Genomic DNA, 72,089 nt, shown 5'->3' on the forward strand with positions numbered 1-72,089 from the left:
ACAAGATATGCACTCTAAAAGATTTACTCTAATCAATTAATAGTCAGGATACCAGGTTAACAAATAACAATTAACCTGACTTGATTCTTCAACCTTTCTTTTATTTATTTCAAGGACCTTCAGTTTGACACAGACTGTAAGTGCCCATTTGGTTCCTAACTATCAATAATTTAGCTGGGGAACCCCCTGGGATCCCCCAAGGACCTCTGGGGTCCCCAGGCCAGATCCCACTTTTTATGAACCACTGGTTGAGACTGGTTCCAGGGATCCCCAGCAAAAGCAGTAATTGTTAATGTTATGTTGGCTATTCAAAAAAATAAGATATACAAGTCACTTCATGACGGATTGCAAGCTTGCACATCTGCTATTTTTGAAAGCTTTTTTGAAAAATAAAGTTTGAGAACCACTGCATTAGCAACTGTTGAAAGAAAACGGTGTCACACCTGGAATGTCCACCATGGGTTCCAGGACTGGGATGTCTTCCACAGCCTTGGCTGTCACGATGTCCCAGGACCCCAGTATGATGTCACTGGTTTCACTAGTGCTGTCCAGTCCGGCTGGACCTCCAACAACCAAAACAATACATTATGAATTAGCTACATGTATGTAAGCCCTATTTTGCATATAGTGAACATCAGAACATGACAATTTAAAGACCTTTTCCCCCCTTTTTTCACTTTACTGGGTTATTTCCAATTTTCTGTACTTTTACTTTCTGTACTCCACTACATCTGATATATTGTACATTTACTCCACTACAATTATTTGAAATCTTTAGTTACTAGTTAACTCTTATAACTAAGTTATAACAAACCATACATTAACCACTCCAGCTCTGTATACATTTCAGGCCATTTGAAAATAGCCCATTTACAAGCTCGCAAATTGCGCCATTGTGAGCTTGTAGATCTGCTATTTTTAAAAGATTTGTATACTGTATTTGAAAACTTGTGAAATGGGACATTCTGCACAACAAGTAGGCTAGTTTCTACTTCTGGTACTTTAAGTATACATTCTGGCTGATACCAATACTTTTCTACTTTTACTCAAGTACATTTTGAATTTCTGACTTTTAATTGTAAACAATAGTAGCCTATATGTCTACATTGCAGGATTTGCAGCATTGATAGGGCCTAAGTACAAAATGTGACTATAGGCTACTTTCCCCACCAATATATATAGTAAATTTCAATTCAAAGGAGCTTTATTGGCATGAGAAAACATACGTACTGATTTAACCGGCAAACACATCGGTATTGGCCGATTCTAGTTGTTTTTTTAGATTAATCGGCATTGGTTCGATTAATCAATCAGACCGATTAATTCATCTGTCCGATTAATAGGTTTGTCTTTATAGATAAACAAGCCCAAAGTAACAGCTTGAACAGATCTACAAGCTCACAATATTAAATATAAAGGTATTTAAATTAAATCTGACTTGCAGACACCCTGTTACATGTATTTTTCAGAATGGACAAATTTATTATAATTTTTCAATACAGAATGAGATATCGACATCGTTATTGCCTTGTTATTCAGGGTATAGAGCTATTCTGGGTATAGCTCTGGTGATCTGGTCCATAATGCAACGGCAGCAAAGGGCATTAAGGCTAATATGGACCAGAGCTATACAAGGCATAAAGCTTTTTTGCAGACACTTTAGGACAAATAGCAGTATTTTTATAGGCCTACACATAGTGACATATTGAGACGTACCTGTGCAACGGTGACTCTCTCCTTCAACATCCACGTTATCAGTATTCTTCACTGTATGTCTTCCTTTAGGGGTGCAGTTCACCCTCGGGGTGGTCTCAGACCCAGACCCCTCAGACCCGGCGGGGTGACAGTGCAGGGACTCCGGGGGGTCCATGCTCAGAAGAGCGCGTCTCCGCTGCACAGTCCTGTCGTGGCAGGTCACTGCGAACTTGCCCTCCACGTCGTTCCACGCCACCATGAACACCAGCTTGTGTCGCTCGTTCTCCTCGAACGCGTTGGGCCGAACCGACACCCAGTCCGACTCCACCACGCACTCCTCCATTATGTATTATTACGTTCAATGACCAATAAATACAAACGTTTAAAACTATGATTGTAATAATAATAATGCTATAAGGTTAAAGTTGTCTCAAGTTAGCTTGCGGGAAGATCAAGATAATGCCACCCTTTTGACGATAAAGAGCTTAACAGCGAACCAACAACACCACACACTCCTCCATCATGACAATAAATAAAACGTAAAAAAAATAATAAAGTAAACGTTATCTCAAGTTATCTTTGGGGGAAACATCCATTAATCCATAAGAAATATCCCCCCTTTGACGGTAAAGAAGAGCTACAGTTAGCCAACAGTCGCTAACAGCATAGCGAGAGCTTAGAGAGCTAACTAACCAAAACACAAAACAATGGCTCGTCGGGTTTTGTTTACACGTTGCCAGCTGCTGAATATTAACGAGACGAGCTCATGAATATTAATTATACCGCTTGATGAATATGAAATAGACTATTAGACTCCTGCCTAACATTTAACGTACTCAAATATGAACGCAAGAAAGGTAAAAAGATGTAAACACGGTTAGTTGGCTAATGTCGCTGTAATAAGCATATTAGCACTTGCCTCTCTCCCTCACCCTCACTCTCTATCTCTCTCTCTCTCTCTCTCTCCCTCTTTGTGTTCTTTCGGAGTCGGACACGGTGCGCGTGCTGCGGTCACGTGCGTGAGCGTTGTGTTTACAAGCAGTTAAAGGGTGCATGCTGTCAGGGTCCGAGGCGGAGTTTAGGGGAGGAGAGAAAAAGAGCAGATGTACAAGCTCACACCACGTCGCTGTGCGACGCGTTGTGAGCTTGTACATCTGCTCTTTTGTATCTATTTCTGATAAGTCACACACTCGCGAGATGTGGTTTTGTGGATCTTTAGTTGCTTTGTTTTCAATAACCACGTTACAAACATTTTTAAAGGCTCTCAGTTATAATTATAATTAACTTATTTACCCCTGATAATCATCGTTATAAAAAACATGACTCTATTGTTCTTATTTTTTTGGCTTTCTCCCCCCACGCAATGTCCTTCAGCTGCTTATACGACGTAGCTTTGCACGAGGAGCGTAAACATCTGCACGTGGACAACACTTCTGACGTGGAAAACGTGCCGTCAACGTCATGACGTGGCCACCTGGCATACTACCATATAGCATACTACTTGTTCTCTTTGGATGCAGGATAGGTGTAACCCTTAGAGTATACTCTAAGGTGTAACCTGACTGGTTTTCCCCCCTTAGAGTATTCTCTAGTCTAAGGTTCCCCCCCTGGAACCTAGTGTACTCTCTGCTGCCCCATCTGGCGGAGTCAGGTTAGGATAGGTGGGCACCTTGGACATCTGGGCAGCCAATTTTGGCTAAATTGGCTATTTTGTCCAATATGTAACAAAAAATATATATCTTTGAAAAATGGTCTTTAGCCTATGAACATGCACTAGCTGTACATTCATCTCTGAGGTTATAGGCCTACTCGTCCTCAGTGGCTGCCTGGACGAATTGATCTGAATTTGCATACAGGCAATGCCATATATTCACAAAATAACTAAGAGCGTTTTTCATTTTCCAAAAATGTAAACTGTGTATAGCGTTTTTATGTCAACACTGGAGATTCAGAGTTCGGTCTACACAGCTATTAGCGATACAGGGTGAACAGTTCGCCTTTGCGTGGCACAAACCCTCATTTCCAAGACTTTTCAGGCGTCCCACAAATTGAGACACCCATTGTAAAGTTCTCTCATTGTATCTTTACCACCAAACTGTGATGTGATCATGTGACAATAAAGATTCTGATTGTGATTCTGATAAAGCATGGGTGTTGAATATCACATCAAGGCATTTAATAGCAACTTAAATAATAAGTTACCAGTATGTCCCGTCCCACTTGTCCCTCCCACACAAGCAATATATTTCCTGTCCCTCAAATGAACAGCTTGGATCTGATCACCCTAGTTACAGCCATTGCCCGTTGTGAATTGCAATGGCCGGCCTGTTAAAATGTCAGATTAGTTGAAACTTCAACTAACTTTCAACTGGCTACGGCCCTGGTGGGGGCCCACCGAAAATAGTCTTGCATAGGGCCACCTGAGTCCTAGAACTGGCACTGCCTGTTTGATTTAACAACACAATATGTAATAAAAATCGCCCCCTCTAAAATCTCAATTGACATGAACATGTGAACTCATCATGTGACACGATGGTTTACCAGGCTATAGTATGCAGGCAATTTGTATGAGAAGCTGTGGTGGCTATTTAAATAAGTAGTAGCCTACATTTAAGTAGTTGGACAAGTCACACATTTAAAACCATAGATTTAAAGATAAGGTGTGAACCATGTTCGGAATCGACAGCAAGGGCATGCAGTCAAATCAAATAGATTCTGACTGAAGCCTGTTCTGGATTGTATTTTTACAATTTGGTACTTGTGCCAGAATCAGGTTGAGGTTTTCCTATTTTGTAGGAATGCATGCTTAATATATAAAGTTAACCATTTTGTTTCTGTTTACTATCATGAACTCAAAATTACAATTGTTTAACCGTGTGATATAATCAACATTTAAAACTTTTATTTCAATATTATTCCCTTTCAAGCTGCAATATAGGATTTATAATTCAAACGTGATAAAAGTTGCCACCAACCCTATTCAAGTGTCTGATATGTACCTTTCACAACCAACAACAAGCCCTTATTGTTTTTTGTTTTGTTTTTTCACGTATACATATTCATTTACACATTCATTATTGTTGCTGTCAGGCAGAAACACTGCTCTATCTCCATTACGTTTTTCATCAAATAATGCCCGACTGACATACTACACTACAGCATCATACAAAAGTAGCTAAAATAGTTCATCTTAAAGCTCACAATGCATTGCAACACATCCACAGCTTGTGGACCTGTGTGCGTGTGTGCCTGCGTGCGTGCGCGCATGAACATTGAGCCAATTAAAAGTATTAAGAGCTTCTGAATAAATAACTACGTTTTGGACATACAAGGTTTCCACCTGACAGCAACAATATTCTTCGTACATCATCACAGAATTTTTGGCAATAGTAAACCCCACAAAAGTACCGCAGTTAAGCCAGATTCATACTTAGTCTTACAATGTGTCCAGTTGCAGATATACAAGCTCACAACATGAGCTTGTAGATCTGCTTGTTGGGGTTGCTTATAGTCACACCGTCATTAGACTAAGTATAAATTAGATATTATAGCCTCCAATGATGCATCTTTGTACCAAAGGCAACACGAGCTAAATTCACATATGTACAGGAACAAATATTTGGCAAAATAATCTGCAAATCCAACCCGCCGTCACCTGCTATACAAGTACTGTATGTATATTGAAATCTTTGATAAATAGTTCAAAAATATTGCCAGTTTTTGCACATACAAAACAATAATAATAATAATAATAATAATAATAGAAATACAACAACCTTGCCACCCACATCCACATACCAGACATAATAATTATTACGTCAAAATGAGATGTAAAGAAATAACTATCTTTGTTTCATACAACTTCCAATATAATCCTTATAGTCAGACATCGGGCAGAAACCTTGTATCTCCATATTTCTAAAATCATGAGATCTTTAATAGAAGATCTACTTTGTCCTACAAGAGTGTTGTGGAAAAGTAGCAAAAAAACCTATTATTGAAAGTTTTGCAAAGTTAAATTGATAGTTAATTGTGTGTCTGTGATTAAATATTTAACCAATGCAAAGTAGTAGAAAGAAGTTGTGACTAAATAATACCACAATTGGATGCATTGGAATACAGGTTCAGTTTAGGACATAATGGTTTCCACCCGACAGCAACTATATCCCACAGTAATAAATTAATAGTAACAAAAGGATTCAATCATTGCACTTCAAGTTGCAATAAAAAGGGGGAAGAAAAAAAATCATCAATACTGATTCACCCAGACATACATACAAGTGCACAATTATATAAATCTGTATCATTAAGTATTATGTTTTAGAAAAGTGTATAGAAAGACTGTACCCTATAGCTACAGCTGATTCAGATGCCACCTTGTGTTCTCAACTGGTCATTACACATTTGTGAGCGGACTAAAATTACCTGAAAGTGACTGAAGACTCGTGAAGAGTCTTTAAACCACTTAAAACCCCAGCATCCATACTCTGGGAAAACCTCTGTAGGAAATAACAGATCGACAAGCTCACAGCTGTGAGTCTGACGCATTGTGAACTTGTCGATTGGCTATGTTTAGCGACAATCTTTAATGTAGAGCTAAAACAGAAAGGACACTAGTATAGCGCCATGAAGGACTCCACTCGACAACATATGGGGTTTAAGTGGTTAAGCCTGCTCTATACTCCGTCATAAAGCTCACGTTAGCAACCTATTATGAGCTTGTAGAGTTTTCGACAAAGTATAGCCCTGCAGTTACATCTAATCAAACATTTGAAAAAGTTCTCTTTCTCCCCCATAATGTAGGACAAAAAGTGAAACTTTCCATTCCATTACTGGTAAAGTGAAATTATTTCAATCCTTGTTTTAAATTTAGATGATTATGGCATTATGGCAACGCAAATACAACAAATCTAGTATCTCAAACTATTATGTTACATGAGGCCAATAAAACTGAAGGATTCATAATACAGAAAAGTTGACCATTCAAAAACAATGTGCAATACATGAAAGTTTCACTTTTTGAATTGCATTATGTTTATCTTACACATATTTATGTTTATTAGATGCACCTGTAAGCCTGCTTCTGATCAGTGGTGGACAAAGTACTAAGTATAGATAATCTGTCAAATCTGTACTCAAGTTAAAGTACTGGAGTACTTGATTTAAAAGCATTAAGCATTTTTGAAAGTACAAACGCATTGATGTATTGAATTTTACAAACAAATTCATAGATTTTCCAAGAGATTACCCCTAAAAAATACAATAACAGTGAAAATCAGATCTACAAGCTCATAAATTGTCACCTTTGAGCTTGTACATAGATTGGCTATTTTCACCATATTTGAAATGCAGCTTAATCAGTTAATTCATAATGTTGTTTTTGTACCCTTCTCAGAAATGCAGTGAAGTAAAGAGTACAATATCTGTCTTTGAAATGTAGCAGAGTAAAGTAAAGTACAGATACAGAAACTATGAACTCAAGCAAATGTACTCATAGTTACTGTCCACCACTGATTACTTCTGATGGTCACTCTTTGTATTGCTCCGTTTGCTCGTCTATTGTAGAGGATAAGAAGGTCCTACCCATAGACATAAGCCTCCTCCGGTTCTGGGCGCCATTACAGGGGAGGCAAGCTTCCGCGTGCGTCACAGAAGGGGACAGGTGGGTCTTTTCGTATTCCAGGGTGGGTTCGGATATGGGCAATGACTGGGTGCACTGGTGTGCCCTCTGGTCGTTCCTTTATTCCAATGCACCCTAGATTCGGACAAGTCCCCGAAAAGACGCGCTGTGATTGGCCAGTAGTCACTTTAAGTGGCAGCGTGCCTTCCGCACTTCCGCGGAAGGCGAATGAGGTATCTAGGCTTTTATATCTATGGTCCTCCGTCCTCCTCCTCCCGACCAGGTGTTTGGTGATGGTGATACATAATAAAAAGACAATAGGCTCTATGCACAGCAGACATATTGTAAAGAAATTGGGACTCTTCCTTACTTCCTTCACAGGTCTTGCCGATGATATTAATGAGGGTTCTGTTACATTCTGGTCAGAGAGAGTCGGGGTGTTATGCATGTTGTCTCACTCGAAACACTGCTACTACACCAGTAAGCCCCAAATTAGGGTCCAGGGACCATTAGGGTTACGGGTCCATTTCGTCACTTTTAGGGGTCCTTGAAATTGAAACAGTTTGAGAACCACTGTGCTACACTAAATGAAACAGAGCCTTCATTAGAATCATTGGTAAAACCTGAGAAGGCAGTATACAAGATAGTAGCCTCGGAAATTCGTAACAAGAATTTCCAACTGTGCATAGGGCCTATTCCTATTAGGGCCTACTCCGAATCGGAATCATGAGCAGGGATGGGTATTGAGAATCGTAACGATTCCAAATACAGAGAATTGGAAATCAATAAGGTTTTGTCTCATAAATTATCTTATCGACTTTAGCAAGACCTGACGTAATGTCTCGACAGACTAGAGTCATGTCATTGAAATCAAATCACTGGCAGTGGGACACACAAGTATGTCATTCTAATAAAGCTTTTTGACTTCTGTTGAATTCCTTGCAGACTACCTGCAATAACAAGAAACATGAAATGAATGGCTTGCATGTGCATGTTGCTTCAATGTTGTGCATCAGTTGAACATGAAGCTCTACCTCTGATTGTCTGCGGAAATGACATGAAAGTGATGGAGTGCCCCATATCAGAACCAATTAATAGGCTCTATGCAAAGCAGCCATATCGGGGGAAATACATCTTTTTTTTAAGCCCCTCCATAACTCTGATAGTGTATAACACTATAGTTATCATGGTTACACACCCGTAAGGGGCCAGTTGGAACCACCGCACTGAACCATGAGAGGGTCCCTAGGACCATACTTTGAGACCCACTGGTGTAGCAGTGTTTCCAGTGAGTCAAATATCAGCAGCCTGACTCTTATTCATTCCTTCATAATTGGTAACACTCAAAGAACTAAGTAAGAGCCCCAATTTCCTTCCAATATGGCTGCTGTGCATAAAGCCTATTTGCCAACAGCTACCAATAATAGAAAGGCATCGATAAGGGGATTAATGCCCATCCCTATTCACGTGGGGTCATCATCTCTTCAGGTCACCTGGGACCCTCAGTCACTGTCAACATCTCAGTGTCCAGGGAAAAGACGTGACCGATCGGTTTGAGTTTTTGTCTCTTTACTGACGATGGATTCCGTTTTGTTTTTGACGCAGTGCTTTTAGTTACACAAACGCCTGGAAGCCAAAACATGAACCCGAATCCATGGAAGAGAATCACTTACACCAGCTGGCCAGAAGAGGCCACCAAAGATTAAAAAACAAATATTATAATAATAAAATAAAAAAACTTCTTGATTGAAGAATGATATCTTCAGAGTCCTCTCCTATGGAACGGTCTGTCACTGAAGAGTACAACTGCAGTGCAGAAAAAAATATTCCAGAATATTCCAGATGGGGTCAGTGGGTTTCGAACGAAGACTGTGGAAAACGTGTAACGTGTGTGTATGTGCATTGATGAATGACGGTATGTATCTCGTTACTGTCGGGCAGAAACCTTGTATCTCTCCATGTTTCAACTACACACAGAAGTAGCAAAAATTGCAGATATGCGTATAAGCTCACAGCGTCAGCAGATCGACAATTTTAGATTACTTTACTAGTTTTCCGTGGGTGTTATTAATATTGAACTAATGAAAAGTATTAACAAGACTAATAGTGACTAAATAATAACTACAAGTTAACTACACTACTGTGTTGCAGGTTTTGCAACACAGGCTCTTCTTTTTTGCAAGGTTTCCATCCGACAGTGAGGATTTGTAGTAAATAATCAATCATGACAATGTGAGTACTAACAGACACTACAGCCAGTGGTGGACAAAGTACTCAACCCCAGTACTTGAGTCAAAGTATAGATACTCCAGGTCATATATTACCGGTACTCTAGTTACTACACTTGTAGTGTTAGTCAATGTATTGCTGTCGCAAAATTTCAAAATCCTCAAATCTCTAAATAAATTGTCAGAATTCTGCCACATCTAAAAGCTCACGACGCATGGCATTGCGACGCATTGTGAGCTTGCAGATCGGCTATTTTCACTGTTTTTGAAATAAGGCTTAAACTGGTTATTCATATTATATATTTGTATTGTAGGCTACGTTTTGTAAGTCCCTGGAAATGTAGTGGAGCCAAAAGTACAACATTTGCCTTGTTAATGTAGTGGAGTGAAAGTCAATCAAAACCCCCACCAAATGCTCAAGTACAGATACTCAATTTATGTGTACAGTACTCAAGTAAATGTACTTAATTGCTGTCCACCACTGACTACAGTAGTGTATGTAGAAGGTATTGTGAGAGAGCCTTGCTATGATGGATTGTGTGTGTGTGTGTGTGTGTGTGTGTGTGTGTGTGTGTGTGTGTGTGTGTGCGCGCCACCGCCCGTGTATGTGCGTGTAGTTGTGCATCCTCCTAGCTTCTCTCTAGCAGCTTGGATAGCGTGTCACGGAGCTCGGTCAGCTCAAAGATCTTGCTGTCCAGCAGTTCCAGCAGAGACCTCAGGCTCTTGCGGAACTCCTCTCCCTCCTGCTGGTCGCTCTCCAGGCGCCGCTCCAGACCCGACAGCTGCTCCTCCAGCGCAGAGTTCCTGGACTCCGTGTCCTGGGCAGTGCACAGTGACAGAAACACAATGGGCCTGATTCTTCAACGCGTTTACGCTGATATAATGACGTGAAGCTAGCGGAAAGGCATTTACGTGGATTTCCCACATTCATTTGGAATTCATGGAAATGGCCGTGAACTTGACGCTCACGTAGGTTGGTCGGAAACTCCGTAAAATCCTACGGGACCGCTTTAGGTGGCGGAGGAATTTACGGATATATTCAGAAGGCTTTAGTCTTCATGCTGAGTCAATAAATAGTTCCCAAATCGCAGATAAAATATGTAGGCATGTGTCCCGACCCTAACATTGTTCAGCACATAAAGAAATGATATATAAAAGTTGAGTGCACTTGTATGCACTTGTATGCCTATGCATGCATTCTAGAGGCAAGTCCCATAAGAAAACTGCCCCTGCAAGCGACACCTTTTTATTTATTTATTAGGATATTTCTATAGCATGCACGATTGCGCTGCTCACTTGACAGCCTTCTCTAGGCTACTCGCAGTGCAACGCGTTGTGAGCTTGTAGATCGGCTCCCGTGGACTCGCGCTGCATGTTAAAAAACAAGCTCACAATTATAATAAGAACATAGGCCTACACTTATCTGCATTCTGCACTCACGAGGGCTATAAATCCACATTATGGCATCAGCGCGTGCAATTTGGCCAGTCAGTTTTAAGCCAGCTCACCTTAATTAATTATAATATGGGCAACGTTGTAGCTGTGTATATGCTGTAGGCTACTACATTGATCTCATCATGAGATGAATCAAGTTTGCCGTGTCCCGCGAATCATTTTAATATGACGACATCATGAAATGAATTTACATCTGATACATCGGATATGATCTATTTTACTTCTGCAGGCGAGTGTTCTTTCTTTTTTTTATAACCCTGCAGTGCATTCATCAGTAAGGGCTTATCATTGCCGAGTTGTAATATAGCATTTGGTCGTGTGGTGAACAGTACAAATTAACTTCTTTCTCATTATGTGAAAGTAACTGTAACATATCAGTTAACTCTGACATTTAACAAGGATCGAGTGAAGCAATGCGTGCCAAGTTGGCAAGTTTTGTTTATAATTATATACATATAACTCGCGCTGTTTGCTTGAAGATCTGTCTGTGCAGAGAACCTCCTGTCAAAATGAACTACTCTACAAGCTCATCGCACTGTTGTATAGAATTTAAAGTTTGGGAATCCTCTGTGCCGGCTATGATGACGTATTTCGAGATTTCCTGTTGCCTTATATGGTGTAGAATGGGCGTGGATGTTCCAACTAACCAGGCGAATCGCTTGGGGAAAATGCGGAAAGGATACACTCAGCGATCCGCATAAATGAAGTGATTACACCAGCTTCTCTGAATAACACGTCATCTCAACGTAAAAGTAAAAGTAAAAGTAAGTAAAAGTAAAAGTATTGGAAATTGAAAATACTCAAGTGAAGTACAAATACCTCAAAAGTACAGTAGGCCTACTTACTCAAACACTTTACACCACTTACAGAAACACAACGGGACCAATTCACTAAGGTGGTCGTAAATTACGTGTAAATACACTGACTAAAGGAAGGTGCATTTTCCTAAAGCGGTGCATAAAGGTGTTTGCACAACTTTGCACATAGGACGTGTTTCTCAGGCTGAATGTCGTGGCGAATGTCAGCGCACGGAAAGAAATAATCAACCTCACGTAGTTTTCGGACCGGGGTCGATGTTATATATTTTTGCAGCTGTCTTTCACATAGCTATACAACACCGCCATGCGACCAAGCACAAATCAAGCCTTACACAGCTGTGTGTGTCAACTCCTACAGTGTTGTACCCGAACAAGTTCAAAGAACGATAGTTCACAAGCGCGTTCTCATTTGGGCTGAACGTGAACTGAACATACTGTATTTCTGCCTGATGAACGTCATTGTGAACGCGTTCATTTCTGGCGTGTGTGAACGTCACTTTTTCTCGTTCAACTTCGTTCAAGAGTGAGTGGGGGGGGGGGGGGGGGTTACAGACATTCGTATCCTGCCACGGCGTTATGTTGCTTTCACACGGGCAGATGCAACGGATGCAAAGCTACACTATAGTACACCTAGTCACAAATAGTGTCGTCGTTAAGCAGCAGGAGCCTAGGATCCCAGCAGCAGCTGGGAAAACTTTCCCAACACTGAACTCCTAATCATATCAATCATAAAAAAGCTGTAGGTTTGCATGTTATGGTCCAGCTCCTGACACAACAGAGACAAGAACACAACGGAGACAGTGCCGCAAACAACGGCCGAGGGGGTGGGGTTATGACACACAAACTAAAATATTAATCATATTAATATGGACACGGACACACACACAACGGAGACAGCGCTTCTTTCACCTGACACACACACACAACGGAGACAGCGCTTCTTTCACCTGACAAATATCCCTATGTCATCATTTCTTGTTTTGTTGAAAGAAACAAAGCTACATTAAAGATGTTCAGCCAAAATCAATCTATTTTATTAAAATCTATTAGCTAAGTTTTATGTATTTATTATGAATAAACAAACTGCTTATAAATCATTTATAAGCAATTGGTTGGATGAAATGTGGCAGCCCTGCATGTCACATACCTGTAGTCTCTGTGTTAGAGAGTCTTTTTGAGACTGGAACTCACTGGCGCTCTCCACTTCTGCTTTAAGCCTCTCCAACTCCTGAAATAAAGCCATTATAGACAGAAATATCAGGGAAAATTGGTTACAATTGCCTTGGGACCCGACGACCAGCATTTGCTTTTTTATTTTTTATGTATGCATATTAAACCTAAACTATTTGTCAAATGGTTTAAAATGTTTGGCAGTTGTAATTGCAATTCAGACCGCGATACACACACACACAGACAGACAGACAGACAGACAGACAGACAGACAGACAGACAGACAGACAGACAGACAGACACACACACCTCTTCTTTTGTCCTCAGGACCAGTTCCAGGTCTTCTATCGTTTGGTTCAGTTCTGTCTTCTGAGTTTTGATGACCGTTGTCTGACCGCTCACACACTCCAGCTCTGTCACCTAGCAACATGAGAAAAAAAAAGTTTTACATTGAAATATTTTTGCTTTCGTTCGGAAACATTATAGGCAGATCGATTGTTGGGATGCCATTCTCAGTTTTATTCTAGTACACCAATGATAATTACCCATGTTTTGACTGATATTTTCTTGAATGCCACATTTTAATTTAATTGAATTTAATTTCAAAACCTTCGATTTGATTATGTCACCTATACTGCCAAGGACGACTTTAACGACTTCTTCCCCAATAGACCCTATTCACGTGACGTCAGTTACTCTTCCGGTTTAGACTTTGTAGGGGATAATATTTAATTCTCCATTGAGTTTCTATGGACCTCTTCTGATCTACGGCTACAATATTTAATTTCGACCGGTACATTATAAGGTAATGGTATTTATGGCTTTGCGATGATCCTGTCTTGCTAATGTTATCGGTCTTTTGCATTTTACTGTTATGAAAATGTCTACGTTAGTTGGAAATGGAAGCTAACGAATGCTAATAATGCTAGCGATTTTCCTCTTGTATATTTAGCCTGGTTTATGTTAAGCTTTACCTTTTTATATGAATGTATAATGATCACTATACCTCCACCATACATTTGACTCTTGTCCAAAGCTTTTAATATAATCTGTTTCCATATATATCAATCATTTTAGTCATTTGTTTAAGTGATTTTGTCCTGACACCTTTCTTGTGATGCATAGCCTAGGGGGCTGAACAATGTTAGTTTTAGTTACGCTGACACAGCCTCTCGTTCATGCTCATTTTTGTTAAACATTTGGCCTTTGATTTGATTTATTTAGAAAAGCAATCATAATACAACATTATAATCAGCGATTCAAGGATTACACAGTAAAGTCCAAAGACTTATTTCCACTGGGGTCCTCTCACACTGAACAATACTTTAAAATACATCACAAATACATCCCTATCCATCCCTCTAAGTCTCTAAGATGACCCCTTATAGGGGAACCTTTTCCAGTAGCCATTTTTTTTGTCTTAGTTTTATGTCCTCAAATTGGAGGTCAGTTTAACACTGGATTTAACACAGGCTATTCCACTGTGTGGCTCCTATATAAATGAATGAGCCTTTGCCCACTTTACTGTGGTCCAGTGCCACTTTAAAGTGGCACTGGATAAGGGAGTTGGCCACCACTAATTTTGTCTCCCTATCCATGTATCTTGCTGTTCGAGCTAGAAACTTAGTCAGTCCGGAGACCTTGTTTAGCACCTTGCTGGCCATACTTCACTTTCAACAAAACTGTAAGCAAAGACATAAAAAAATGCACCTGTAGAACAGAACAAGGATTTTCTAGCAGTTCAGTTTCTGAAAATTTGTTCCAAGTTCAAGTTACAAACTATTCCATTTTCTCCCACATAAGGTTCCAGAGCCCATGAGGAAACCACATTTTGCCATCCTGATTGAAGCGCCCATGGACGCCCCCAGAGCACTCCAGAGGAACAACGCCCCCAGAGCGTTCCAGAGCAGGGCAAGTAATAGTACTTAAGTTACATTGTGTCATTCTGTTAGAGCAGCCATCGTCTTCCTGTGTTCCTGGCATTAATGGACATGTACCATGTCTCATTCTTCCTGCCTACTTTCTGTATCATTGCCTAGAAGACCCCTGGCTTAGAGCCTGTGCGCGCACGCACGCACTCATTCACACACACACACACACACACACACACACACACACAGATTGGTAAATTAATAGAAAGATTACAGTAGGTCGATAAGTATTGCACTTCAAAGTACAATTGTGGAGTCCTTTGTTTTTAGCTGACATGTTTTCCCTTCCTTCCAGAACTAGGAGGTGAGAGCTGTGCAGTCAGCAGACCTGGGTTGGAGCTGGACATGGAGCATCTGGAAGTGCTGTTTTCCCAAAATTCCCACTCGATCAATTATCATTGTAAATAGTGTCTTTATAATAGCCTATATTCATTTTATTATTATTGTATAGTGTAAATAAAGTGTGTATTATTTTTCTTACTTTGAGTCAATCACATGTTTCTAGTACAATTCTGTTTCTAGTCAAATAAATAGTGTGTATTAATCTAAAAAAGAATGACATTTGTGTTTGGTAGATTATTTCACAATGTTTCTTGGCAGTATAACCAGCGTTGGACAAAGTTCTCAACGGCAGTACAGTCAAAATATTACTCCTGGTTAAATTTGACTACTACAAGTGAAAGTTGTTTGTCAAACAAATGTGTAGGCCTACTTGAGTACTGGAGCAAATGTTTAAACAGTAAGAATTTAACAGCACAAATTACAAAGTAAATTTTTAGTTTATTATCAATACATTGCTGTTTTACAATTTTGACTTAAAATATTTCTGATCTACAAGCTCACAAATGCATCGCAACACATTGTGAGCTTGTACTGTAGATCTTATTTCCACTATATTTGAAATATGGCTTAATGATTGGTTAATTACTACTTAGTGGATTGAAATGGAGTGGCTGAGGAATGTGATTAAAATCTGTTTTTGCTGTTCAGACTGCATAAAAACAATGCGACTCTAATCTGGATAGCCCACAAATCAGATTTGGGATGCCAGTCTGGGCAGGGCCTTAGCATATTCAGTGACAGTATTGTTGCCTGGGTCAGAAATCTCCTATCCGTATTCTAAAAGCATTAAAAGTAGCAGATCAAAACAAAACTAGCCATAAAATACAAACATCAATTGCTTTCTAGTGCATACATCTATTAAGAGAACTTCAACAGGTACAGAGGGGAAAGAATGTAGGCCTACACTACAGTATACACCATGCCAGTGGAATTAAATTGTTACCACAATTTGTTAATTAATCAATAAGTATACAGTATAGTCTACAGCATACATGGGCAACTGGCGGCCACACACGACGCCCCCACCTACACTTCATGTGGCCCACAGGTTAATATCAGAATACTGATATATTATTGATTTCAGCTGTAATTGTTTTGTCCTATTTGATAGCTTTGATGTCTGTTCCTGTATAATCAAATGTAATATACTCATACGTATCATCTAGCATGTATAAAGATAACACACACAAAAATGGAAGTATTTCTAAACTGTCTTTTTTTAATATAGGTTTAGTGAATTTGGCATTTGTACAATATCCAAAGCAAAAAAATAATTTACATGTTTTATTTCTAGGCCCTTGGCAGGTACATCTAAATTAACAACAGTGAATAAAATGTACATAATGTCAGGGAACATTTAGCCCCTTGAAGACTCTCCACTTAAGAAACTTGACCCGAGTTGGTGCTGTACTCGTCTTCGTCTGCTTTTTTCCCCCCTCCAAACACCAAATCTCTTGGTGACAATCACTGATGTACAAGTTCAGAACACAAGCTTGTAGATCTACTATACAGTCCATCTTGGCTCAGTTAATGTGCCTACACTGGATGACCTTCATCACTGACGATGCAGTTTGATGTTTGATCATCGATCTTTGGTTTGTGATATTTCAGCACAATCCAGAAGGAATCCCTTTTTTCAGGAGAGTAGAAAGGAAGCTCCCCAGGTCTTCATCCTGACAAAGTACAGCAGAACAGGAAGTTAATAATAAGCACTGTAGGAGAATTTATTTGATTCGCCTTTTAAACTTTTTTCCGGTTTAGAACAAATCATCAGTATGATGATTCATGCGTTAATAACTTGAGGTTATAACAAATGTAAAAATACACTATGTGATTAAAAAGTCAGAACACACACCCTATCGAATGGTGAAACCGTAACAGCTATTCTACTTTAGTGTTTCGAATTAGTGTCCTTTGTTTCAGTGAATGGAAAATATCAGCTACAATTACATTCTATAGACAACGGTGTGCTTCCAATTTTGTTGCCACAAAATTGTAAACAATAACACTTTGGTATTATATATAACACTGTGGTTATAGATACTGTAAGTGTAAGTAGTGATTAGTACTCTTAACCTGAAATCACGAGGAAACATTGCAACACGTTTTGGTGTCAGATACTGTACCATGCATACTGTAATATGCATTACTGCTTATTCAGCACTCTGGGAAGATGGCACAAGCACACAGAGCCCACCAATGTCACTTACTAGAAAATAATTAAAATAAAGTCTCTCTGCTTTCAGCCCTTAGGTTTTTAACCACATGACCCCCACAAGCATCATTAATCCTTATTTTAGGCATGTAGGCAAATATTTGGCTGAAATAGGTGATCTACAAGCTCAGATTAGCTGATGTGAACTTTCAGATCAGCTATTGTCAGCGAAGACATTTGGTGTACAGGGACAAAAAGGAGAGCACCAAGTACAGACCCCTGGGGGACCGCAGTCCACAAAATATATAGGGTTTAAAGCTGCTATAAGCAATATTTTTTCAGTATTTAAAAAAAATGTAATTACTCATTGCTGGCTGTCTGAATACCAAAAGAAAAGAAAAAAAGGTAATTACAAATTTGACACCAAGTGGTTAAAAATTCAGTATTACAAAGTAAAATCCAGAGTGATTTAACAGTGTGGAAAAACCAACCCTTAATAGCTTAGATTTAAATGATCACGCCAGATATCAGAAAAAACTATTTCAGCCAAATGTGCTTAGAATTACCTGATAACTCCAGGAGAACCTTTGTGTTGGTGTCTTCAGCTGAAGATGACACTTTGAGGACTATAGATTCCACCATGACCGTACTGTCAGGGAGGTGCTGGACGATGTAACCTTTTAACACACTGTAGCACAAACAAATACAAATCATTTCAGTATAAGTGTATTGCAAGCATAATTCACATTTTTTTGCCCCAATGTGATTTTATCACATTATTGATAATTTTATGACATAATCTATTATTTTTCTAAGACAGTTTGAATGGAAGACTGACCAATGGAACACCCGTTCTCTCTAGATTAATTGGACTATGCGAAGTGTGCAAGATTAACAATGCATATTAATTAATTATTATATTTCATGATACAGAATGAAATTATGTACTTCTCAAAGTGGGGTCCTGTTTTACTAACAAAGACAAAAGCACTTTACCTTCATAATCAAACAGATACTGTTCAATGAAGAACTTGTACCCCTTTTCCCGTTTGGAAGATGGTGTGTCTGAAAACTGAGCAGCAAGCCTTTCAACATCATTGAACCGCATTTGCGGCAGGTGGGCAAGGGATTTTGTGAATTCCATACCCTGAAATTAATAATGATATACATGGAAATGGTTTAAATTAAGAGCTTTGATCAAGTCAGTAACTTAGTATAATGATGGATATCCACTGAGGATTGATGTCTATCAAATAATTGATATATAAAATAAATACAATTGTATTTTCACTAAAAAATAATAAATCGCTAATAAAGTATACGTAAGCTTGCAGACCTAAAATGAAAAACATCATAGCCTACTTGTCTATCTATATGAAACAGATTATGTGCCCTAACCTCTGTTAAAAATGTAAGGCTAATTTTGGTTATAGTATGTACATACAGAGTTGGATACACACTGACTGAATGGATGATAGATTTATTTAATACTGTATTAAGCAGAAATGTAAACAGCACGATCGAGGTGCAGTCACATAAAATGATAACACAAAAAGTCCTGAGGGCTAAATAAACACCAATGATTAGTTTGCATCATGTGGGGTTACAATTAAATTCAACCGTTAAAGGATCTAGTTATAAACAAAACGGACTCCCTGCCGTTTATTTAAAAAAAAGAAATCAGATAAACAAAGGCAAACAGCAGCCGCAGTAGCATTAGCATTGATACTTACAAGTTACACGCACATCCAAACAAGACATTTAAGGCAATTCAAAAATGGTAAAGTATAAAAGACGGATACCATTATCAAGACAAAAAGATGGTAAAACTGAAAACAGTATTAATGTTAACTTTACCTTTTGGAATGAAACGATATTGTCCTCTTAAAGTCTGTAAAATTGCATGTATCCCTATGGGCGAAATATGCCGCTCCCCTTCAAAGCCAAACCCGGACGTGAACCGGAAGTTGTGGAACGTCATCGTGAATAGGGCTTATTGACCCAACTGGCCAACAGGCGGGCGCATACATTGGTCCGACGTGCAACAGTCCGACACGTCCCGATATGCGTTGCCGGTTAAAACTCACCTGTAGCTTCCCTGTGAGGTTAAGGCTATAGGTTAGGGTTTGGGGTAGCGTGTCGGACTAATGTCTGTCGCCTGTCAGACTGTTAGTACGTCAGAACAGTGTTGCCAACTCTCCAGTAACGGAAGTAGCTAGTGGCTCCTCGAAAAGTCGTTAAAAGTCGCTAGGGGTGGGATATGCGCGCGCGTAGCGCGCGCCGCCCCTAGCGACTTTTTTGCGTCCCTAGCGACTTTTAGGCGCCCCAGCAACGAAAATATGTAGCCAGCCCAGAAAAACATTTGTCATTTATGTGCACTTAGTTTGTATCATCTCTTCATTTGATAACACATCGTTTAAACTCATTGTAATATTTAAAAAAAACATACCTCAATTCAACTAATGTTTAGAACGCTATTTTGTTCCGATCCATACAGGAATTAGAAGGTTAATACTTTATGCATCCGAGTGTGTATTTTATTTTTACTAGCAGACTAAACTGAGCTGCCAGTGCTTCCTCCTTTCTTGCTCTGTCGAGCTCGAGGGGCGCGTTCGGAAATACCGCACCGGAGCGCACTCGCCTAGGCAGAGCAAGAAAGGAGGAAGCACTGGTAGACAGTCTGTGCAGTGTGCACATAACCGAGCCGAGGAAGCCACTGAGCCTGCTGTGACCTGTGAGCCAGACCAGACGCGCCGACCACTTTTAGTTTTGCCAATTTCGCGGATTTGAGGCTGAGAAAAAAAAAAAAAAAGATTTTATCTCTGGCGCATATCTGGCGCCTGTCAACACGATTTGTCCCCAATTCACCAGGGGAAAAAAGCTAGATTTCTCGCCAGAAGCTTTTCACTAATTCAGTCGCTAGGGGGGTCTGGAAAGAAGCTAAATATGACGACAAATCCGCTAAGTTGGCAACACTGCGTCAGAACAAGCACATGCACCCCTGCCAAGGACAACATAACAACTTTTTTTTAAATTATTGATTCAGTGAGTTCGCTGTATTTGTTGTCTGTACCCGTTTATGTAGCCTCTCTGCCTCATCCTGATAGGCCGCCAGCTGTTGCTTCCATTGTTTGACGTTGGCGGTGGATTCTAACAACGCCGCCGTCAGCTTGGCGTTGTTCCCCTTTAAGGCCTCAAGCTCCGCCTCCCAGTGCTTGTTGATGTTGGACGAACTGCAAGTAGAAAAGATGATCATTTGATGCTGTCCTGCACTGAAAAATAGGCGATCTACAAGCTCCCAATGAGTCGCAAAGCTAGAGTTTATCTTGTTTTTGGTTTTGGTTGTTTTCGGACGTACTGTTATACCACACTGGCTCACCTGCCAGTGAGGAGCCCCCAACAGGAGGACACACTGTAATGTACCATACTGGCTCCTCTGCCAGTGAGGAGCCCCCGTTGGGAAGACACACTACAGTGTGTTCCCTATCTATGCATTATTGTGTGGCTGGACACCACGCAATCATCATGACCCCCCGCCACAATAATGTCAACCACTTTTACCATAGTTTTTACTTTGGCTAAAATGTTCTATCAATAAGCTCACAGGGCGTAAAAAACATTAGTGTTGTTGTTGTCTGTCTGTCTACTGTTCTGCTAGTCGGTGCATTACTTTTGTACAGTACACTTACACTGTAATAACTGAAAACATTTTGCGTTACAAATAGGAAATGCAGTACATAAACATACTTGTAGGTTATTAAACATTAAACTCTCTATCTCTCTCTCTCCCTCCCTTGGGCTGCACGAGCTACAGGCTACACACATTAGCCTTCTCTGGCTGCAGTGTGATACCATCGATCCCATAGCCCGAAGGGACGGGGCAGCCGGCCGAGACTGTGATTGGTTGACGCAAGAAAACCTCCACGAAAAGCCATTTAATGAAATGCCAATGAATTAAAAGAGAACACATTACCTGTGTGAGAAGTGCAGTGCATTGAGGGGCAGCTCTGGGCGTGGTGGGGTGTGTTGAGCGGGCGTGTCTGGAGTTATATCCTCATCCGTACCGTTGATGCTCTCTGGGGTCAAAGGTGACTGCAGGTCACCCGGGGCAGACTCCTAGTTACACAAAAGAAATAAAGAAAAACTACCCAGAAGCACAAAAAGCTGTAAGGGGGGCATGTCAACAGGAAGCGCTTTTTGAGTGATGGAGTGTTTTGGTGAAACGGAGCGCTCCAGAGCTTTATGGATAATAAGTAGGCCAGAGAGGCTTATTGTCAGTATCAGCCAAGCACGTGGGGGTCTAGCCCCATTTCTAGACATCTGGGAGATAGATTGCTGAGGTGGAGCAAAGAAGAAAGGGCCATCTATATGATGGTAGTATGTGTTGTAAAACCCGTAAGCTTGTGGATTTGTTTTGAGCACTTTAAAATGTAATCTACACATGTCGTGCACATTGCAATTTGCACTTAAAATATTCATACACATTTGAAGTCAACAGTTTTTGCTGTGCAACTGTCAAAGTGTGAATATGTTTTGAGTGCTATCCCCTCCAACGTCTGGCTTTTGGGAATTACGTAATGTGGCAGTCAAGTCTATGGACTTTTAATGTTTGTTTAGAGCACTTTAAACAAACATTACCAGGTGCCCCTCACTTTGTGTTACATATTCGAATTCAGATTCAGCGTGTGGATTGCAGGTTCATTTTACTATAGCCTATATACCTTCATACTAACTGTACATGTCCTTTCCTTCTTTACATAACCTTGTAGGAGTGAGGATAGGAGATAGAACAGAGCGGGACTCACTCTTTCTCAGGTGTTTCTGAGTGTTCTGAGGTTTGGCATTATTTCTGTGAGGTTAGGTTTCTGGTTTAAGGACTTCAGTGTTTTGTACCATACAATTGTATGTACAAGTACAGAACAAAGAATGTTTGCTTTCGCCATCTTTGTTGAAGAATAGTCTGGGCAATTATGTTTTTGTTTAGCTAGAATTGCTAGAGGTTTCAAAATCTTATATTTTAGGGATATGTTTAGGCATAGTTTTAGTGAAGTTAAATGTTAGGGTTCAGACGCAATTGAGGTGAAAAACACCTGGGAAAGATGGAGTCCTAAGATGAATAAGCACTTGAAACACAGCATTCACTTGGAGTGAGGTCAAAGACCAGGATAGCTAGAATAGCAAGGATAGCTATTTTGCCTGTCCCCTTTTACCTTATTTTGAGCAGGCTTGTTGACTGTTAAAACATTCCTTTTTAAAGCACCAACCTGAAGAAGAATGGTTGGAAGTATAGAGGGTCAGGAGAGGGTTGAGCGGTGCCCTCACCACATGGTTAGGTATAGTGGCTACAGTATAGGCCTACATTAAAGCCCACTATGTCATTTTCCACTTAATAATAATAATACCTGGGATTTATATAGTGCTTTTCATAAGTATTCAGTTCCACCCCAGATTTGAACCCGGGTCTCCTTCACAAAAGCTGAAATATGTATTGCACTACGAGGGAACGCCAGAGGAGATCATATTATATAGGGTGTAGAAAAAGAATACCTTATGCATTCTGGTATTTCTGCAAATTTCAGCAATGTCCATGCAATGGTGCCAAAAACACCATTCCGCAAAAAAGCATGTAGGGAGGAGTGCACACATACGAATACTACTACAAATGTGATGTTTACTTTAATCTGATTGGCTCATATGGCTGATATGCCAGTCACATTCATGAGTAACAATAACGACCATTATTAAAAGGCAAAAGTTGCATTTACTTTATGAAATTAGCATGGGGACTTAATGAAAAGAGAATTTGAAGTATGTTTAGTCATGTGAGAGTATTATATTACTATGAAAACTTTCATTTTCATGTGTCACATCACACCTCGTGACATCACGCCTCCATATATGGTCACGCCTCGTGACATCATGCCTCCATCTCCATATATGGAGCTGATCTGTTCTGACATTCCATATGTTGATCCTCCCCACCCCGTCCTCCCTCTTCCATGTCTCCCTTTTGACTGATACCTGTCCATTCAAACTCTAGATGGGCCCGCCCCAGCAGCTGGCGAAAACTAGAGTTCTCCACAGGCCCGAAACGTAAGGCCCGGCCCTACCTGGGCCCTCATCAAACCCTGTACACTCAAGGCACTGCCACCCTTAGATCTCCATATATGGAGCTGACCTGTTCTGACATTCCATTATGTTGATCTGACCTTATCAAACCCTGTACACTCAAGCCACGCTCCATATATGTTGATCTGACCCCCCATGCCAAAGCGCCAGTGCTCGCCCAGCAGCTCCCATCACCCAGGCGGATGTGTCTACGCAACCTCACCCTTTAGTCTTCTCGACCTCAGGGCGTCTTACTGGTATAATTTACTACCGGTTAACTCATGTAATTGATTCATGTGATTACATGTATTATTATTATGAAAGTTACCTGTGAAGGAGTGCTGGTGAGCTCCATCTTTTCCTGAGATTTCTCCTTGGCTATCCTCGCTGCCTCCTTGAACTCGGCAAACTTATCTGCAAACTGATATGACATGCACATATCATGGGCAAATAAGACACAACAATCTGTGACGGAAGCTCAAATAGCCTAAACGAATATTTTTTTTGCTGGACTCTCAACACACAAAGGAAAGGAATAATAATCTACTGATTTAGTCCCCACAGGAACATTCCTAATTCAGTGGGGAACAATCCTTGATTCCGCGGCTTCGCTATACTATGCAACCGATATACAAAATATAACAAATATATTGACAATTTCGTCAAAACTAAATGCATAAATAGACTAAACGGTTAGGGAGGGACTAGCAGAGAAGAGACCCAATAGTGCCACAGCCAGAAAATAGCCTCAACTCGTCACTGACACCATATATATAAGAAAGCTAGATGGCTCACCCGCGCTCTGGCCAATGGAGAGCAACGTTGCTACGTGGCGGCCATCTTACTTCGGGGCAGCTTAACATTGTGTCTATGGGGCATGTACTTTTAAATAACCATAACATTGTGTCTATGGGGCATGTACTTTTAAATAACCTTAACATTGTGTCTATGGGGCATGTACTTTTAAATAACCATAACATTGTGTCTATGGGGCATGTACTTTTAAATAACCATAACATTGTGTCTATGGGGCATGTACTTTTAAATAACCATAACATTGTGTCTATGGGGCATGTACTTTTAAATAACCATAACATTGTGTCTATGGGGCATGTACTTTTAAATAACCATAACTTGCTCAATTTTCAACCGATTTTCAAACGGTTTGGTTTGTTATAAACGTCAGAGACGTCTGCATACTTATATGCTTTTATACGATGTTCATATAAAAACAAAATGAAGTAGATAAGCGTCCTGAATCACAGCCACGTTGACAACGTTTGTAATAAACCAACCCGTTTGTAAATCCATGGCTGATCTATGGCTGACACGTCTGGAGTTTGTATATTGGCTATTTTCGGTACACAGCTAAGTATAAGGCGGCGGCCTGCCAACATACATTTCAATCGAATAAACCAATTGAAGATTTAAATTAGTGGAATAAAACTATGTTTAACATTTCAGATGACAACCATTTTTTGTTGTTGTTTTTGTAGAAAAGGGTCCTGTGAGTTCTCTCTCCTGATTGGATATAGCCTAATTGGTATCCCTACCTGAAAATGTATTTTCTGTTTACTAAAGAACTGAAGAGACAGGGGGACCTGTGTTAATTGACAAACACTCTAGGGCAGGGGTAACCAACCAGGGGTTCGCGATCTACCAGTCGATCGCGGGAACGTTTCCAGTCGATCGCGAAGTGTCCGACCCATTTGAATAATGTCAGTGCCGCTCGTCACATGCAAATTAATTTTGAGCAGAGCGCTGTGGCTCTGAGTTTGAGAATAGACCCCATCGTCCAAGGGTGTGTGTGCGTGTGTGGTGGGGGGGTGGTATCTTAGCAACACTGAATGATCTGTCCCATTGGTCGTGTGCTCGTATCATGAGCCAATGGCTGCAGCTCTGAGCTTCCCAGACCCAGGTTCACATCAAGGTTCACAACAAGCCGTAAAGAGAACTGACAGGTCAGCCACAGGGCTGCTACCATATTAGCAGCTGTGAGCGCTCTTCTCTTCTCGTGAAGAAAGCAGGACAGAGTTGTCAAATAAATCCCGCCGTCATTCATACTGTATTTATTCTCCGACCCGACATTAAAATACGGAACAACGTGCGTTCATTACGGGCTCGTGACAGGCTGCAGACACTTGAGTTGGGACTACTAGCCGATAGCGCCCTGCTCCTTCAGTTTTCGTTGTTCGTTGTTATAATATTTTTTATTATTGGGATTTGATCATTGATGCAAATTCTAAACATATGGATGCAGCTGCAGAAGTTGTGTTGCTTAAAGGAATGCATAGTTGCGTTCTCCTCAACTGCTGCGCAGCAACAACAAAAATATAAAAATGAGAAAAATATACTGAATATACCAGTCTGCAATGCAAACTAATAGGCGAGTGCACTACAGGGCATATGCAAAGGGAAAGAATGACTTCTGTCCGTGACAATAATCAATGCTACAGTTTGAATTCTGTACACATGCACACATAGAGCAAAAAATATGATAAATATGAAATATGAACACATGAGTCAAGTAGCTGCTTTTGTATCAAACCCTTTCCTCTTTACTGAGCCTACTGTCATTGAACTGCTGTCCGATAAAATGCAGGATGTGTTTGCATTAACTTCAGATATTTAAATGGAGATTATTGGATTAGTAAGTGACGGTCACCTGCAGGTCAGAGCTAAAGAGAAGGAATTTTGGTCTCTTGTAAGCAGAGAAGTATCCCCTGATTGTGTCGTGTGCACTGAAGCTGCATGCCTATACTTTGGTTCCACGTACTTATGTGAAATGGCCTTTTCACAAATGAAAATAATAAAATCCAAGTTTAGAACTCGTATGACTGACTCACATCTTAATGACACCCTCAGACTGGCAATCACTAAATATGAACCAGATTTCAAAACGCTTGCAGATAAAGTGCAGTCACAGCAGTCTCATTAAAGGTGGGCTGACCCTGAGAGTATGTCACCATATCTGTGCAAATATATATGGTCATGTTATGCCTATGTCATTTGAACATCTGCCAATGTGAATATTCATTGAAATGAGAAACAAAATATTTCTAATACTAATTATTTCTAATTTGTCTTAATATTATTTGACATTGATAATATAACTTACTATAAGTATTTATTCTAATTTAAGCTTTAGTCTTTGTGTGGATGTGTGCACATGCATTGAGCCTGTCAGAAATAGCAAAAAAACAAGTGTTTTTTCTAACACGTTTTAGTGGTAGATCTTGGCTTACAATTGGGAATAAAATGGGCTCTTGGGCTTGAAAAGGTTGGTTACCACTGCTCTAGGGTAACTATCAGAAAATAAAGCTATTTAACACTTATTTTAACACAAAAACATCACTTACCCCACTCATCTCAGTAAAAGGCCTAATGCAGGGATGTCAAAATTTAACTTTTTGTCTGTTAGGGTTGGGGTTCCTCCGTTCCTACCTTGAGCAGGTGGCTCTCAGAGGAGAAGCCGAGGCCGTAGACAGTGTTGGCCCGGCTGTCAGCCCACTGGCCAAACTTCTGAGAGGTTTTGGTGAACGTCATGTTGGGAGTGATCGTGCTGTTGATGATGGCCTGTTGAACACACAGCACCACACAATCAGTAACATGAGCATCAAACTATAGGCTACTATAGTAGACTACCCCCTCATCCTCGCTACACCGATAAGCATATGCTTACAACCACATGTGTACATTTAGATACGATTGGAACTATTTGTATTAGCCTACTAATAGCCAGCGCTAAAAGAATGACACCCACCAGCCCCAACGAGAGCTGCCTTCCAATCACAGTCATTAGCACACCGGAATGCGTCCGAATTAATTGTCTGTCTGTCTGTCTGTCTGTCTGTCTGTCTGTCTGTCCGTCCGTCCGTCCGTAAATCATGAACGCCAAAGTGTCACGGCACTCCAGCCAGCATGCTCAGCTATTCTCATCACAATACAACCACTAGCAGTGGTCAGTGTGCCAGAGGACATTACATAACAGCCCTCCAAGGACTAAAAATAATCTCTGCCACATGCTAATGATAGGCCTTGCCAAACCAATTGTGTGTGTGCGTGACCAGGTAGAAATGTAGGCCTACTGTAGGCAGAAACTGGTCAATGTGGTCAAAATCATTAAATTTTGTTGACCAAATACCTTAATATATTGATATATAATTTTCTTTTTGACATTTTCCCACAAAATATTGCGTCCATATTTGTTGAAAACCTCATATCGTTGCTGTCAGGAGGAAACCACATAATTGAGGTTTTTGATTTATTTCCCCCTTAAATCAATGCCATTGAATACCTTTTACATCTGTGTGTTGGGTAAACATATATTGAACCAATGAAAAGTAGAAAAAAGCTCCATTGGACCCTCAAATTGTCTGATAAAGCAGCTTACTCCACCACCTCTCCCCCTCTCATGCAAGTAATTGACAATATATAAAGTCACAACACCTACTTTGATGAGGCAGTATTGCTTTGTTTTAAAAAATATATGGTTTTCTTCATTTCCTGAAAAGAAATATATTATATATATATATTCTTTACATTTTATTTTCACGAATGCCCTACTTCGACATACTACAGTGTGATAAATTTACCTCCTCAGCAATATACCACCTTTTCTCCCCAATGTAGTCGTTTTTTATAATCCCCCGGGATTCCAAACGTTTACTTGCAACAGAGCATTTCTATAGTGTAGTATTGATACCACCAGTGAACACACACCTTGGTGCCGTCCAGGCTGATGATCCTGTAGACGTTACGCGTGCTGTCGTAGAAGTAGGACACGGTCACGGCATGCTTGCTGCTGGGCAGCCAGTTCTTCTTGGTGCTGGGGTCAATCTGGAACACATGGGCCCTCGTACTGAAGATAGGCTGCTCTCTGAGGGAAGACACACACACACACACACACACACACACACACACACACACACACACACACACACACACACAGGTTAGACTGTTCTTTGCCTCAAAAAAAGACAGGCAGGTGTGACTGCTTCAATCAGCCATCACCCACCTTACAGTATGTTATGGAATCTAACACCACCAATACACCTTACAGACCTTAAGTTACAGTTACAGTATGTTATGGAATATACTGTAACACCAACAATACAGTATGATTATTATGATACCACCTGAAGGAGGCTAACTATAGTGACCGGATATTTCGCTGCTCTACGCATATTCTCCTCTAGAGACACCCACCGCCTGCACGTGTGTGTGCGTGCGCAACTGTGCGTATGCATGTGTGTAAAAATAGAGATCTTATTTGAACCCTAACCTCATGTGTGGGCTGTAATGGAGGAACAGGCAGCAGCTCCACAGGCAGGAACACAGCTTTGAAACACAACGCACTGAGACAGCACTTCCCAAACAGTGGGTCGAGACCAGTGGTGGAAGTTTTTACTTGCGCGTATTGTCCCGAATATAAGACTACTCTGATTATAAGACAACACCCATTTGTGGAAAATTAACATTGAATGTCAAATAGTCTCCGATTATAATACGACCCGTCTTAAATTCAGGCCAATAGGGTAAGTAAAAGTATCAATACTGCAATGTAAATGACTTTGTAAATGTTCATAATTAAAAATGTACTTGAGTAAAAGTACAAAAGTATTGGTATCCACATGTACTTAAAGTAACCAAAGTAGAAAGTGCTCTTTATGCAGAAGTTCAAGTTTCAAGTTTAAAAATTTATAGAAATCTTTTATATAATAGCAGATCTATTTTCAAATGGCCAAAATGTGTATAGGGCTGAAGTTGTACTTGTTAATGCGTTTTTCTTTTGGATCTCAAGCTAAAACATTTGGGCACCAGTGCATTAAGAGATATGCAGTGGTGGACCACTAGTTACTTGAGTAAAATCCTGTCTATAGGTCTTGCCCGGCGTGGCTTTGGGGTAGGATGTCGGACTGTTAGGACATCGGACCAAAGATATGCACCCGGTTGCATGACCCAAACGATTGCTGTACTTTACACTTTGAGCATTTCATTCATTCATTAAAGGTTAGTCTCTAGGAGTTTTTCCAACCCGTTTCCCCCTATGTTAGTGAGAGTGCACTTGCAATCAACCCTGAACTAAGGACAAATATGTAAACGGTGTACCCTGGACTCTACAACATAAGCAGTAATAAACACAACATTAAATGTATTATTCTCTACAACATTATGTAGTAGTAATAGGCAGAACATGGCAGCAAAGCAGATTATTTCTCTTGAAACCCAAGTTTTGTGCAGATTTGGTCCCTACAGTCAGATGCCGATCTGCCAAGCATCTCAGGGAGACGAGGTTTAACTGCTGGCTTGAAGCTGATTTCTCCCAGGAATCTATAGGTCTCTAGAGCAGAGACTTGACAGTTATTTAAAAGACAGATGATCATAATGTGAGGGAGGCCATCATTATTCACACCAGCACAAGCACTGCTGGAAGCATAGCAAGGCTTTAATATCGGTCTCATATCGGCATCGGTAATATTGGCTTTAAAAATACAATATCAGTATCAAAACAATGTGGTACTGCATGCAAAATGACCAATATGCAACACTTTGGTTATATGAGCATGCAAGTAGAAGTGTTAATAAAATTAACGGAAATTCAAATTTGACCTACAGTATCATTTTATAATTGACAATTAACTTTTCGGCAAGTGGACATGACCTGTGGGCAAGAAAGTAGAACATCACCTGCAACTTGCCCAATGGGCAAGTGCCTAGGAGACCTTAGTGCAACTGTGCGGCATACATGTTTTGTTTTTGGTCTTGTTTTCCAGTAGTGGCTTGGCTTGCTAACATGTCATTGCTTCGACCTCCCGTTACTTCGATCATTACTAACCCAATCTCTAACGCTAACATAAACATAACCGCAAGCACGGGAGCATGTTTGCCAACCTTAATGCATGTTCGCCAACCTTAATGCATGTTTGGACTAACAGGACTTCGGATCTATGGGCAGTCCCCTAGTGGCCCAGTGTAGTTGCTTATTGTACCCCAGTGTAGTTGCAGTTTATTTTGGGCTTGTTTTCATAGACCTGGTTGCTTACGTCTAAATCTGGCAACCCTCATGGACCCCCGGTCAATGAAGTGTACAGCGATTAAGTTGTGAAAGGCCTTGTCATGAATATACTCACAGTCACAAAGTCTGTCTTCAGACCTAATTTGCTTACAGTAACTGTTCACTGTTATCTCTATGCTGCTGCCCAGGTGTGTGTGTGTGTGTGTGTGTGTGTGTGTGTGTGTGGGGGGGGGGGGGGGATTGTTAACACATAATCCCAGCCACAAAGACATGTATTGTAGACACGCAAGTCTCAATGACATGCAGCATCTGACTGCTGATGTTATCACATCAGCAGTTCTGCACACACACACACACACACACACACACACACACGTTTGTCTAACTATACTTGTGAGGTTCATATATGTTCAAGGAAAGCAATTTTCTGAATGCCATTTAATCAAATTACTCGCCATTTTTATCCAAACCCTACTGTAGGTTATATCTGAAAATACCAGATCTACAAGCTGGTGGCACATTATCGCCAACAAGTATAAATCAGGCATAACTCAAACCCTAACCCCCAAACTGTCTAACCCTATAACCTCAACCATTAATACTAATCTCACCCAATAAATATTTGTCAACCAGTGGTCCTTTAGCAGGTTCCAGATAGGCCCTAGCTAAATGAACGGAGAGGTAACCAAAATGGACCCTTATTGAAAACCACTACAATAAAACAATCATTTATCTTGTGAGGACCGGATAACTATTCTCAATTCGACTATACCTGTGGCCGGACATTTGGCCCTCGCAAGTATAGTACTGCACACACACACACACACACACACACACACACACACACACACACACACACACACACACACACACACACACACACACACACACACACACACACACACACACACACACACACACACACACACACACACACACACACACACACACACACACACACACACACACACACACACACACACACACACACACACACACGCCTGTATTTGCATAAAAGTAGACCGATATGTAGTGAGTGTGACTGCAGGGAGAGTTCTGCTGTAAAGCTTCCAATTATCTTCTATTGCTGCGTTGGTTTCGTGTCACAGTTGGAAAACATTCACACAAGTCATCACGCCTTCTGGCTCATCATGCCATTTCCTCCGTCAAGTGTTTTGTTACTTTTCACTCTTGCAACGTATATACATGGCATCTGTTACAAACAATGGAACAGGAGCGCACACCAGTAGTAAAGTGCTGCTGACCACGGAAAATAACTGTTTCATAGGAAGGAGGTCGCACAGCTCACAGTCACGACACAACAACTCTTTAATTATTATTTAAGACACCAATGTTCGACAAAGTATATGTCTTCTTCAGGGTATTGCATTTATTGCATTGTGACTATGAGCTGTGTACTTCCTTCCTGAAATGTGGTATAATAACACCTATATAATACACCTATAGAGCACCGAAGTCTGACGTAATTTACACATCCTACATGGGTTCCCCCCCTTTCTGAATTCCCACAGACTTTCTTTATATTGCGTTTCTTTATATTGTTCCAAAAATAAACGAATGGTCCCTGCGGTTTGACTCCTCAAGAATCAACTGACGGCGAGTACACGCTAATGTTACTGCAGCAGAATTAGTTACAATTTTACCAGAAACATACTGTATCAAATATGAGTGACTGACTATCGTAAACGATACAGAGCCACCTCCCCAGAGACTGTATTTTTGGACCACAATGCTTATGTGAGGCGCTTTTAAGATGACCCTATGTTATTCTCCATAGAGAAATTACTTCTGTGACACAGGAGATGAACGAGTGACGTCAGGACTTCGGTACTCTATATATATTTTTATCATCATCATCATCATCATCATCAGTAGTAGTAGTAGTAGTAGTAGTATTATTATAAAACAAATTGTATAAACGATATTGATGATATTGTTTTGGTGTCCAAAATGTATTATCAAAGTGACAAAGTCAGTGGGGCGGCAGTGGCTCAGGGGTAGAGTGGCCGGTATAGAACAGCTGGATGGAAACTGCAAGGTTCCCAGTTCGATCCCGGGCTCCCCCAGAGTTAGTGTCCTTGAGCAAGATTCTGAACCCTAATTGCTCCCGATGTGCAGGTTGGTGCCTTGCATGGTTTCCTCTGCCATCGGTGTATGAACGTGTGTGTGACTGCTGATTGGGTGAATGTAATGCACAATCTATGTAAAGCGCTTTGGATAAAAGCGCTATATAAATGCACCATTTACCATTTAAGTTCCACAACACCTTGCATTTCTGAAACATCAAAGTAGGTGCAACTTTCTTTTAAGTATTTTAATTTTATATGAGTTTAAATGTCAAGTAGACTGTTATTTTCAGTCTGTTCCAACTGAAACTCATATTCTCTCAAGGTTTCAGTATGTACCACCTCGTCCTACATAGAGCACTTGTAAGCTTTATCAAATTCAGTGATAATGAAGCCAAAGACATAGAATACTTAAAGAGATTGAAATCACAGAATTAAAGAGACAGTGGGTGTATTCTTTCACCTGTGTCCGTTCAGTTGAATACAGTTACCATCAAATGATAACAGTTTTTTTTTCAAGGGGGTTCCAGGGGGTCCCCAGCAAAATGAGTTAGGCCTACTATACACAGTATCCTCTGGGGGAACACAAAGATCTATGTTGTGAGCTTGTAGAACAGCTATTTTCAGCAACACTTTTTGGTGTGTAGAGGGAAGAGGGAGCAGCTTGGTCTGAAAATATACATTAACACAACACTGATGACAGTGCTGTCAAACAAGTCCATGAAGCTATAGAAATCTATGAAAAAGCTGAATATGCAACTCAATGTTATGCAATATAACATTGGACTTCATCTGTCCCTCATAAGGGGTCCTTGGCTTGAAAAGCGGTGGAGACCCCTGTTCTAATGCGTGCATGTGTGTTAAAGAAAACTTGCTTCTCGATTATTCAATTATAGGCCTAAGCGGTTTATTGGTTCTAAATATCAGTTTAGATATATATTTTCTGTTAATTGCCCAGTATACCATTTGGGGATTATCCTTATTAAAGTCAACTATGTGTCTTCATTATCCTTGTATGTTTGTGCTGTGATTTTGTTTGATAGCTAATCACAAGGCAACCACAATTAAGGCTAATATTATTCTTGTGATATCTCAAATCACAACATAATTATATGGTGTTATGAGTTGGCATGCCTCATTCTCTGAAACATGTCAAAGATATAATGAACAGCCTTAAAAGGCTAAATTTGCACATGCCACATCGAGCAACTAACTTGTAAATTATTCACATAACGATGAAGAATTCATCGCTCTGGTCAAGTCCAACGTGTGGAAGAATATGCTCTGTGCTCCCTCCTTGACAAGGCATGTCAACAAGAGGCTGCCAACTTATTTACAGTAACATCCTTCAGCACTAAATCCATTTGGAGTAGGCTATATTCCAAATGGGGTCCATTTGGTGACATTTGTATCCTCTCTGTGTTACAACTATACACAAGGCAAGGCTATGTATTTATGACCGATTTTGTGTATAGCCTTGGGTAGCTTTAGCTAGCCATGTTTATCATAATACCAGCTATTACACAGTTATAACACCGTGACCGTTTATTACACCGTTATGTGCACTCGTCTCTGGACATTATTAGGTGTTATAGGTGTCTTGTTTCTGAAACGGAACAGCATGCAGATCTTACCATAGAGAGTTTGGAAGTCTGGTTAAGTTAATACATACCCCATTTCGGTGGATATAGGTATACCAGGCAGGCAGAGATAGGTGTCGAGGGTTGGTCGTGCAGCTAAACTGATCCTGTCTGGTTGAAGCTAGCTTTGTCTCTCTGATCCTCTTCTCCTCCAGTCCAGACCTCCCGGTAAGCTGCTTCTCATCAGCGGTGCATCACAGAGCTTGAATCCGACATGGCAGCACCCTTCCTGGGTTTATATATTCCTCCCGCGGGCTGGGACGGAGGGTTGGGGTGGATGGATGGATGGGTGGGCGGAGGAGGTTGGGTTGTTGGGGGGTTGGTTGAGAATTCATCCAAGCAGGCGTGTTGGAGCATGCATGGTTGGGTTGGTGGGGAAATGAATCCACACAGAAAAATAACACCAAGGACTTGATGTTAGCTGACACTAGCTTCATTTACGCTCATTGCGCGTAATGACGATGGGAGAAATTCTGAGAATTATTACTAAACTATATATTATATGGTGTTGTAAATTCAGTCCAAATTGCAGATAGGCTATAAGAGAGGAGGCCGTACTTTTTTTTTTATAGAAGGCAGTTGCACGAATCTGCTAGTTTGTATCCTCAAAAAGAACAGAAATATAAAAAATACTGTCCCCCCACACCCCAGAGATTCAGTAGCAGAATCAACCCAGCAGTGTGATAGCGGTCTGGTAAATACACGCCAGTCTGTCAGATCAGTGTGTTTTGCCTTGGTGCTACCGATGAGAAGCGGCGGTCCTGCTGCATGCTCCAATGGTGCGTCTTCATGTTGGATCTCCACGCAAACAGGAGCACAGAGTAGTTGTTTAACCGCATCAATACCCTGATACAAATTCACCCATGAATAAAACAGTCAAATAAAAGCTTCGGTTACGAGGAGGCTGTTTGAGGTGAAATCCAGATTGGAGATGCGGCTGCATGGCTTCTTGGCATCAAGCATATCGCAGCGGGTCCTTCGTTGCAGCGGTCAGAATAATACAAATGCCCACAACATTAAAGAGACGTTAAGATCACATACGTCCACCGAACTTGTGTTTGCGCTGACCTGATTGATGATGTCCACACACTGTCTTCTACACTAAAGCTAAATGTGTTGCAGCGGAGCGGTACAGAGACCGTTACACTAGGGTAGGGTTCTGAATGGAAGCGTCCCACAGTGTCCCACTCCCACCGCTCAATCTGGTCTCACTGCTCTTCATTCCATTCATTCCATCCATTCACCCTCCCCCCAGCCTGACGTCACCACTCAACACACTGAAACCTTCCGTCATATCCGGAAAATAGATTATTATTATTATTATAAAAATGCTAGTAATAATATAATTTGTTAGTATAGGCCTAATCTTTCCTGATGAAAAATATGGCAACCGGTATACAAAAATCAGACCAGTCTGAAGCGAGTGGTGCAACAGCACCCCTTATTGGTACTCTAAACACCGGGACATAGGTTAGGAGTTAGGACATAGGGTCCAGGGACATAGGTTAGGAGTTAGGACATAGGTGGGGACATTGTTGTTCCTTGGAGTGGTTGCACCACTCAAAAAGTCAACCAAAGAACCAGTAGCCTATACAGGATCTCCTCACTGGCTAGTAGGTATAAGAATACTCTAGTCCAAGGTGCCCACTTGACCAGTATCTGTCAAGCCATCCTAAACTGTGATAATGAGCAGGGTTAGGTGTGTTCTAGGAGAAAGGCCAAGCAGTAGCATGAACAGTTTGTTTTGGATGCAATCTGCATGTCCCATAACACAACAGTTTAGGATGGCATTGTGGTTGACGACAGAGTACAGCAACTTGCAATGGGCCTGGTGTACAAGATACGCTAGGCCTACACCTCAAAGACACCCATGCACCTGTCAAAATACTTCCTAAAGATCAACATCACACGATCACAAAGTTCCACAAATCACGTTCAACCCAGATTTGGCTCAAACAAGTGGTTAAATGAATTTTGCTCCTATATGCCACAAAAATGTGGAAGGCCCTACCAACAGTTCTTCAAACTGTTACAATTTTCAATCGGGGGTGTCAGAGCATGCAATACAGAGATGTTCACTTTTAAGTGAATGGTTATTATTGGTAAATGGATGCATTTAGCGCTTTCATCCAAAGTGCTTTAGATAGATTGTGTTCACACACATACACCGATGGCGGAAAGCGCCAACCTGCACATCGGGAGCAATTAGGGGTTCAATGTCTTTTAAGGACACTTCGACACAAACTCTGCCAGCCAATGCACTCTATCCCTGATCCATCCACTGCTCTGCCAGCCAATGGCCACTCTACCCCTGATCCATCCACTGCTCTGCCAGCCAATGGCCACTCTACCCCTGATCCATCCACTGCCGCCCCGCTATTAAAGATGGACCTCTTCACACTCATCAAATCAATATCTGTACCATGAAATTGTACCCATCATTTTCCAATCCTAGTTAAAAAAATATAAGACAAATATAAGACAATATATAGACAAAAATAATATATCAATATTACTTTTGCTGTTGCCATCTTGTGGACAGTTAATGCTATTGCATAATGCACAGGGATGGAGGAGGATGATTATATCCTTGGGTTCAAAAGGTCATTCATTAGGCCACGGTTGTTAATGGGTTAACTGTTGACCAGAGCCTGCAGGCCCAACACCTTGGTAGATTTTAACGAAATAATACTAGTCAGGTGGAAACCCAAAACTGTAAAAAGTGCAGGAAATGTAGGCCTATAAAAAACTAGAGGTTCACGCACCTTTGGCGCCCTACATCTATAGCTTAAAACAAATACAAAAATGCCGTAAAGCCAATAGGAAGAAGGAAACACAGGCGTGCAGTTCTTGTTTCTGTGCCGTGTTAAAAGGCTGTTTTCTCTGAATCTAGGGCTAGGCTGCATCCGCGGTGATTGAACAGAATGCGGATGTTCTGGGAAGTTGTGTAATTGTGAAGTACAGTAATTAGACATTAAGGGGGAGAGAGATGGGGGGAAGTCATGCGGCAAAGGACTCGATCCCCGGACACGCCGTCAGGCTGGATTACCGGCCTATAGGTGCCTGGACCTCAGCCGCGGCCCAGGCCATGGTTACAATATTAACCCTTCTGAAGAGAAATAGACTTTTTAGACGGTCAGTGAGTAATGGCGGATTTGAGAAACGGAAGCCGCAAAAGCTGGGTTGAAATCGCAGAGGTTAAGTGAGTGACGTCAGCGGCCGTTCCGCATACTCCGCATACATCACAGTCTATGACTTGACGACCTTAGCGACTTGGCGACTTCCGTCTACAGACTTAGACGCCCATCTCAATTGTAAATATAGAAGAAATATATAGGGAAATAAAGTGTTCCAATGGATCCAATCAATGTAATTATTTAGTCTAAAGCTCGTTAATATGTTTTATTGATTTTATTAATTGGGGGGAAAAAACAACAGACCAAGTTAACCACCTCAACTTTCACTCAATTATTTTATATACAATAGCAGATCTACAAGCTTGTATCAGCAATTCCTACTAGTTTTGTGTGACACTGTACTTATATGGTGAAGTGAGGCGTTATAAAAGAAAATATAAGACATTGAAATACGGAGATACAAGTTTTCTACAACGGCAACGATCTCCCATGTCGTATCCATGTCACACTTGTAAGATGACAGACAGTGACAGCTGCTATGTTCAGGCTAAAGCATTTAAACAGGATGCTGGGAATCCACAGTGTGAAATACAATGTACTTGATGTGAAGAAAAGTGTGTACTGCTTTAGGAGAAATCAGAGAGAAATTATTTTCAATTGATCAGTCATACAATCAGCGCAAATAGTAGTGGTGGAAAAGTGATTTTATTTTAATAACAAAAGTGGAAATACTTTATTAGATTATACAAAATATTTCTTGTGTAAAATAAGTAATAATAAAAGATCTACAAAAAAGCACCACACTGTAATCTGCAAAGCAACTAATTCTGTCAAATTAAACAGAACAATATTTACCTTGGAGTAGAAGTAGAGTATATCAGACAAATTTAAATACTCAAGTGAATGAACATCAGCACTTCCAAAAGTGCAGAATCATGTGCTGAAGTACAGTATTTGAGTAAATGTACTCAGTTATATACTTCCCCCGTGGTGTAAACACATGGCAGAATAACGAGGCTACGTGTTTGGAACGCCTAAACTGAAACTCAGGATGCCTGCTCTTCTATTTCAGTGCTGCAACAAGTAAGGATGTTTTACTCAAGTAAAAGTATCACTACCACAATGTAGAAATACTCTGTTACACGTAAAATGCACATGTAAAATGCTTGTATTTGAAATGTTTAAAAGTATTATCGTCAAAACATACTTGCAGTAAGAACAGTAAAAGTACTCAAAGTTGTCAAAATGGGTCACTTTTACGCCTTGTGAGCTCTTAGATCGGCTATTTTCAAATGGCTCATGTATAAAATATTGTATATCTTATGGACCACATCTCTGTACTCGTGTGTACAGTACACTAAGTCTCACCCTCACCTGTAGAATTCCCAGCCTCTGCTTTAGCCAATTGTTTTCCATGGCAACCCCACACTTGCCATTTGATTACTTAACCAGTCCACTTGTCAGTTTGCACTCTTCAGACATAGGCAGACAGACAGATACAGAGATCTCCTTATGGGCACAAAAGGGACACAGACAGACGGTAAATACGGGTGCTATGACAACGGTCTACTGTAGGTTCCCAACTTGCATCGTTCACAAGTAGGGCGGTGACCGGCGGGGCAAGGGTCTAGTTTTGTAATAATGATGTAATAGTCACTCGTAAATCGCTATTATTTGACAGCTATAGCTGTCAAATAATTGTAGTGGAGTAAAAACGTATACAACACTTCTGAGATGCAGTGGAAAAGATATAAAGCATAGATGAATGGAATTAAGTAAAGTAAAAGTACCTCAAACTTTTACTCGAGTACAGCGGGATACGTAAGTACATGCACTTACTGGCCACCACTGTTCTATTTACAGATTAACGCTGCTGAGCATGAAATGCAATCTCAACCTGAGTGGAACTGAACTCAGAATGTGATCATCGACCCACTACACCGAAGCAGGGCTGAGCTGGTTCGAGAGGCTCCTTCTGCACGTTTCCATCAACGCTGGACAACAATGGACGCGTTAATGTCTGAAGAGTTTAGGAGGTCAGAACACGCAGACACACACATGACCATGTTGACGTGTGAAGAAATGACCGAGTTAGAAGGGCCTGCTGTCAGCGACGAAGTGGAGGACCTTCGCAACAGGTACAAGATGCATGCGAGTGGAGAGGACAAGTGTTCTCAACCCCAGTACTTGAGTCAAAGTATATACTCCTGGTCAAGTAGCCTACTACTACTAAGTGAAAGTTGCATTGTCCAATTTGTACTTGCTTTTATAGTATTAAAAATGTATATGCTTTAAAATGTAATTTAGTTTTAGTCATATTTTATGTAGAATATTTTAGTGTTAGTGTAGGACTAGGTTTAGTCGACTAAATCTCATAAGAATTTAGTCAACGTGTTGTGAGCTTGTAGATCAGGCTATTGTCAGAGCACAACACCCGAGTGCAACCAAATGTAAAATGACTTGTCTTTTAGTTCTACTGGATCTCTTCTCCAAGTCCCTCCCTAACATTTTAGTCTAGTTTTTATTTGTTGATGAAATTGTCAATATATTTAGTCTTAGTTTTAGTTATCATAGCTTAGTTTTATTTAGTTATTTCGTTTTCATCAGTGACAAAAGGTATAGTCGACAAACAGTTTTCGACATACTTCTAGTCTATCCCCCCAAACAATTCAAAGATATTATTAAAAATATAGATATACATTCTAATCCCCATACACACATCTTGTCTGTGTTTAATTGCCGCCACAATGCATATCCAATGGGAGTCACATGGTTTGACCTTTGACATTTTTTATGGCTGTGTGTTCTTCCCATATGAAAACTTGAAATGAGACATTCTGCATAAAGACAAATACTTTTACTTTTGGTACTTTATGTACACTTTGTTTGTGTCCAGTTTACGCGAGGCGGTCCATGACGAGGGTGTCCGGCCCAAGATGCAGTGTCTCATGATGGACCCGTCCTTCTCCATGGTGACGGTGCAGGGTGAGGACAGCGGCATCGAGTGGGAAACCACCGGCGCCAGTCGCTCTGCCACACCCTGGGCTGCAGAACCTGGATCTGGTAAATTAAATTATATTTGTGCTCTTATATTGTCTGTATTTGTTGTGTTGATGAAATGTTCAGTATGGCACTTTGGTACAATGAAAATTGTTTTTAAATATGTTTTATAAAGCACATTATAAATGTGCCTTAGAATTTAGAGCCGCCACGCCGGGGTCCGGTCTGGCCGGCAGGATCATCTTTGTCATGGACGAGGAACAGATCTTCAGGAGGAAGAAGTCCACGAGAGCCAGTCCAAAGAAAGAAGTGATTCCGGAAGATGTGGATGGAGTTTCCGGGAGGCCAGAGTTGGTGGAGGTATACTGGCATTGACTGTTTACATGGACAATATTTATTCATTCGGAATTAAATCATTTTGGTCAGAGATTCCAACTGAACTGTTTACATGGACCCTAAATAAAAGCAAACCTCGTTTACATGCCTCAAAGCATTTAATCAGAATATTAATGTTCTGTCAATTTCCCAACCTGAGACCAACCAACCAGAGAAAACCATCAGAATACATTTACATGCTGACATTTTCTTGGTGATCGGAATATCAAAAGTTTATACCACCCCCTCTCAACTTGAATGAAGATTCTGATCAGACCAGAAAGGAATATTCTCTTCCAATTGATTTATTGAGCTGTCATCCTGATAGATTCATCTTCCCCAACCAATAGTCCTTTGTGCCGCTATATGCATATGTATATGGAGGCACACAATGGTCCATCATTGTTCAATAGACTAATTGCTTGGAAACAGTTCAGTACAGTATATGGACACTAGTTTCCTCTTCTGTCATATGTCCTTCATGACCTTCAGCTCCGTTACAGCAAGCCAGTCCAGTGTCAATTAAGCCTTGATCAACATTTGGTGGCCAGTATGGGGCAGCTGGTCAGCACGTGTGACACGAGCTGACATGCTTACAGTGTGTTCTCTTGTATTTCTTCTGTCCTGAATTATGCAAGCACTGCTGAGGGTGTTTAGTGCTGTATACTATGATGCATAATTATGTATAATTATACTGATGGTGTTTCTTTTGAGTGTGACGCTGTTTTCCCTGCTGTTATCCACTGTACTGGCAAAGAAAATAGTGGTCCAAGTACAGAGCCAACTTATGTCCAATTTCCTGAGTCTAGAGCGTTAAGTTGGTTAACTGCTGTGCTGCCTTTGGCGGCAGAATTTTCACTTGCGGGATAAATAAAGGTCTTATGGTCTTAGGTTTTATGTTATGTTATTGTAGGTCTCACTGCCCAACGTGAAGCTTGAAGGAGGCGGAGAGCAAGATGAAGCAGCAGATCTCATGGAATATAAAGATCAACGCTTATTCCGTTTGGTTTCCGAAGGCTCCGAGATCTTAAACATCATGGTTACCTCCGAATCCAATTTAGCTTCTGTGGACGAGGAGGAGAGCACGGTGATGGTGGACAACCTGTCTTATCTGGAGGAGACCCCTGCCACTAAAACCAATAAGGAATACGACGACGTGTTTGAGCCATTCAACGAGGTACTGCCGGCCGCACAGACGCGTGGGAGCGTGACATTGTCACGTGGAGGCATGATGGGTCAGAACATGATGGATCCCCCAGGAGCTCCCGTGTCAAGGTTAGAAATATATACTGCAATGAAGAAATATACTCCGTTACAAGTAAAAGTCTGGAATTTAAAATGTAGGCTACTTGAGTAAAATTAAATACGAAATGTATATAGAGCTGATGTAGCCTATGCTTTGTAATAATAATCAAAGTAACTAGTAAGTTCTCAAATAATTAATAATAGTACAATACTTTAAATGTAGTACAAGTAAAAGTATTGGAAATTACTTTCCACCACTAGACCCCAGCCTCCTGGCGGAAAAGCAGCGGGCAACGTGGACTACTTTGAGAAGTTCACCCTGATCGATGGCCAGGCTCCGGGCAGCCCCGCCGTGGTCGCTGAGGGAGCGGAGGAGCAGCGGAGCCTGGAGGCAACGGACAGTCAAGGTAGAATGAGGCACTCGACAGTGGTGGGGAAAAGTAGCCTATACTCAAATGTTTTACTTAAGTAAAGTATCAATAGAAGTAGAAGTGCTGTATTCAAAACATACTGGAATAAAAGTACAAAAGTATCTGCATCAAAATCTAGTTAATGTACTAAAAGTAAAAGTACTCATATTGCAGAATGTCCCATTTCACAAGTTCAAAGTGTGTTAAAAGATGTTTTGGAAATATAGCCGATCTACAAGCTCACAATGCATTGCAACGCATTGGGAGCTTGTAGATCTAGATTTTCAAATGACCAAAATGGGGTCAAGGGCTGAAGTGGTTTAATTTATGTCATTCTTATATTTAAAGGTTCTGATGAAACGGACCTCAGCAAAGACAGCAACACGCCTCAGAAATCGGCTGTAGAAGTGGGAACGTCAGAACTCCTCCCTGGGGATGAACTCGCCAGTGAACATCTGGACGATGTGTTTTACGGCGGCATCGATGCTATACAAAGTCCTCTGGACAGAGAGGACGAAGGCAAGAGAAGACCCACTCGGTTGTCTTTGAAGTCGAGTGGCTCGGCTCTGTTCGGCAGCCAGGAGGACATTCTCACGCCTATATTTTTACCCGAAGGCCCGGCCAAGATTATCGACCAAATCCTGCTGGAGGAGCCCAAAGCCATGGCTTTCATGTACACTGACCTGTACGAAGAGGCCACAGGGAGCAGGAACAAGGAGGAGGACACAGAGAGTTTGACCTCGGAGAAGTCCTTCCATAGTCGGCATTCTGACCGGGAGGCCAGGGGCTACCTGGAGATGTACGTCCTGAAGGACGAGACCTCCGCACTGGAAGATGAGGACGCTCCCATGCTAGAGATGGAAGCCGTCGCCCAAGACAACAGCAAAGAGGAAAGAGTCCGAATGCTATCCCAGGACTCGTATAATTTTGATGAATCCGAATTAAGTGACACCTTACACACCGAGGACGAGGTCACAGACTTCTTACGTGCGAGTGACAATTCTTCTCCATGCGACATTGAACCATTTCCCCAGTCGCGACAAGATGAGAACGACGCAACGTCAAACACAAAGAGCAAAGCCAAACGCAAGACAAAAGCCTCACAAACGACACAAAAACCACCACAGATTACATTTGCAACAAATCAGCCCACGGAGAACAAAACCGTGGGACAGACAGACTACGGTGAGTTTTACTTGGACGATGACATGACTAACGATAAGGTACCAGGGGTTGATGCGTTCGCATTGGAAGCGCCCAAGCCGGTTGCTCCTCCAAGGAAAAAGGCAGATTCAGCTCCCAAGACAACTCTGGACCTCACACCTCTGATGCCAGTGGAGGTTGTGGACGAAGGTGGCAAAGAGCAAAGAGAGGAGGAGAAAGAAATGCCGTCGCCAGTGGAGACGCCTGATGGTGACGATGGAGAAGATCTAAGCACCAGATCAGAAGCACCAGCAGAAGCTGCGGACAGTGACAGTCAAACGTTTGAGTGGAAGGACAGGGAAACGATGGCAGTGAAAATGAGTGACACTCAAACTACTAAAGAACTAAGTGGACATGAAGAGGCCAACATCACAACGGTAGATTCAGCTCAGACACGGGTTGAAGAAGTGGAGAGGCCTGAAGAAACGGAAGCTATGTTATCTACAGAAGAGGCGAGGCACTGCAGCCCCCCTGCTGCAGTGACTGAACCCGCTACGCAGGCGGGACGCTGTGTCATACTGTAGCTGTTAGGAAAGACATGCAGTCAGAGAACATTATCGGCGCTGTCGAGTGGAAACCTTGTAAGTCCAAAACCATTACTTTTCAGGACATGGGAATAACAATGTATTTATTGTGTGTGTGTGTGTGTGTGTGTGTGTGTGTGTGTGTGTGTGTGTGTGTGTGTGTGTGTGTGTGTGTATGCATGTGAGTGTTTCAATGGAGTCACTGATGTGGTGGATTTTTTTGTATTATTTCTGACACAAGCTCGTTTTAATAAGTTTCATTGGTTCAGTCTTCTTTATAAAACCCAGACACACTTAACCACTTTCACTTTCAGAATGCTTCCAAAATAGCAAAAACAAGTGGGCTCGTAGATCCGCTATTTCTTGTACTTTTGCACGACACTATTGTAGAGCAAAGTAATTGGCATTAAATTATGGGGGGGAAAGAAGAAAATCTGGAGATAGAAGAAAATCTGGAGATTTCCACCTGACAGCAACGGTATAGCTTTGATGTGGGTATAGATGTCTGCTATATGGATGTTTGAAGTGAAAAATGTGACTTGCACGTAAGTTTTACATTCATGCTAAAAGAGTGATTGTTCTATAATTTACTGTTCTATTGATTGATTGATTGAAGTATTTATAGAATGGGTACATTTCAAATGAAAGCATAACTCAATACAAAAACTGTTGTGTGGACGACACACTGGTAAAGCATTACACTTGTTTAAAACAGGGTCCACAATTTTCAATTCATCAGAACCAAGACATACAAATATAAGACTGTTCTATATCTTCTGTATACTCTTCTATGATCTCTTCTAAACATTTCTGTTTCTCTGCTTTAATTCACTTCAAGTGTTGATGAATGCCGTTTTGTTTTAAAAAATCAGACCCGTCTGAACTGAGTGGTACTGTACTGTACTGTACTGTACTGTACTGTACTGTACTGTACTGTACTGTACTGTACTGTACTGTACTGTACTGTACTGTACTGTACTGTACTGTACAAGCCCTCCTCCCTGGCGTGTGTGTGTGTGTGTGTGTGTGTGTTTGTGTGTGTGCGAAGCTGCTCAGCAGTGCCATCGAACCGTATTGCGATGGTAATGGCGTGGTTAGCACCACTCAAAATTAACATAAATGAGAAATGACAGAGTTACCACGTGGGGCTCTCCAGGGGGTCCCCGTTACATCCAGACCCCCAAGAACACGCCCAGAGGACCGGCCCGGTTCCAGTGACCCGCCTGTACTGTCACTGCACTGTACACAGTACGAAATCACGTAATGGCTGCTAAAAACTCAGCTTCCCATCATGCACCTGTGCACAGTGTGAAGCTCAACAGCGCCACTTTGTCACCTGATGGTACTCTAAACAGACAGATATAGGGACCCTAAACTCTAAACAGACAGAAATAGGGACCCTAAACTCTAAACAGACAGAAATAGGGACCCTAAACAGACAGACAGAGAAAGGGACACACATTGCTGTTCATTGGAGTGGCTGCACCACTGGAGAAAAAAAATACTATAGGCCTACAGATGATTCCCCAGATGAAGAGTTTTCCCCACTTTAACAGTAACCAAACCAACATAGAGTGTAAGTGTATACAGTTTCTACAGTTACAATATGACTGTTAAGAGCTTTTTAACACCAAATTGACCAAATTGTCGAAAGATCAAGGCAAAAATTGTGAAAATAGCTGATCTTAAGCTATTTTCAAAATATGTATCTGTGGAACCGAGCCGAACTAAACCAAACTAAATGTCATGCCTACAATTCCAAGTGCTTGTAAGAATGGGGGGTCTCCAGTTCAAATGTGATGTTTTTAGGGGGTTGTGGCCTGAAAGGTTTGGGAACCCTTGGACGTGCACTCAGTCATACGTGTGAGTAGACTATAGCAATAAAGACAAGTTTACTGCTGTTTGAAATAGGAGCAAATGTTTGTTGCAGTTTGTGACGTTAAGGTTGAATCTGTTGATCTGCAGTTTATAAATAACCTTCTAAACCTGACACCATCTCTTAACCAGCAGTCTTACTCCCCAACGTTGGGTATAAGCTATACGATAGATTACATACATGACCATATTTCTTACGTCATCATTGAGAGCTAGTCATACATATACACACCATGTACTCTGGTCCCAGCAAATCAGGCACAATTTGCTATTTTATTTTACAGATTATATATATAGTATATGTATGACTAGCTCTCAATGATGACGTAAGAAATATGGTCATGTATGTAATCTGGTCCCAGCAAATCAGGCACAAATTTGCTGTTTTATTTGCATACGCATCAAAAGTGGCGGGTTGGCTGGGACGGTGCATACGGACCGGGCGAAAATATTACTTGCGCGCTCTTCTTGCGCAAGTAATAAATTAGCCTACTTGGTGAATATTTCTGTATAGGAATTGTAATATGTTGCACTACTTGTTACAGGGGAGAGTAATATTACAGTAGTAAATAGTTACTGCCCAACACTGCCGATCCCATTCTCTATTTTGAGACTAAACACAGACATTGCTATTTCTTCGCACTTTTTCTCTGTCTAGATATAGGCTACAGAATATTTGTGGTTACGATTACACTAATTAAGTAAGGAGACTAATTTGTGTCTCCATATAGGGAACCACTGCTGGTCATCAAATTATTGGCTTTGAATGTGACAAAAACAAAACAAATCCATGAATTTAAGTCTCCATGGAGCCAGGAATTAGTTATTTTTTAGCGGCATTATGAGTTAATGCGATTTGCACATTGAGTCAATTCAGATATATACTGCCAGGTAAGCAAACACAAATAGTTATTATAGGCTATACATTATATAAAGTGATGGTGTATTTACACACTAGAAAGGGGGATCAAACCTACTTGTAATTTATATATTTTACACTCATCACCTTATTGTATGAAAAACTGGGCTGGCCTTCTCTCGCCACTCAGAGAACAACATTGTGTTTTATTTATGTGGCCATACATACAATTTCACACACTGTGTGGCAAGCTTATATTTATCTTCATTTGACACTCCAAGGAACATTGTTATTTTGGGGCTTAACTATTCCTTTAACCACAAATATTCTGTAGCCTATATCTAGACAGAGAGGATGAAGGCCGCCTCGCCTTCTCACGCCAATATTAGCATCCATATTGTGGGAAAGGGCAAGCTTTAGCAGAAAATAGCAGTTATTTTCTGCTGAGCAGGAACAAAGAGGATTTTACAAGTTCACAGCACGTGGCACTTGCAACGCCTGTGAGCTTATAAAAAGTGGTAAAAAGAAAAATAGGTAGGATAATTATGACTACAATAAGACGTTAAGAACTATACACTGTACTCTGTACATTTGTTGACCTTTCTATGAAAACAATCACTTGACCTCTTTCTACACAAAAAAAGAGGGCAGCAGAGAGCTGATTGTGTACATTTAACTTAGCCACAAGCCAAACAAGAGACACATAGAAATAGAATAGCTCTATCTATGACCTCACATTACAAGACTTTCCTCCGCGGAGGGAAAGCTAGGCCTACATATACACGAATAAATCTATAGCACTACTGCGGCCCAAAAGTCCGACATAACATTAGCCCAACAAAAGTTGTAGATTGTCTTGAAAATTAGTTTTCATAGATTGTCTTGAAGAAATTAAATTCGTAGATTGTCTCTCCTTATGGAGCTTTCAAATTACCAGGTCCAGGCAAAAAATAATTCACACACACACACACACACACACACACGGTATGGACCTGCACTAATTCCTGTCACTACAAGAGCTCCAACCCATATCCCAGGGAGCAGTCTGTGTTGCTGCCATGCTAGACTGCTACACTACACTAGCTCGTAGATCAAACGTCGGGAGTCAATTGCACAACATAAAAACATTTTCATTACCTAACCAGGCAACCTTGGGGCCTGTCACAATTATTACATAAGTATTTGGGATAATCACAATACTTGTTTTGGGATAGTCATAATTGTCACAATGTTGAAAAGTTTTCATATATTTTCGAATTTATTTTTGTGTGGAAGTAGTAGATCTACAACATGAGTCACGTGACGCGTGTTGAGCTCGTCACGTGAGCTTCCACTATTCCACAATATAGATTTTTTCTAGTTATTTTCCTAGTTTTAAGTTATTGAATTATGCAAGTAGTTATTATATATCTGCCCTGTAGAGCTTTTGTTTACGAAGACTAACAAAAGTCAGACAACATTTTACTCACAACGTTAGTACGACGCAATTAAAATCGGTAATCACAATTTATTTGAGCGACAATAATTGTATTAAAGTATTTTTTTTTAATCCTAATCGTGACAGGCCTATATTAAGGTGTACCTTGTCTTCAGATGGGCGTCGGAAACCTTAAAAAGAAAATCTGAGGATTCCAGACGAGATAGCAGGTGTAAGGGCTGCGTGGACAACCGGACAACGAAGTCCGAGCATCACACGCACGGAATGGGACCAGGATCCGGGCGTGCCTGAGGGAGTGTGGTAGGGTTAGCCGAACTAGCCCATCTCCCAACAGGCAGGGTCACCCTGCACCCACTATCCTGTCTGGGCGGGACACCCCTACCCTGTCTGGGCGGGACACCCCTACCCCTGTCGTTCTAAGGAGGATCTCCATCAGCTGCATCGAGCTCCCGTCATCCCGGCTAGCTTCACCTCTGTAACCTAGAGAGAGAGAGAGAGAGCAAGAGCGAGAGAAAGAAAGAAAGAAAAAAGATTAATTTAAGCAGTGGTGGATTTTTTTTACATTCAGTGATTTGGAAAACCCCCCTGTGACAGGCCAACAGCACACACACCAAGGCCCGCCCCTGCTCGATCATGATTGGTGGAAGGCCACCTAGCCAAAACCCCCAGGGGTTAATTGGGGACAGGGTTCGGAACTCCTTATATGGTCAGCACACTCTATAGTATGGAGGATTATCACAACAAAACAAAAAAAGAAGTGATATTTGAATTAAGTGAAATCACTGAATATACCTTTAAGTAAAAGTATCAATACTGCGATGTAGAAGTACCCTTCAGAATTCAAAATGTAGTTGAGTAAAAGTACAAAAGTATTGGTATCAAAATGTACTTAAATAGCAAAAGTATAAAGTAGCCTGGCTATACCTATGCTGAATGTCCCATTTCAAGTTTTCAAATGTATACTTACACATCTTTTGAGATGAAGTGGTTATTGCATATGCACCATAATATAAATCATTACAAGTGTTTACAATAGGGTCCACCATGTTCAATTCATCATAACATTTAGAGACGTACAAATAATTATACACTTCTATATAGCCAAAAACAGGAAATCATCATAGAGGGGGTAATAAGGGAAAAAAACATATACAGTGTGAGGGGGGAAAGGGGTGGGTGGGGGATTCAGATTTTATGGGGGCCTGCAGTTTCGAATTGCAGACGTCCGTATGTCGCGGTAGGTGCCCTTTGAGAGCAGTTTTGAAGGAGTCAAGGGTATAGGGCGTTCCACATTTTGGTGGCATAGCAGAGAAATTAATTTAGTCCCTAAGTTGTTAGTGCCGAATCTGGGTTGCACTTGCACACTCCCTCTGGTCTTGTGGGTGTGGACTTCGTTGACATTAAGGAAGTATTTAGACAGGTTTCAATTCAAAATTCAATTCAAACTTTATTCAAGACACTCACAGGGGGGTCCATAGGGCAGAACACATAAAACACAAAAGTAAACAAACTATAAATAAAATAAACAAAGTATAAACAAACAGGGGGGACTTATCTCTGTACATACAGGCTAGAACTAGTTTAATTGATTAATTTGATTGATTTATTTATTAACAGTTTGCAGAATTACAGTACATTTCAAGCACAACAAGGTCAGACCTAGCCCAAGATTTAGACTCTCGTAGAGGTTTTTTTTCGATTCTGACGAATCTCTCTACGAGATTCAGAGATTCGTCAGAATCGAAAAAGAACTATGAGTCTCTTGGGCTAGGTCTGACCATCTGATCTGCTTGTATTAAATGACGTTAAACTCACCAACATTGCAGCTGCAGGGCAAGCTTGAATGATCCTCTTTCAATCTGCAAAGAGTTTGTTTCATAAAAATCCATCGTAGACATGTTGATGTTATGAATGAGCTGCAGGTGTGCAGGTGATTCAAGTGTCAGGGTTTGGAAGCGCTGACAGTGACGACTACCGGACGCCACGCCCGGCCATGTCAAGAAATGTTACATTACGAGTTGTTTGTATGACTCTTTTTACTTCTAGAGCTTGTTTGAATGTTTGTTGGTGTTGGGGTGTGTGCGTGTATGTGTGTAAAGGGGGCGGTCGCGACAATTCAAGGCCTTAAAAATCCCGCCCTCCCTGCTGGAAGGGGGGGGGGGGGGGGGGGGGGGGTAGGAGGAGCTGCCAACATCAAGCAGCAGGGGGCGCCAAAAGACCTTGAATAAAGTAACATGATTTCTTGGTTTAGTTTTTGCTGTCTCTGTTTGTGTTTACTTAAGTGGCATCAACACATTTAATACAAATGTATTGGCATTTGGCAGTATTCAAATATTTTTTTAGACTTTCTTTTTTAAAACAGTCAATCTATAAGCTCACAATGAACATGCTGATCTGCAAAATAGGTGAAGAAAATAGGGTTTAAGTATACTTTAAAAAGTAAACTACCATTATCAATATAACATTGTTACTTATGTACAGTACTGTACTTTAAGTAAATGTACTCAGTTACTTTCCACCATGTTGTGGCTGAAGATACCCATTTAGGTGGTTAATAATATATCATTGTTTTATAATGAATTTATAATTCGTTTATAATTAATTCATAACATAAAACAAAACATAAATTGACTGATGAATGATGTGAATTTTGATGAATTGAAAATGGAGGACCCTGATGTAAACTTTAGTAGTACTTTTCCTGGTTATATCCTCAGTAGTCGTTTTTGTATTATGACCTGTACTTTGATTTAAAGTATCGTAGGCCTAAATCATCTCGTGGATATTACTGCATTAATCATAAATCAAATACATTGTGCATTTCCACATTCATAAACACTGTATAAGGCAAATTTGATGCATTTAGACCATGTATTTTCCATGAAACACCATAAACTATTTTTGGCAATTTCTGGCAGAAGAAGAAAAATATAGCTCCAAGCAGCAATAATAAAATCCCACCAGGCTGCTCAACAACACCTAGCTGGATGCAGTTGTAGTTATAATGCTGTGTGAATGGCCCTTTTAGGCTCTTCAACAGTTCCACTTTATGTCACCCAGCGGTATTGCAGCTGTTTGTACCCCAAACATACATACAGACAGACAAGGTCTGTCTGTATGTATAGTTATGCAGTTATGCCTGTTCAAAGTGCCTGTTATCACTGCTTGCATTATATATTTTGTACAAATTTCTTCGCGTACAAAGTGAGAGATGTGTTCCACATGATTCAAGGCACACGTGTAAACAAGTTCCAATGCTTTTGGCCAAACGAGGCATGAGTTATGACTGTTCAAAGTGCCTGTTAGTGCTTGCTTGCAGCTAAATGTTTTGTACATATTTTCACGTACAAACTACATTCTCATTAAGGACCCCCAAATGAATATGTATATTTGCACAAACCCCCATCTGAAAATATGTTGTGCCTGCAGTTGAACCCCGGCATACAAGATGTTTCCAAATTAAATCTATCAAAAATAAACAGGTGAAGTCTAAGCATATCCAGCATAGAAATTATGCTAAACATTCACAAAAATGTAAGTTTAAGTTAAATTAATGCAGTTCACATGTGCGTGAACAGGCGTACAAAAAAAAGCAAGATAGAGAAAGGCTGTCAAGAGCATTACCTTTAATTATTCAGTACTTTAAATGCACACTTATTTTCTTACAAATAAATTATTCGTTTTTTGTTTTTCTTACAGAATTACAAAAACAGCTTGTACAGTAGTTAAACTGTTAATGGCAGCTATTGTTTTACATAATATCATTTGCTTGTTGAACACAACAGGCCAGTGCATACGGTAATTATTGCAAGTTGAACACTAAAAGGATGCACTGGCCCTTTAAGACAGAAAAAACAGCAAAGTAGCACCTGATTTTAGTATTATGGAAATGTGAAAAAAATAAAATATAAGGTATAATTAAGACTCATAAAAAAGCAAATACAAGGCAAATACATTCTACAACATAATTTGACATTGTTGCAAAAAGCAATACATTCACATGAATACTGTAGCGCTTGTGCATATGACTTAACAGTCAGTCAAGTGATCAGACGGAAATATAATGTTTCACATTTCCCTTTTCCCTTTCTCCTGTAAGAACGACACCACTTAATGCTTAAAACATACAATATACTTAATTGACAGGGGTCCTCGAGGGGGTCAATTATTGGTCCCCTCCTTGTTTTCCCTCTATACCAAACCTCTTTGCCGCGCCCGCAACACAGCCGATTTACAAGCTCACACTCACAGCGCAATAAGATGTGATGTGATTTTCGTAGAATGTTGGAACATTATGACACGCCCAGAATAGGGGCACTAGAGGCTATGCTGTTAATGCTTAATTTATACACTGTGTCTGTGGTGAAAGTCTATTGGCAAGTCTAGTGGTGGGTAACCTAAAATAGCCCATTACAATATTTGATGCTATCATGATACTGGCTTAAAAAAACGAAAAAGACCAACAGTAAACTCACTGATGATGTCTACAACTAGACTCAATACATTGGAACTGAGTTGGCTCTGTACTAGTCCCCGTCCCCATCCTACAACAATCTCTTCACCAAAAAAACATTGACTCACAACTAGCTTGAACTAAATCTGCAAATAGTTTTTGGCTAATGTTCCCCTAATATGGATGGATGCTGTGGTTTAACACTGTTGGTGTTTTTGGGCCATATTTGCCCAGGCAAGGGTTAGGATTTGTTTGTTTGTTTGTTTGTTTGTTTAAGGTATTTCATGTTTGGATTAATTCGAGATTTTCACACCTATATAGTGTGTAGGGCAGGCAGGCTATAGTGATACTGCATGGATCTTCATTCGCTTGCATACAAACTGTATGCTGTCCCGTAGGAAGCCTGTCAAAAGTAGCGTTAGCCTTCAGCTTATAATTACTAATGCTCAAAAATGCTATTTAGATATTGTTCAGGTCCATTGGTTTACGTGGTACATCTATAGTTTCAAATGTAGGCCTACAGAATGTTTAGGTAGCATGTTGTTTAGACAGATGCATTGTCTATCTGGTATCCTACAGTCCGACAACGTGGCTTTGCGTGCGGTTAGGGACAGGGTCAGTAATAAGCAAATATATGAGCAAATATATGAATGTAATTGTGCTGCTCACCAAAAACTTACCTACAAGCTAACAACGCAACGAGTTATTAGCTTGTAAGTGAGTTATTTTTTGACAAGCGACACAGTCGCTCAACGTAGTAAAATGTGGTGGGGGGCTCTCTTTTACGCCGTGGTGCTCTTGGCTTTCTTCTTCTGCAGCCGCGTCCTGGTGGGCTCGGTGAGCACCAGAGGTTCATGGACCACCATGGCGGGGTACTTTCTCCCCATCAGTTCCACCTCCACCTTCTGGCCCACGGAGGAGAGCTCCACGGGCAGGTAGCAGAACGCCAAGCTCTGCTGGATGGAGTAGCTGTAACAGCCCGACGTCGTGTTCCCCACCACCTGCCAGTCCAAGCAGAAAGGTCAAAACCATAATATGTTCTCCAATGGGCTCTATGCACAGTGCACACACGCCATTTTGGAAAGAAATTGGAACCAAAATGGAAACCAAATCAAATTGGTTCCATTTGTACACTATCAGAGTTATGGGGGTCCTTGAAATTAAATTTAAATGAAAATGTTTAGAAAATTGCAGGTCTCAATGATTCAGTAAAAAAGGAAAATATTAAATAATTAAATATTTAAATGTTTGGGTTTCCTGACCTTGTCGTTAAGCCAGATGGTCTCGTTGCCCTCAGGGTCGACATCATCGGTTTCCACAGTAATATAACACAGCTTCTTCTTAAGGCCCGCTGCTTTGATCTTCTGCAGAGCTGCCTTGCCTATGAAGTCTGCAGGCTGAAAAGAAATAATGGACAGATATATGGCTAAAATATGAAAGTAGATTAAATTAAAGAATATATATATTTCACAAATAATATTTATAGGTGTGTTAGTAGACTTGAAACTCAACCATTATTAACCATGAAGATGAATTAATGTTCTACCTTATTAAGTTTAATGAAATAGTCCAGTCCAGCTTCCAGAGGGTTGGTATCACAGTTCATCTGATCAGAAAGAAGATACAGTTATAGAAGCACTTCACCCATTTCCAACCAGGGTGGCAGTCAGACAGATATTTTGTGAAGCCACTAAGGAAATGAAAGTTCATATAATGGCCTGTTGTGGCGCTGTCATTGGGCTCAAAAAAACCCATATCCCCATAGAAGTCCATGTATTTGGGCCCAACTTCACCTAGACTGTATTACCTTAATAAACATGGTCATGAATACTTTTTGCTTCCAGTCACTAGTTTAAAGTCTCATTTCTAATGTCATAATATTGACACAATATATGTGTGTGTGTGTGTGTGTGTGTGTGTGTGTGTGTGTGTGTGTGTGTGTGTGTGTGTGTGGGTGTACCTCGGCTCCCCAGCCTCGGAAGCCTTTCTCCAGTCTCAGAGAGTTCATAGCGTAGGTACCAACGTTATCGATGCCTTGGTCCTGGCCAGCCGCCATGATAGCCTGGTACACTGTTGCCATGTTTTTCTGGTCTATGTACATCTCCCACCCCAACTCACCTACACGCATGCATGCACGCAACATTAGTGCACGCAACATTATATGAAGATAGGTTGAAAAGTGGTGAAGTGGTCCTTTGAGTAAATGTACTTTATTACTTTCCACCACTATGTGTATAGCGTACCGGAGTAGGAGATCCTGATGGCTCTCAGCGTGACTCCAGCCAGCTGGATGCTCTTACAGTGCAGGAACTTGAAGCCGGCGTCGCTCATGTCCTCCTGGGTCAGTTTCTGCAGGACGTTGCGGGAGTTCGGACCGGCCACGCCCAGCACGCCGATGTCCTCCGTCACGTTAGTGATGTCCACGTCGTAACCGCCGTCCGCAGCCTCCTTCTCTATCCACCTGAAGAGTGATTCAATCAAGGGCTTTCATAATTACAATGTAGGCATATTTAGCAGAGCACCGTTTCCCAAACTGTGGGTCGGGACCCGTTTGTGGGTCGCGGATCCATGTTCGTGAGGTTGTGAATCTCGTGAGTGAATATCCCTTTCCTAAATTCCAAAATGTTGTCATTAGTTATTATTTTAACAGATCTTTTAACTCATAACCTCACCAAAGCACCACAATGGAAATAAGTTCTCCATATGTTTTATCCTTTTGAAAGATATCTTTCCCATTCATCCGTCAATCAATGAATCAATGAATCAATGAATCAATCAATTCATCCATCCATCCATCCATCCATCTGCACAATTTGTAACAATCCCTCAAAATCTGGGCAGAACTGCAGCATGCAGCCATTGACCTGTAGTTTGCTTCTATCACCACTGGGGGTCACTGTGCGGCATCACAACCCCATCCTTCATGGTGTGGGCGAGGGAGTTACAGATGCATGTTTTGTTGCATTCTGATTGGTGTAACCGTGTAACTGTAAACAGAGGGGCATTTTGATTGGGGCAGACAGAACGGCGTTTTGATTGGTGCAAACAGAGAGGCGTTGGTTTTACCACCAGCTGCTATAATGAGGTGTTAGATTGCTTGAGACTAAAGCCCTTTGTTTGCAGCTGTGTGTTAGCCAACCGGCAACCAGATGACATCAATCTACACGCTTACATAAAATGCACATACGTGTGCAAACCCAATGGACCCACAAAGGCAATAATGAAGCTGTCAGGCTTTTTGTGGCAAATGCTTTTGCCATGTATGATGTACAAATATATGATATTATGCTTGTTAGGCTGATGGTGGTGGTTACACAATACCAACTGTACCTGTTTTCAGTACTATGACAATAATTGATGACATCAGGGATGTCCATATATGGGCATAAAAGGGACACAGACAGTTCTGGACAACCGCTGACCGATGTTCCCACTGGGAACATCACTTCCTCCGGACCTCAGTGTCACACACGCCGAGTTTCAGTGGTGAAAAGTTACTAATTAAGTACATTTACTAACTAAGTACTGTACAACTCCTTGAGTCGTGAAGCACTGAGAATTCTTAAGACATTCGTTTTTGTTGCACGATACCTTATTATTATTATTTTATCAATAATAAAAAATAAAAAAAAGACAGTCAAACATGCACGCCTGACTGGTCACCTGAGGTCGTGAAGCTCGGAGCCACTTCCTGTGATGAGCAGGAACTCTCCGGGTGACAGCTGGGTGATGGTGACCTCTGCGTAGACCCGCCCATTGGGGGTCAACATGTGGCTGATGTTGGTCAAGCCCACCTGAACATGATGCCAAAACACATCACTGGTTTGAATGTACTCAATCGGGTTACATGGTTCATTTTGTTCATTTGCATGATCGTTTGAGAGCTGCTGAAGTCATTTTAATTTACAGAGTTAAAATCGTCAATTTCAGTTAACCCATTAAGACCTGAGGCCATCTCTAAATGCCTTCTAAATCAGTAGTTCTCAAACATTTAAAAAAATCGCAGGAGGGTCCATTTGGTTTATTTTCGCCCATAGAGTAACATTAGCACTGAGAATTCTTATCATACACTTTTGTCCTTGACCCGAAAAGGTTAATAATCCAAGAAGAAATAACATACTTTTGGCATGTTGTTAGCGAACAGTCGGTCCAACAGCTTCTGGCTGTCGGCTCCCTTAACGATGAACTTTCCAAACGGGCTGAGGTCGATCACGCCCACCTTCTCCATCACCACCTTGCACTCCCTGCCCACCGGTCCAAACCAGTTGGTACGACGGAAACTGGGCCTGCAATGCACGATATACACAACACGCACACACAGGTTAGTGGAAGTGGAAAAATATTTTGCTGAAAATTACTCAGCCTTTTGCGAACATCCAAGAGTATAGACAGTTTTTAAGTTGCTTGATTCTGGAATTCAATATTAATTTTATCAAACCCATTGTAACGTAAGCTTAATCAAAAACACCCATCCTTGGTTCTGGTGACGGAAGTTATCGGAAAAAAAATCTTTTCACAAAATAGCCTATTGAAAATAGATTGAAAGAACACCTCACCCTGTCACCTATTAGAAGGGCAGTATGAGTCATCAGATCCAAGGACAGGTGTTTTCGAGTTTGAAGTTCCAATGGGTTTGTATAGGAAGGGGGTGTGTCTGATGAAATGAATATCAAATGTCCAGAATACTGAATCAAGCAACTTAACACACTCATTTTGAAGGTTACACAGGAACCGTGTGTTGTGACGGACGCTCGTCTTTTCTTTCACCTGTCGGTTGGCTGTGGGCCGTTGAATAAAGCTTAATTGTTTTGACCAGGAGTGCAATCTGGGAAAGGAATCCGAGACAACAACTACAAGAGGATGGATGCGGACATTTTCTGTTTACTCGATTGACTAGAAACCCAGTGTAAGTACAGTAGCATATGACCGCGATGTATCATAAACCACTATAAATACCACTCGACGTGCATTTACGTCATTGATATTTAACCGCTGGATTAGATCGACTCAACGTACATAACATGCAGTGAATGAATGTGTTAAAAACTGTCCGGGGTTCTCCCAAAAGCGAAACCAAGAATAATATTACCCAATTATTATTATTATTTTTAAAGTGAAAGTGAAATATTTCACCGGGAACCCCCTCAAGGAGCCCAGGGGGTCTGCATGAGGGTCAAATACGGGGTAGAACAGGAAAGTTACATAATGCTTTAACTATAGTAGAGCTGGATGGAGCTGGACGGTGCATGGACAGTACAGAATGGACAGTACAGAATGTAACAGTACAGAATGTAACAGCTCACAGTAGCACAGAAAGTCAGGACTCACTCAGTTAGTGGGAAAAACATCTGGCTATAAAAAAAGCACAACTGGGCCATTCATAATGTTCACTGTCGTGCAACACACAACCGTGTGTGTGTGTGTGTGTGTGTGTGTGTGTGTGTGTGTGTGTGTGTGCCCGCCTGCGCGTCACATGTGTTAATGTGTTAGTCACACGAGTGGTCCTGAAACGTTTTCATGTCAAGGACCCCCAAATGTGTAGCTATATTTTGGCTGTGGAACGCCATCTGAAGAGATTTTAACTAGGGACCCCCACCATGACAAGCACTTGGTATGTGGCAAACCATTTAGTTTGACGCGGCTCCACAGATAAATATTGTGAAAATAGCAGATCTACAATCTATCTATCAAAAAATGTGCCTCTTTCTTCCTATTATTAAACATTTTTTGTCGATGTTTGAGCAGTTTTCGTGGGGTATGTACTGTAGGGAGTGGGAACCCTCCTCTAACCCTCTGCTATTGTCCCAATCTATAATAGGGGAGGCTGAAATGACATGTGGTTAGATCATTCCACCAGAACCTGTCAGACTACCATGATATATGCGCACGTGTGTGTGTGTGTGTGTGTGTGTGTGTGTGTGTGTGTGTGTGTGTGTGTGTGTGTGTGTGTGTTGTGTTGCAGTAGGAACATTGTGTCCTAAGCATCTGGGCAGCACAATTCTGCAAAGCCACACAATGACTGTAAAGCACTCAGCAATCCTGTCCCACATACATTTTCAAAGTATAACGAAGAATGTCTAAAGCTAAAAACAAATACATTAACCTAATTGGTTAATGTATGTTTTGTAGGCTATTAAATCTACAAAGTAACTAAAGTTGTCAAATAATTGTAGTGGAGTAAAGAGTAAAAAGACCTCTGAGATGAAGTGGAGTAGACGTTGAAAGTATGTATTATGGTCTGAACTAGAGGTCCTTGAGGGGGTTCCAATGAGTTCATATAGCATTCAAATCAGAACCCTATATGAATCTTCTCTTGACCTACACTGGCACAAATTATGTTCAGAAGTCTTCAACACGACTGTGTTGAAGACATTCCTCCTGAACTGCAGATGGCGTTCCTTGTGGGATCTCATGGGAGCGACCATAACTCTGCTTAGGGCGTCTTCAAGTGTGACATGTTTGCCCAGTGGTTCAATTCTTCTACCAACAAATACTTCACCCACTACTGGCAGGAAATATAAAATAACACCCTTTATCAACTGTAATTCTACTCACTGGAGCGTACCTATGTTCCCTCAGCCCTAACCCCAAGACAAATCCAAACTGAGGGATTGATTGATTGATTGATTGATTAGACAGAAATACAAGGGATTGATTTATTTGATTGATTGATTGACAGAAATGCAAACAGCACAAGTACAGTCATTCACTTGATCTACTGTAAAAGGACTTACACAAAAAGGCCCAGTGGACTTGTTTCCATTGAGTTTCTATGACATGACCCCCTCGTGGTCTATGAATGTCCATGCAGACTAGCATACTGTATATTAGCCAAACCAATATTGGCCAAACCAAAGCATCACTCATTCATTTATTATCTCATATATTATGAGTTCCACATCACAGTTTGAATGTAATTCATGACTGATTTGAAACGATCTAATGAAAACACTAAGATATAATTAGACAGAAGTGCTGAATCGTTTGTAAGAATCAAAGTGGTACAGAACATTGCAGTAGCATATAGAGAATCAAGTGACACGTTGTTCCAAAACAGCTGCATCAGAACGCCATAACGGCTCCATTCAGAATTAACGCTTTATTCGTCACGGTGTCAAGTCAAGTCAAGTCAATTTTATTTATAGAGCACATTTAAAAACAGCCAAGGCTGACCAAAGTGCTGTACACCAAGAGAAAAACAAGTAACTATACACACTTTGTGACAAGTTTTAGATTTTTGGCTTGGTGTTAGGTAAAACATCGCAAATTAGTTGGGCTCGCCCTTAGTGGTCTGTTTGTAATGAATGAATCCAATATACTGTAAGATAAAGCAGTATATGGTTGAAACCCCATCATTTTCTTTTGGGTTCTGTTTGCAAACAGGCCACTAGGGGGTCTGCACGGTTGGTTTGCGATGGTTTTTGAAAATCTTATGTCCATACCTAAAATCATGCCAACAATCTAAAACTTGTCACCACAAGTGTCAAGTGCACAATCTTGATGATTTTGGCAGAATTCCCTCCCAGCTAAGTTCCCAGGACATACTGCACAATTTGTCGCACCCAAGCCATGCCGCTCACACACTAAATTGGGATTGACCCCATGACCTTGTGGTCCAAAGGCAAGAGCACAATCTAATCTCAATCAGGAGAGAGACCTCATTTATCAGCTGAAATTATACTTTCCTATTTCCTTTTCTCTGAAGCTTGAGAGACGGGGAGACCCCTATTACTGAACAAACACTGATAACAGCTATTTAACACTTATTTTATTTTAACAACTTGAAGGGAATATAAGACAGTGGTTATCTTTATCTTACAGTATCTTATATCACTGACTGCCAGGGACGAGTTACAGTAGACTAATTCTTTGGTTTTTATTGGTTAAGTTAGATTGCGCTCTTCACCACCGTATGAATAGCTCTCGGTTGCTAGGCGACCGAAAAAAGGAAATGTACCGGAATTTTAAAAGTATGTGTCCGCTTCAATGAAAACAGAGTGTTGCTGGTCGCGGTTATGAAATGTATGTTTTTGGTGAATGATAAGACAGTTTACACAGCCGTTTTTTTACTCGCGGTTCACGGCCTGTGAGCTTTTGGTGTTGAAAATAAGAGTACCCTCTGAAGAAACAGTGGCAACAGGAGAAATAAATCTGGAAGGGAACAAGTTAATAACAAAGTGAACGTTGAGGGTGTTTCCTACTTGTATGTGGCATCATCTCCAGGCTTGTAGAACCAGTGGGGTTGTTCCCAGCCCGCATGGAAGCCCATGGAACACTTCCCTTTGAGGAGCTCATATACTCCACTGGTTCTGATGGTGGGGCGGCCTTCAAACCGCTCCTCTTTAGGAAATCCCACTGGAGGCAGGGAAATAATGGAAGAAATGGAGAGACTATGCAATGAATGACAGAAGCAGGGACGTGTGTTTTCACTTTTCAAGGAGTCTAACATTCATTAGAAGGACAATGTCAGTCACTAGAAGCAGAGATGTGTGTTGTCAATGAGTCCAACATTCATTAGAAGGACAATATCAGTCACCAGAAGCAGGGACGTGTGTTTTCAATGAGTCTAACGTGTTTAACACGGGGTTTGAAATGACAACAGGTTTATATAATATTATATAATAAATATCTAAAATATTGAATCAAGCAACGGTTTGGGGTGCACACAAAAGCTAGTGTAGACATTAAAATGCCCAGAAGTGTTATCTTTAAGAAACCAATGTACAATGTGTCACGTGAACTTGTACATGCTGTTTTTGGCACGTGACGCCAAAGCGTAGCCAAAGAGTAATAGAAGTGTTATTGTTCTTACCCACGTTGTTGAATCCGTAGGACTCTCTGGCTTTGGCACACATGTAGGGAACGTCGGTCCATTTGCCGTAGCGGTTGGGGTCACACTCGATCAGGTCGTACGGAGGCTCTCCGTTCACCATCCAGTCACTCAAGAACTTACCGATGCCACCGGCGTGGATCACCCCATACCTGGCGGTCACATTGATCATCAAGTCAAATCAAATGTATTTGATATAGAACATTTCACACGACAGGTGCCTCAATGTGCTTTTAATCAGACCATGTGATGGGTCATGGCTGCCTTATTGAGGCTAACAAAGTACCTTACTCCAGTGGTTCTCAAAGTGAGGGGGTCCATGAGGGGGTTCCAGTGGTCCCCATGCCAAATGACTTAGGAACAATAATGGACACTTACAGGTCTGTAACTCTGAGAGTGTTCATTTGTACACTCTCAGAGTCAAATTAACTGCAATAATTTTACAATGAAACTGGGATCCCAGAGATTAAATAAAGCCATTAAATGGGGGTCCGTGGTCTAATGTATATCACATTGGTGATCCTTGAAATTCAAATGGCTGAGAATCACTGCTAAGACCATGCAAATCTTCTCTTATGGGGTCTAACAGACTAATACTATATCCATTAGTGTGATCACCTTAGCAATCCCACAACTAAAAGACAAGTCGTTTTTGGTTGTGCTCAGGTGTTCGATCTAAAAGCTATCATGGAACTAATTGTAAAATCAGGCATTATGACTCCACCAAGGCGCGACAATATACATTTTAGTCAACTAAATCAACTGTAGATTTAGTCGAGTAAAATCTTATGATATTTAGTTGACTAACACTAGACTAAAAGTAAAACATTTCTGATATGACTAAAACAAAATCAAAATGTGCGGTCAAAAGAAAGCACTGACCCGAATCCTATGGCGGTCCAGTAGTTGCGTGCTCCTTGGTGCGGGCCCACCATGGGCGACAGGTCAGGGGTGTACGTGATGGGTCCAGACACGATGTTGATGATGTCAGCGGTCTTCAACACAGGAACCATCTCCATGGCCATCTCCACATGGTCCATGATGCGGTCCAGGTCGGACTCAAAGAGCTCCTTACCAAAACCTGGAGAAACACACAGTGGTGGAAAACAGTAAATCAGGAAAAAACATTATTTGTTGACGAAATTGACAGTATATTTAGTGGTAGTTTTAGTCATCGTAGCTTCGTTTTTATTTAGTTTCTATTTGGTTTTCCTCTGTGAAAAAAGGTAGTCGACTAACAATTCTTCGTCAGTAAAAAACAGGAAATCAGTTGATTTACTTAAGTAAATGTAGTGGAGTAAAAGTACAATATTTGCCTCGATGTATTGGAGTACAAGTTAAAGTACTGGGAAATTGCAAATTACAGCACTTAAGTAAATTAAATTAGTTACTTTATACTTGTATTTATATAGCGCCTTTATCCAAGGCACTTTACATAGATTGTGCATTACATTCACCCATTCACACACACATACCGATGGCGGTGGAAACCATGCAAGGCACCAACCTGCTCATCGAGAGCGCTCAGCGTCTTGCTCAAGGACACTTCGACACTAACTCTGGGGGAGCCAGGGTTCGAACTGGGAACCTCACGGTTCCATCCGGACGCTCTAACCCTGAGCCACTCTGACACACTGACCTGGGGGCACTCCGTCTCGGACCCAGGAGTCTTGCAGAACCATCTTCTCCATCTTCTCATAGGGTCCAAACAGCAGGCCGTCTCTCTCTTGACGCAGGTAGTAGGAGCCCTGCAGGCAGTGTTGATTTGGACAGCACATTTTGACTTAGTTTTAGTCACAGTCTTTTGAGTAAGATTCTATTTAGTTTTAGTCATATTTTAGTCAGCTTGAAATGCTTTAGTGTTAGTCTAGTTTTAGTTGACTAAATGTTGTGATTTGGGGTGGGCCTTGATGCTGTCGTAATGGCTGATTTTGCATGCTGAAAATAGCCGATCTACAAGCTCACAACGCGTCGTGCTATTTTCAGCATGCAACCAAGTGTAAAATGACTTATACTGAATCTCTTGTCCACTAGTCCCTCCCTAACATTTTAGTCTAGTTTTTATTTGTTGACGAAATTGACAGTATATTTAGTGGTAGTTTTAGTCATCGTAGCTTCGTTTTTATTTAGTTTCTATTTGGTTTTCCTCTGTGAAAAAAGGTAGTCGACTAACAATTCTTCGTCATAGTTTAGTTGACGAAATGGACACTACCTCCAGGTCTCTGATGACGGGCAGCTCCTTCTTCAGGGCCTTCACCTCGGGCACGGTGGCCGTCACCACGTACTGGTGGTGGACGGGGATGGTGGGGTGATCGAACCCGATCAGCTTGCCCACCTCCCGGGCCCAGAAACCTATTAAGCAAAACAAAACCAGTGTTGATTCTTACAACATTTTGATTTAGTTTTTAGTCATAGCCTTTTGAGTAAAATTAAAGTTAGTTTTTTTTGTGTGTTTTTCTTCACCTTTTTTTCATCGACTAAATGTCATACGACAAACTACATTATGGACAAATTGTCGTCTTTGTCGGGTGGAAACGTACAAAAAGATTACTTTTAAGGAAATGGAAAAAATAAAATAAATCACTCTGACTAACCTAAGGAGTTTCCAATGCAGCTACTGAATATGCCCATTGCCCAAATATGGAGTGACAATACACCTCAATGTGTCGTCAATCATGGCATCAGCCGCAAACAAATCAGTCAGCTCCATATACAGTATGGGCACAACCGAGATTCAGAGATCCCGCTGTCCAGAGTCACAGATCCATTCGTTATGCCCATATTATGGTTGTGTGCATAGCGCGAGTAGTTTGGCTATCCAGTTGTGACTCCAGGAACCGCAGATCCAAACAATATGCTGACCATATTATGGTCTGATGACATCAGGGATCTCTATAATATACAGTGTATGTGCATGAAAGGGACAAGGACTGACGGATACAGATATCTCCATATATGGGCACAAAAGGGACACAGACAGACAGGTACAACGGGACTCTGACAATGCCCCACAGACATTGGTCGGATTGGCGGTGCAACGTAGGTGTAACTCTAGATGTGAGGGGCGGGCTGCGTATTGGCCAGAACCTCTAGTTTTTAATTATAGCAAGAATAGCCCATCTAGATCAATCATCTATAGGCTAACAAAGTGTTAAATAGATGTAAATTGTCATAGGAATCATTGAGTGTTTGTTCAGTATCATTAATAAACAGAAAATATGTTAGAATGATAAAAAGATAATCCAAATAAGGCTTTTTTCCAATAATTTCCTGTGTATTCAATTAATTGAGAAATGTAAAGACAAACAAGAGCAGTGCACATGTTGTAGCATGCTACAGTTTTGTCATTTGACATGCACTCCACAGATCAGCATTAAAACTTTTTACTGTCACCACCAAAATGTCAAAGATTACACATGACATGATTTACGGCATCCTGTAGCATCCTCTACACTACAGAATGTACAACTCAGCTGTTTGTGTATCTAGAGTAGACAACATAAGGCCTGTTTGGCCTCCTACCCTAGGAGAAGAGTTTGTTCCCGAGTGTAGTGAGGCTTCGTTTTGAGAATAACTGTTAAAATATTCTCTTATGGCATATCTTTCCAAATATGTAACAATGTGGGGGTCTTTGACATGAAACCAAATGTGTCAAGATGGTCAGCCCCCACTCACAGGCATGCACACACACACACACACACACACACACACACACACACACACACACACACACACACACACACACACACACACACACACACACACACACACACACACACACACACACACACACACACACACACACACACACACACACACACACACACACACACACACACACACACACACACACACACACACACACACACACACACACACACACACACAAATCTTCTCTAATGTTTATTTTTGTATATATTCTTCAATGATCATTGGAATTTGTGTTGAACTATTTTTTTATGTTTTGGGGGGTGGGGTGGCTATTTCTTTTACATTTTGAAATAATATCAATTAAAAACAAAATGTAAATTAAAGTATAAGGGGTATTATTCGCAACCCAAACACATTATTATACACCCAGACCCAAATGGATCCACTGTATGGGAAACAAGGAATATTCCTCATCAAAAGCTGCCAATGTATGCTTTATTTTGTATTTGTAAATTGCACTGCATGAATTGTGGTGTTTTAAATCACCAAAACATCCTCCATAAAATGGGGTCCTGGTATCAAAACTAGGGATGTCCGATATTTACTTTTTTAACGATATCCTGATATTGTCCAACTCCTAGTTTCCGATACCGATATCAACCGATTCCGATATATGCTGGCTTTTTCCAGTGGTGGAAAAAGTACTGAAAATATTTACTTAAGTAAAAGTATAAATACTGCAATATAGAAATACTCTGTTACAAATAAATTCAACAAATCATTTGAAAATAGCAGATCTACAAACTCGCAATGTGTCGCATTGCAACACATTGTGAGATTGTAGATCTGCTATTTTCAAATACTTGTACAATACAGTACTTGTTTGGGTCAATCTGCAAAATAAGAGTACTTACTACTTAGTACTTGTTATACATTGTGATATTTCTACTTGTACTTAAGTAAAACATGTTAGTAACTAGTAACGTATTTCTTCAGCCACTGCATACACTCTTTTCTTTTGGATAAGACGGTTTGTTCTCCTGAATAAATAAATAAATAAAAGAGGGAGAAAAAAAAGAACATCTGGATGCATGAAAACCGTGCACATTTCTGTCCAGATGGGTGTTCATGAGATACTGCGTTATGATTGGCTGTAATCTGAGCTGTTGGCATGTTTGTATTGGCTGGGGGGAGTTCCAAGCCACTAGAGTCAACATTAGTGCTGGACTCAGCTATTTTACAACCAATCTACACAAGCCAGTTGTGGGGAGACTACACCACAACGCACAGTAGGACATAAACACAAAGTAAAAATTACCAGTCCTGGACTCAAAAGTACCAAAATAAACTTTTAGAAAACATTCTACATTTGTAAAACTCATTTGAAAATAGCCGATCTACTAGCTCACAACTTGTTGTGATTGTTCGAATAGACAAAGTCTAAAATGAGGCTTACATGGTCAGTGTATGTTTTAGTTTTGTAATAAGTAAAAAGTACAATATTTGCAAAGTAGTGGAGTAGAATAAATATAGGCTAAAGTATTGAAAAATGGAAATGTTTAAGTTTTTTTTGAGTGGTGCAACTACTTCTATAGACAGCTACGTGTGTCCCTGGCTGGCTGTGTCCGAGCACGGAAATAGCGTTTGGTTGGTTTTCACCACCAAGTGTCACTGTTGCGCAGCCTAACACACACACACACACACACACACACACACACACACACACACACACACACACACACACACACACACACACACACACACACTCGGGCCCCCCACACAGAGTTGCACCACTCATTCGCATGCGTGTGATTTCAGTTTTTTTTAACTTAAGTACAGTTACTACACAATGCACCAGGAATGGATCTACACCAGGGGTGGCCACACTTTGTTTTACTACATTCAAAATGACCAGTTCAACAAGATCTACTGACCAAAGTAATTATTATCCGATCCTTAAAGTTACATAATACACACTTGGAATGGGAAATAGAGGCCTTTGTGACTGGTTAAATGTATGCACCCCAAGAGTTCCAAGAGTGCTGCAGAATGTGCTGCCAGTTTTAAACTGTTTTATTGCCTTATTGCCTTTAAGCTGAGATTAATGTTTGCCTGTACTGTATTATGTACTGCATGTAAGCATTTATACAATTTAACATAATTATAGTCTATGTTGGGTCAACTTGGGTGGAAACCTTGTACCTCAATAACTGTTACTTTTCAGGAAATGTGGGGAAAAATAACCTGTGTTCCAATGGATCTAATCTAGTCACAAACTCATATTATTAATTGGTTCATATTCACACACACACGCACGCACGCACGCACACATGCACGCACACAAACACAAGCTCACACAATGTGACACATTGTAAGCTTGTAGATTGTTCGCCATCAGTGCTGTTAACCGACAGGGTGCTGATGTTAAGAAGATCCATCTATGTATCATAGATGGATAGTTAAACTGTAACTGATTATGATGATAGCATAGTTTTCTATGCATTTCAGGGGTTTACAGGGATTTAACCCATTCTGGGCGGGAACCCATTTTGGTGTTAGCATTATGTTATGCTTTAGCTATTGAAAAATAGCAGAGCTACAAGCTCATAGCGCGCCACGAGTGGCTCGCTACGAGCTTGTAGGTCTGATATTTTTGAAAAATCTAAGATATTTTTAGAATCTGATCTCAGGTCAGAATGGGTTAATAATGAAACTGTCAGGATGTAATAGACATTTTTAGAATCTGATCTCAGGTCAGAATGGGTCCCCAAAAGGATATTTCTAGACTAGAGCACATTTACAAAGACCAGAAGGTCAACCAAAGTGCTGTCCAAGATCATAAAAATCACACCCGTGTGAAGTGAGTGTTGCAACTCCGTGTGGGGGTCGCCGCGGGGTCCCCGGAAGTTCCAGACCCACAGGGCCACGGCCAGGGTGCCAGCCCGGTTCCAGCGAGCCGCCCCACGTCCAAAACAGTAGAGAAACGAGAGCGTTACCGTGTGGGGGTCCCTCTACTGTACTGTACTGTACTGTACTGTACTGTACTGTACTGGCACACCCGGAATCATCATATATATGGTTAATATACGTGTGTGTTTGTGTGTAGGTTGCGCACAGGTGGTGAAAAACAACCATGCTGTTTTCGTGCTCAGACCCAGGCACCCAGCCACACACATAGCTCCGTAAGGGAGTGGTTGCACCACTCAAAAACAAGCATACAAAGGCCTACAAAGATACAAGCAACACAAATAGCATAGTAAAACAACATCAAAGCATCAAAACAACATCAAAAGATGGTGTGAAAAGCAGTAAATGCAATGCTCCAGTAACCTATACAGGCCAGTGGAGTCGCAGGGCAGGGTTGGACTGAGGTGAATTCCTGAACTCTGATAGATAAACAGCAGCAGCAGCCGGAAAAAAGGAACTCTTTCCAACTGAATCCTCTCAGAACTGGAATAACCCAGTCAATCCAAACCGTAGGAGTTTCTGTGAACTCACAGCACTGGCCTGCAAGACCAAAGGTCTTAGGCTGAACACAAATAATATTCTCAATTTCTCATGACAATAGAATCCTAATTCTACACAGCAGCAATTATTGTGTTGATGCGATGTATATTGTGGTGTGTGTGAGTAGCTGTGTATATGTGCATATGTATGTCTATATATATGAATATTATGTGTGTGAATGTATATACTGAATGTATATATCTAAGGACTATATGAATGTATGCACTGTGCAGGTAGACAGATATCCATCAGTCTACAACACATATATAAAATATGCAAATGGACTCCAGGGGTGGCTCAAAACAACGTACCGGTAAGTATGGATTAAGAGGAGAATATTTTGTCATCCATGTCTGTGGCAAAGACGCGCTTGTGCGCTCCTCTTCCCAGGGCCCGAGCATTGCCCTTCCGAGCCCTCGGCGCATGATGGCATGTCTTGGCAAAGTGCCAAATGCAACAATTGCAAAGTGCTAGATACAAATGCAACAAATGCAACTTTGAGAGAGTACAAATATATCCAGTTGGCACCAATTAACTTTGGGGGCGGCACCAAACGAAAGAACCAGGGAAACAGTGGGCGCTGCCGAAAATGTTGAAACCCTTCTGCTCTCTTGTCAAAAAGCTGATTGAAATGAGGGTGGGCCTCATTTCAATGAGGGTGGGCCGGGGGCAATCCGTCCTCCAGATTGTAGCATGTGCGACTGCGATTAGCACCGTTAGCAATGTACTGACCTGTAGCGTTGACGATGCGGTTGGCACGTATGGTCCCGTGAGGCGTCTGGACGTCCCAGGTGCCCTGGGAGGTCGGGGTGAGGCCGGTGACGGGCGCTGGGTTGTAGATCTGTGCTCCGTACATCCGGGCTCCCGCGGCCAGGGCCATGGTCAGAGAGTACGGGTCAATGTGTCCGTCGCCGGGGTTGTACAGACCTGCTATCACCTGCAGATGTACAGAGGCTATTACTGGGGAAATAATCAATTTGATTGGTTGATTTATACTACCGCCATATAGGTTAGGCCTACAAGCGATGTGATTTGTTGTGACATTTTAGAACGGCTATCTTTGCCATTTTTGTGTGACACTTATTACGACGACATATTAAATAGTGGAATAGAGGGTATGCACGTGACATCATCATCAAACCAGGAAGTTATGCAGGAACGCCTACTGGCAAAAAACTACTTTCTGGCCTTGACAGCCCATACATCCACACAGAAACGTCATATCTGATTGCATTAAACACAACATTAAACAATGTTAAACTCACTTTGCCTGTTGCTTTGCCACTCAATGTGCCAGACAAGTTGATTTAGTAGATTACAAAAAGTCAATTTGCTTTTCGTGATGATTGATTAATATGTTTAAAGATTTAGAAAAATTGCTTCTCGATTATTCGATTCATCGAAAGAGTAATTGATAGAATATCCACTAAGAAAATGACTAGCAACTGCATTATAAATACATGTAAATCTTCATAATGAATGGTTTCTGCTATCTGTTTAAAAGCTATCCTGTGAAAAGCACTTTCACAGGATTGCATCTTTCTAGATATTATTTTTGTGGTCTTGAATAGTGACTGAGCCCACTATTTCACTTGGTAGGCAGGTTTCCAAACTCTCCACAGCCAATGAGATGCAGAGTGGACAGTTCAGAAACCTGCCTACCAGTTAGCGTGCTGAAATAGATCAAGTATTTGTTTACAAACATTGAAACTGCATGTGAAATGGTGCCATCTTATAATGAGCATTAGAGGACAAAGTATCCCGCAGACCTAATTATGATTATTCTGACCTTATCCATGTTGAGCAGAGGGAAGAGTTCCAGGATTTTTTCGGGTGTGATCATCCACTGCGGTGTTGGGTGCCAGTGGGTCCGGGTCGTCTGGTACCTGAGCTCATCAACTCGAACTGGCGTTGACGCGATACGGATGCTTCCTGGTTGATGGAAACCCACTGCCTAGAGAGAACACACACAATAATAATTATTCGATAATAACTAGAACTGCACTCTGTCGAGTGCCTACTTGCTTGTTGCACCCAAGTAGGCCATCTAGTGCGCAAGCAGAGCGCGCAAGTACTGTCGACCGCTACAAACGTTCTCTTTAATTTCTGTCTAAAGCGGATGATCTTTAGATTATGCAATCCCTTTCGTCTCTCCTGGCTAAGGATTTATTTTGTCCTGGCGCAGCGTTAGTCTATCTTGAATATAGCTCTAGGGAACACCTGCTTCTCAACATAAAGGTATGGCATCTTCTTTTTCTTCCCGTGTTTCACAACGACTTCTCTTTAACTTCTGTCTAAAGCCGATGATGATCTTTAGATTATGCAATCCCTTTCATCTCTATCTAGAATACAGCTCTATGACTTACTTGAAAAGTATTTACCTGTGTGAAACTATTTTGACAACTGTTGAAGGACATAATTCCATTTAAACAATTCAAAAACATTATTTTGTTACGTAATTAACAACAATCAATTAAGTATAAGGATGTAATTATTATGGGTGAGTGACGGCTTTCGATGGTGACGTATATATGTCAATCAGTGTTGGGTGGATTAAAGGAAATTCCTCTCTTGCGCAAGTAATAATCCACACAGTTGACTTGCTTTATTGATGCTGTGATTTGTGCACAATGCGAAACACGAAGATACTCTACCTGTCCAGTCTCTGCCTCCAGGCTCTCGTACAGTTTAATGCTGTAGTAATGAACCTTTTTCAGGTTGATGCCTGGGTGGTAGTATGCAGTCAAACCAGCCTGAAAAAATACACATGTTTATTATACAAACGTTTATTACAATATTACAAGTAGGGTGATTTTTTTGGGGGGGTTAAAACAGTGGTTTTCAACAACCCTTTTCGTATCAAGGCCCATTATTTATTCTGCATTTGAGCCATGGCATCAATATTGTTCTTAGAGAATAGTTGGTTTGTGCCTAAGTATTAAGATTATAAAGATCGCTTGTCATTTTGACTGCCACGGACTTCCCATAGGCTTCTGTAGAACTCCCATAGGCTTCTGTGTGTGTGTGTGTGTGTGTGCGTGCGTGCGTGCGTGCGTGCGTGCGTGCGTGCGTGCGTGCGTGCGTGCGTGCGTGCGTGCATGCGTGCGCGCGTGCGTGCGTGCATGCGTGCGTGCATGCGTGCGTGCGTTGCCGCATGTTACTGGTCTTTGTAATATTATTATAATTAATTAAGTAATGCAGATGTTTAATGATAATTTAACTCTTGAAACCAAATGGATCCGTACCGGTCCATTTGGTTTTATTTTACACCTTCAAGAATTAAGTATCTATAAGGGTCCATGTATTGGTTACCAA

General features: G+C 41.0%; 4 protein-coding genes and 1 long non-coding RNA gene across 7 annotated transcripts in view; 2 read left to right on the top strand and 3 right to left on the bottom strand.

Moving 5' to 3' along the window:
- Window positions 1-2,707, bottom strand: part of jmy (junction mediating and regulatory protein, p53 cofactor) — a 26,261-nt gene extending 23,554 nt beyond the window's left edge. The window contains exons 1-2 of the mRNA XM_080756695.1: window positions 1,717-2,707; window positions 444-563 (exon numbers count right to left, since the gene is read on the bottom strand). Of these exons, the coding sequence (XP_080612821.1) occupies window positions 444-563; window positions 1,717-2,038 (442 nt within the window). The 5' untranslated portion in view covers window positions 2,039-2,707. The remainder of the gene's footprint in view (window positions 1-443; window positions 564-1,716) is intronic.
- A 1,686-nt stretch (window positions 2,708-4,393) lies between these two features.
- Window positions 4,394-35,357, bottom strand: homer1 (homer scaffold protein 1). Of its 2 annotated transcripts, XM_080756437.1 has the most exons (10): window positions 34,300-35,357; window positions 28,245-28,401; window positions 26,967-27,098; window positions 23,851-23,943; window positions 22,625-22,678; window positions 21,388-21,530; window positions 20,488-20,647; window positions 13,296-13,406; window positions 12,964-13,044; window positions 4,394-10,361 (listed from the first exon to the last, which is right to left on the bottom strand). In XM_080756437.1, the coding sequence occupies exons 1-10, from the start codon at window positions 34,302-34,304 to the stop codon at window positions 10,173-10,175; spliced, it is 1,125 nt and encodes a 374-aa protein (XP_080612563.1). In that variant the 5' UTR covers window positions 34,305-35,357; the 3' UTR covers window positions 4,394-10,172. The 2 variants fall into 2 exon arrangements, with proteins under 2 accessions (XP_080612563.1, XP_080612564.1); XM_080756438.1 differs by lacking the exon at window positions 22,625-22,678.
- On the top strand, window positions 13,694-15,404 carry LOC308310222. Its single transcript, XR_013963475.1, has 3 exons — window positions 13,694-13,791; window positions 14,790-14,897; window positions 15,213-15,404. It is a non-coding gene; the product is annotated as an uncharacterized lncRNA (long non-coding RNA).
- Window positions 35,358-39,206: 3,849 nt separating the features above from the next.
- Window positions 39,207-45,073, top strand: LOC308309876 (uncharacterized protein). Of its 2 annotated transcripts, XM_080755827.1 has the most exons (7): window positions 39,207-39,225; window positions 39,354-39,542; window positions 40,301-40,467; window positions 40,601-40,764; window positions 41,693-42,054; window positions 42,286-42,431; window positions 42,783-45,073. In XM_080755827.1, exons 2-7 carry the CDS (start codon window positions 39,409-39,411, stop codon window positions 44,159-44,161), a joined length of 2,352 nt encoding a protein of 783 aa, XP_080611953.1. In that variant the 5' UTR covers window positions 39,207-39,225; window positions 39,354-39,408; the 3' UTR covers window positions 44,162-45,073. The 2 variants fall into 2 exon arrangements, with proteins under 2 accessions (XP_080611953.1, XP_080611954.1); XM_080755828.1 differs by lacking the exon at window positions 39,207-39,225 and having other exon boundaries at window positions 39,290-39,542.
- A 7,926-nt stretch (window positions 45,074-52,999) lies between these two features.
- The window catches only part of dmgdh (dimethylglycine dehydrogenase), a 22,419-nt gene continuing 3,329 nt past the window's right edge, over window positions 53,000-72,089 (bottom strand). The window contains exons 3-17 of the mRNA XM_080755778.1: window positions 71,429-71,527; window positions 70,564-70,728; window positions 69,507-69,711; window positions 63,829-63,968; window positions 63,256-63,364; window positions 62,499-62,697; window positions 61,599-61,768; window positions 60,988-61,141; window positions 56,907-57,072; window positions 56,450-56,580; window positions 55,030-55,247; window positions 54,747-54,904; window positions 54,333-54,392; window positions 54,049-54,183; window positions 53,000-53,787 (exon numbers count right to left, since the gene is read on the bottom strand). Coding sequence (XP_080611904.1) covers window positions 53,569-53,787; window positions 54,049-54,183; window positions 54,333-54,392; window positions 54,747-54,904; window positions 55,030-55,247; window positions 56,450-56,580; window positions 56,907-57,072; window positions 60,988-61,141; window positions 61,599-61,768; window positions 62,499-62,697; window positions 63,256-63,364; window positions 63,829-63,968; window positions 69,507-69,711; window positions 70,564-70,728; window positions 71,429-71,527 — 2,328 coding nt within the window. The 3' untranslated portion in view covers window positions 53,000-53,568. The remainder of the gene's footprint in view (window positions 53,788-54,048; window positions 54,184-54,332; window positions 54,393-54,746; window positions 54,905-55,029; window positions 55,248-56,449; window positions 56,581-56,906; window positions 57,073-60,987; window positions 61,142-61,598; window positions 61,769-62,498; window positions 62,698-63,255; window positions 63,365-63,828; window positions 63,969-69,506; window positions 69,712-70,563; window positions 70,729-71,428; window positions 71,528-72,089) is intronic.

Source organism: Protomyctophum bolini, assembly GCF_963924005.1.
Source record: "Protomyctophum bolini genome assembly, chromosome: 22".
Lineage (NCBI taxonomy): Eukaryota > Metazoa > Chordata > Actinopteri > Myctophiformes > Myctophidae > Protomyctophum > Protomyctophum bolini.

Excerpts from the sequence above, each read along its gene's own strand:
- LOC308309876 (XM_080755827.1), top strand. The coding sequence starts at position 39,409 with ATGGACGCGTTAATGTCTGAAGAGTTTAGGAGGTCAGAACACGCAGAC. Across the intron at positions 39,543-40,300 it reads GTGGAGGACCTTCGCAACAG|TTTACGCGAGGCGGTCCATG; the intron begins GTACAAGATGCA and ends GTTTGTGTCCAG. Across the intron at positions 40,765-41,692 it reads GGAGGCCAGAGTTGGTGGAG|GTCTCACTGCCCAACGTGAA; the intron begins GTATACTGGCAT and ends ATGTTATTGTAG.
- homer1 (XM_080756437.1), bottom strand. Across the intron at positions 21,531-22,624 it reads ACAAGCCTGCTCAAAATAAG|GAGTCTGCCCCGGGTGACCT; the intron begins GTAAAAGGGGAC and ends TTGTGTAACTAG. Across the intron at positions 20,648-21,387 it reads GCACTGCACTTCTCACACAG|TTCGTCCAACATCAACAAGC; the intron begins GTAATGTGTTCT and ends TTCTACTTGCAG.